This window comes from Clinocottus analis, unplaced genomic scaffold (assembly GCF_023055335.1).
Source record: "Clinocottus analis isolate CAN_PGR_092001 unplaced genomic scaffold, fCliAna1.0.p SCAF_1, whole genome shotgun sequence".
Classification (NCBI taxonomy): domain Eukaryota; kingdom Metazoa; phylum Chordata; class Actinopteri; order Perciformes; family Cottidae; genus Clinocottus; species Clinocottus analis.
Genome location: NW_027175820.1, coordinates 3,355,001 through 3,407,420, shown reverse-complemented (window position 1 = coordinate 3,407,420; position 52,420 = coordinate 3,355,001). Strand labels below are relative to the sequence as shown.

The 52,420-nt window shown below is 44.5% G+C and overlaps 1 protein-coding gene across 1 annotated transcript; it reads left to right on the top strand.

Moving 5' to 3' along the window:
• The first annotated feature begins 6,184 nt into the window (after nucleotides 1-6,184).
• LOC137785593 (multiple C2 and transmembrane domain-containing protein 2-like) lies at nucleotides 6,185-33,448 on the top strand. Its single transcript, XM_068576970.1, has 22 exons — nucleotides 6,185-6,753; nucleotides 9,536-9,589; nucleotides 10,592-10,709; nucleotides 12,363-12,505; nucleotides 12,687-12,763; nucleotides 13,732-13,846; nucleotides 13,985-14,011; nucleotides 16,035-16,205; nucleotides 17,182-17,312; nucleotides 18,606-18,792; nucleotides 20,590-20,683; nucleotides 20,798-20,900; nucleotides 21,480-21,582; nucleotides 21,779-21,880; nucleotides 22,669-22,743; nucleotides 23,898-24,017; nucleotides 27,400-27,513; nucleotides 28,732-28,770; nucleotides 30,767-30,876; nucleotides 31,088-31,197; nucleotides 31,506-31,603; nucleotides 32,517-33,448. The coding sequence occupies exons 1-22, from the start codon at nucleotides 6,223-6,225 to the stop codon at nucleotides 32,562-32,564; spliced, it is 2,670 nt and encodes an 889-aa protein (XP_068433071.1). The 5' UTR covers nucleotides 6,185-6,222; the 3' UTR covers nucleotides 32,565-33,448.
• The last annotated feature ends 18,972 nt before the right edge of the window (nucleotides 33,449-52,420 follow it).

The window sequence follows — 52,420 nt, the reverse complement described above, 5'->3', positions numbered from 1 at the left end:
TGCAGTCAGCTTCAGTCTCGCACATATCAAAGTGTAGAAACTGCAGACTGTGAAATAGTTCCAGGAAGTAGCTTCTTGCCTCGACAGGGCTGTGATGCAGTTGCTCAACTCGGCTCCACCAATTGAGAAATTTTTTTTAAAAATCCTAGAAGCTGTGAGGTCTTCATACCTGCTACCAGTTCTGTGTATATGCTTATCCATTATTGACTGTTACTCTCAGGTCATTTTCAAATCCATCCATCGTTGCTCGTCCCTCTGTATATCTCTGTAAAGTCAGAGGATCCAGTCTGCAACAGTGCTTTTATGTTTAACGACGGATTAACCCGGTATTATTATTTTTATTATTACGACACCTTTTTATTAAAAAAAAAATCTGTCTTTATGCGAATGGCGGTGAGCTCCTTTGAGGATGGAAGTAGAAATGCAGACGGGCATGCCCATCCGTACATGTGTCGGCCTGCACGTGTGATCTTCCAACTCCGCTAATTAGTGGCAATACAAGTTCCAGCATCCCAGCAATGTGTGGCATCATCAGATGCATGGCAAAATATCTAATTGTATCAAATAGAATTATACTTTGTAGAATATGATTGGTTGTGTGTCTGTTCTCTTCAGTCCTCCATGCTGCCATGTAGTGTAATACTGTCTTTTTCTATGATCAACAAATCCTATGTATGTGCTTTTTTTTTTTTAAACAAACAACTAAAAGTACTTACTAGTCACGGTCATTTAGTGTTTTCCTTCCTAAGTCGTTTCATCCATCATCGTGTTCAGGTTCAAAGCCGTGTTTGTGTAACGCCGCGACCCCGCTGGACCTGTGCGGCGGCGCCCTGATCCACGGGACCGCTCTACTTATTTCTGGCCGTCTCGCTGCAATGTCTCTTTACGTAGGAGAGTCCTGATGAACGCCCGAAACGCGACGCAAGGTCGGTCGGTGAGACGAGGTCGTCTGTGGAAAGGACGGATGCCTCGGCGGTGTCGCCTTGACCCCGCGCCGGCCTCTCTCTCTCTCTCTGCGTCACAGCCTTCACTCGTCCACAGGGTGGGCTGGCAGAGGATGGGGGAGTGTGTGCTCGGCTCAGGAAGTGGCCATAATTACATAATTTGCCAATCAAACACACATTTTTAAATCCGGATTTGACGAAAGGGAAGTTCTCCCCATTAACAGATTGGAGCGGAGGGCTCGCGTGACCAGACAGCTGTGGAGAGCATCCCCAGTGTAACTGTGCAGGCCAGGTTAAGTCCCGCTGACCCCCCCCCCCCCTCCACACCGCTGACTCCAATGATTATCAGGCCCCGCTGAGCTGGCTGGCAACCTGGTTGTGTCACCCTGTTGCTCACTTCTACCCGGTTGTGTGTCTTCCTGTTGCATGCTTCCACCCGGTTGTGTGTCTTCCTGTTGCATGCTTCCACCCGGTTGTGTGTCTCCCTGTTGCATGCTTCCACCCGGTTGTGTGTCTCCCTGTTTCCTGCTTTCACACCTACGGTACCCAATCCACGGTGGGCTCATTTCCTCGTCATCTAGTATAGTACACATTGTTACCGGGGTCATTTTGTGCTCCCGTGATGCTCTCTGTTAATCCATCTCGCTGATGTAAAAGTCCCTAACTGGGCTGTGAAGGACGTTGGGACTTTGCAGAGATTTACCGAGGTGCACTTTGACTGCAGTGTGCAGAGCACGAAGCACCACAGTGCGCTTGAGAACAACGTAATGTCCTGGAGATGTCGGCGAGAACCGACGATGTATAAAACATTTGGCTCCCAACATCTCCCTCCAATACATGAAAGACGTTTCTCCACTTTGCTTAGTTTCTTTTTTTTTTTTAATGGTCTCTCTGGGGGTCACGTGTACAAACGTTACTTCTATTGACCTTTTGACCTCCGTTTCGTTGAGCCCAGTATATCACAGGTTGACTGCAAGATGCCCTGAGTGTGAGCAGTGAAGCACCCTCCCAGTACACCGCAGCCACGAGGAGAGATGCAGGCCATTAAGCCTGTTGGCAGTCATGCAGGTTAACTGGTTTGTCCAGACCCGATACTAACAATGAAGGATTAAAGGCATTCCATTGTCTGGTAACTAAAGACTGGTACTCCCTTTCAGAGGCTCCTTTTTCTGAAGGTTCAAATTTGAGGTTGAATTGGGCCGATCGCACACGGTCGCGCAGCTATTCAACAAAGCGGTAGAAGAACAAAAGCTTTTTACATTTTAGTTTGTGTCTGAGCTGCTGTCGTCCAGGTGGAACGAACGGTTGAACAGAACGCGACTCGTGCTTTTATTGAACACAGAAAGCTGTTGGCCGTACCCGCGTTTCAGGTCTTCAACCGGCATTCATTGATTGTTTTGGCCACTCGGAACGACAGCTTTGGTCAAATGTCAATACGGTGATGTCACCGATACTCTGCGGACCCGTAGCGACGTTGGCCTCCATTCTTCCTGTTTTTCCTCCCCCGGTCAAACAGGTATACACTCTCTGTTTAGTTTACGACTCCTGAGGAACACACTTTAAACGTCTCAAAGCTCCACCGAGTTCACAAGCGAGTCACCGACGCCGGTAGTTTGCCTCAGGGAAGGTAGCGTAAAGTGTTTGTTTATTTATTTATTTATTCCTTCCTGAAAACCGCTTCCTGTTGCGTGCCGATGCTGAAACACACACAGTAGCTCCATCACAATGAGCAGACACTTTCACCGAACTTCTCATTTCATCCGTTATCAACCAAAAAGTTTGGTTTAGAGATGCTTTGAAGCTGCTAATTTCATTTTGACAATTTCCAAAAAAAACCACTGGCAGACTGAAGGCCCTCCTCGACAAGCCAATCCTACTTTTGATTGGCTCAAAGGGATATGGAGCTCCTCCTTCACCTGCGTTGTTTGATCAGGCGTAGCAGGATGCGGGTGGAATTAATAAATCAGACCTCAGCCATAATCTTTTGGAAATGTACACAACGTTTTGGCCAAGTGAAAATCCAAACCCACACGTCCCACTCACAGGCCGCCGCGCTACCGGCGAGCTCCAGTGAGATTTCCTGCGACGGACGGGGTGTCGCCTCAAATTACATTTTTAATTGGGTACATTTGAGTACGAGTTCAAGATGAGTCAAAAACAGCTTGAGAAAAGATGGATTTTTAATTAAAGGTATTCAATTTCACTTGCAGCTTTTGAGGTGACTGCGAAAACCACCACGTCTTGTAAGACTTTGAACACACCACGATGTCCGTGGACGGTACGTCACGACCAAACTTGTGTACTTTAGCTGCGTCAGTGGCCGTCACTCTTTTTCCTCTGCCAGCTCTCTCTCTCTCTCTCTCTCTCTCTCTCTCTCTCTCTCTCTCTCTCTCTCTCTCTCTCTCTCTCTCTCTCTCACCCTGTCAGCTATCCATCTAATCCTTGTATTTGGGTCAGGCTGAAAAATTCTGAATTTTGGATATCTGAGTCACTATATAACTCATTCGCCCCAAAACTAGATATGTAGAGATAAGTGGTTGTGGACTAAATCCTGGAGAAAACACTCCTGCCCACCTCAAACTGTGCTTACCAAAATCCTCTTTTTTTTTGTGGAAAAACTGTCAGTGACAACCTGGATTACCTACGGTCTCTGTCCGTGTTGCGCTATCAGTGTCTGAGGTCACGTGTCACGATTTAAAATGCTCGGCCTCTAATCTTTTTTTTTTTTTTTTTTCAATTTCACTTCTCCACATCTGTCGTCATCTTTGTGGCCGGGTTCATGTCTCATTCCTTGATCTGCAACCTCACCGCCTTTCCTTCCTCCACCTTCCTCCCCTTCCTCGGACCAAGCTGATAACATGGCCGCAGTTAATGACGGCGCAAAGTAGGAGGCCGTGTAAGAGGCTTATTGAGGCTGCTGCTGCTGCTGCCGCTGCTCTTGGGCAGTGCAGGTACCGCCGCTTGCGTGCCAGAGATCATCCGCAGCGATGGCGGCTTCGCGGCGTTAATGACGCGCCACAATGCGCCCGCTCGTTTGGTCGTTTTTCAATAGGTTGTTTTACATGATGGGAGCGGTGTTGCACTGTGAATGAGTGACAGGAGAGTCAGCCGAACACACACACACACACACGACATGAACGTATGAATATAACACATTTACATGACTTTTATAACACTTTTGGGATTTTTTTTTTTTTCCAGGAGGCCTGGAAATAAGCATTTGAAAATGTCACGACTTCTCCAGGTTTTGCACAACCGTAAGAAAACTGTGCTGTTCTCTCCTTCCTTTGTCATGTTTTATTACACAATCCTCCCACGCACACACACACACACACACACACGGGCCATAAAAGACACCTTTTGCACCGTATTACCTCGGTCACACCTCGCTTCTACCGCTGATTCCTCCGAAACATAATAAATATTTCCTTCCCGTCGGCCATTATGGAACAATACAGTTTTATTGTTTATTTGTAATCTGCTTTTTCACAGATTATACCAGAGTAACCTCGCCTTGAGGTCACATGTCGGAACTGCAACGTCAATCATTTGTAATTAGGCGTTTCTAATTAGAGAAAAAAATCTATATAATTAGCAATGTTGTTAAAATAATACACACATTCTCCCAGTTGTGTGTCCAACTTCCTGTTTCTGCACAAAAGCTTGTGTGTGTGTGTGTGTGTGTGTGTGTGTGTGTGTGTGTGCTTGTTTGTTTTAGGGCGTGTCGCGGCCACGTTTGTTGACAATTAAATTACTTTTGATTGCTAGCAGGCGTGCGTGTGTGCGCTTTGTATGTGAAAGAGCATTTTTCGCCACTGAGGGACTGATACAGGATTATCTTATCTTATCTGATGGAGGTGTTACGTACAGCCGGATGGAAAAGATCTGAAGGATGCAACTGATCGTCAGGCGTTTCCTGCCTAGATGCTCCACAGATTATGTGTGTGTCGCTCGCTAAGTCATGCATCTGTTGCTTATGGGTCCACAGGAAAAACGACAACAAAAAACAGCTGCAGCCAACGGAGAGAATTTATGTTTCCAATCACCTAATGAAAGAATTAAATCATCACAATTATGTGCCTTCTTTTATGTTTGATACAAAGGGGGAGGGTAGTCCACGCACATCCTTTATTAATTTATTAATAAGTGTGGTCTGTTTTGTAGTGGAGAAAACGCACATTTACCTGAACACGTGACTGGAACAGAAGCATTGTTAATATTACAAGCAGCTCTTGTCCTTTTCCCCCCAGGAAAAGGAGTCTGTAATGTGAGAATATCTGCTGTTTTACAGATCATTTCCTCGCAGTAATTAGTATTTAGTTCCAGCTCTGCGTGCTGTAATCAGTGTGCTGCGTGTGCTGCGTTTCTGATATGCACTCACAGTTGTGTTCTTAATGGGTGCATGAACTGGGAGATCAAAGGGGTACAAACCTCCTGCTGAAATCTGCTCTCATTTGACCCCGACAAAGGATTTATTAGTGTATCACCATCGTGGGCAACATGAGTTAATCATCAACCTCCAGAAGGCTTTTTCTCTTTTTTTTTACATCGATGTTTTGCTCCATTTCTACGACCAACCGGTCTCTGAGTCTGACGTCAGACTGTCGGTATCTGAGCATCTGTCCCGGAACTGAGAGCAAGGTGTTGACTGCCGAGCGCTTCGACGTAAAGGTCGAGCGCGTATTAGTGAAGGTCGCTATAGGGAGGCGCGTTGAGTGATGACCACGTGTCTCAGGATTTAGGAACGACTCGCAAACAATTAGAGGACTCAAAGGCAATCATCACACATTGTTTTCTAGAAGCCGCCCATTTCCTTCCTTGGCTGGAGTTGGACGAGAAGAGGATCCGGTCTCATACATATAGCTTAGCTTAGCTTAGCTGAGCATAAAGACTGGAAAAGGAAGGGAAACGCCTCGCCGAGCCCTGCCCAACGGGATCATCATATTCATATATACATGTCATATCTTGTTTAAAGTGACCTGAGCTATCTGGTCGCTATTTAAAAGACGCATATAAGAGAGGGGGATCTCGTCTAACTCTCTGGAAGAATTTAAAGGTGGAATATTTACAGCGTTTTAGTTTTTTCATTGCAATCAATAGGATTCAGTATGAACATGAAACGGACGCCGATGAATTGCAGCCGCACTTTGGGTTGCATCTGTAGATCTCGAAGTGACTCACTTGTCCTCCTCCCCCTCCCCCTCGTGTGTTTCATACCACAGCCGCCGGTGATGTCCAGATCCTAGACGGCGACTGAAACCCCACCACCCCTGCCGTCATGGACTCCAAGAAGCCGGGGATGCTGCGGCATCTCCGCCAGAAGATGCTGCCCCACCTCCGGCGCGGCAAGACGAGCGCGGGAAAGCATCTCGCCCGGCTCGAACCCACCTTGGACCACCGGATGAGCGCCTCCGTCCCCGACATGCGCGACATGCCCGACATGCGCGACATGCGGCAGCAGTACGCGCCCGTCTGCCCCAGCGCGCAGCCCCAGCAGTACGCCGCGCCCAGCCACAGCAGCCCCTCCACGCCGCTCCTCCGGCCCACCCGAGGGCCGGCGGGAGGTGGGAGTGGCCTGGTGATGAGAGCGGCTGGCGGGGGAGCCGGGAGGAGCGTGCCTGCAGACTGCACGGACTGGGCTTCCTCCCAGGACTCATTCGGCGGGCTGTCCGCGGTGGAGAAGGGCTCGCCAGAGACACGCTGCAGACCCGCCGGCGGCATGGAGCCCGAGGAGCTGGCCCTGCCGGAGATGATGACCGTGTACAGCCCAGAGCCCGCCGCTGTGGAAATGTCCCAGGACGGCTCGCAGGTACAGACTCTGCGTTGTAAAATATTGAAATGGTGTTAAAAAAAAATTTTTAAAAAGCAGATCAGTCCCACAAATATGTGACGTAATAAAGGTTTAAACTTCCAAGCTTTAGTTTTATTTTGAAGTTCTGAAGTTTGTAGAATAAAGTAACAGTGAAGAAGCCGATATAAAGTATTTGTAGTGCGACATGGAGTGTGTGCGTGAAGGAACTGGTTGGTTTGTGTACAGTGTTGGGTGTATTTACACGAGAGGCGCACACAGTTTGACTTGGAGGAGGCGAATTAAACCGAGAGATTATCCAACTCGAGGTCCCTCCAAAATCAATAGTGTCCGTTTGTGTCGCACGGCCTCGCAGCGCCGAGGCCCGACCGGGACGCCGGCGTTCAGCTGCAGCTCAGTCTGAGAGAATGTGTTTGAGTTACTGTTGAGGGCGATATATATATATATGTATAAAAATATATATGAGTTCATTTGTGATTTGGCCAATGCTCTCACATGGCCTGGAAAAGTTTCAGATTCTGCTGATTCATTTTTTTTGTAAATAGATAATAATGATGTTAATGTCGCACATGTTAATACTTTCTTTATTTAAGTTTAAAGTTAAAGACATTTCCTGTAACATTATACATACGTCTAAGTTATCTATCTATCTATCCATCCATCTATCCATCTATCCATCCATCCATCTATCTATTTCTCATTTTTTCTCTCTCTATCTCTCTCCCTCTTTTCTCTCTCCATCTCTCTCTCTTTTCTCTCTCTCCTTTTCTCTCTCTCTTTTGCCATCTCTCTCCCTCTCTTTCTCTCTCTCTCTCTCTCTCTCTCTCTATCTCTCTATCTCTCTCTCTCCTTTTCTCTCTCTCTTTTGCCATCTCTCTCTCTCTCTCTCTCTCTCTCTCTCTCTCTCTCTCTCTCTCTCTCTCTCTCTCTCTCTCTCTCTTTACATTTGTCTACATCTCTCTATCTTTCTATCTATCATATTGTTGGATCGTCTCTCTCTCTCTCTCTCTCTCTCTCTCTCTCTCTCTCTCTCTCTCTCTCTCTCTCTCTCTCTCTCTTTACATTTGTCTACATCTCTATCTTTCTATCTATCATATTGTTGGATCGTCTCTCTCCATCTCTCTCTCTCTCTCTCTCTCTCTCTCTCTCTCTCTCTCTCTCTCTCTCTCCCTCTCCCTCTCTCTCATGAACAGCAGGTGACCGGTGTGCGATTAGTAACTGAATTCATGAATTAATTAGTTTCGCTTTGTTTTCAGTAAATGTAGAAAACTCAACTTGTTTCTTTGCGGTCTCGTGTTGCTTATCGAGACGATCGAGTGTGTGATGACATGGCGTTTCCTACAGTGAGCTCTTGAGTTAAACACACATGACATGCTGCCATGGAATATATTTAGACGTTCCCCAGGGAATTGTAATCCCCTTGTTTTATCTTCACTGCAAAAACATTCACATATACAAACATTGCAGACATATACTCAATAGAACTGTACAGAGAAACAAGATTATCCTACTTGGACGGATAAATATGAATATAATCATTCAAATAATACAATTGTGATACATAATCTTCATGTCAATGTTAAAATATAGGAAGTAAGAAGCTTATTGTAATCTTAAAATATTCTTCCCTATATTATAAATCCTTGTATGTTTTTGAAAGTTGTATTATACTTTTTTATATTCCAAGTTAAAGAGTTGTGATAAAATAATCCTTTATTTGTCCCACAGTGGGTAAATTGCAGGATTACAGCTGCAGTGCACACAAGAGACACATAGGGAATCAAAATCAAGGAATATAAAGAAACAGGAAAGAAAAGAAAGTAAAGAAGAATACAGTAACAATATTAAATATGCAGACGTAATAAAAAGTATATAAAAAGGTATTAGGTAATAGATTGTGCTTTGTATACATCATACCTGCTGAACATCAGCATGTTAGCATGCTGATGTTAACATGCTGATGTTCAGCATGTTAGCATGCTAATGTTAACATGCTGAACACCAGCATGTTAGCATGCTAATGTTAACATGCTGATGTTCAGGATGATAGCATGCTAATGTTAACATGCTGAACATCAGCATGCTGAATACCAGCATGTTAGCATGTTAATGTTAACGTGCTGATGTTCAGCATGTTAGCATGCTAATGTTAACATGCTGAACATCAGCATGCTGAATACCAGCATGTTAGCATGTTAATGTTAACGTGCTGATGTTCAGCATGTTAGCATGCTAATGTTAACATGCTGAACATCAGCATGTTAGCATGCTAGTCATCAGCATGTTAGCATGCTGAACACACGCATGTTAGCATGCTAATGTTAACATGCTGATGTTCAGCATGTTAGCATGCTAATGTTAACATGCTGAACATCAGCATGTTAGCATGCTAATATTAACATGCTGAACATCAGCATGTTAGCATGCTAATATTAACATGCTGAACATCAGCATGTTAGCATGCTAATGTTAACATGCTGATGTTCAGCATGTTAGCATGCTGAAAAGCTAACTCCCTTTCTTTAGTGTCATGAGTGTTCTTCAGTGTAATGCTCTCCGGGCTCCAGGATGCAGGAATGTTTAATAACCCTCCAGAGGATTTGTGCCAGTGGTATGAATGCCAAAGAGTTCAGTTCCTGAAGCTTTAACCGGTCATCAGACTGAAACTTTTCTCTTTCATCAACTGGGAAGTTCCTTCTTTCATGTGTTCTTCCCCTCTGAGTACAATACACATATCACATGATTGATTTATGAAATGAGTGTTTATCTTTTCTCTCCGCAGTTTGATAATCACAATTTCAACGGTCACGGGTTAAAAGACGGGGACAACCAAAATGTAAGTGCCGCTCTTCCATTAGATTCTGTGTTTAGTTTTTTGTCGTTGTGTATCTGACACACACACACAATGTTAAATCAGGATTATTGTGTGGCGTTCAGGGCCCGGCAGGGCAAGATAGGCGATGTGCAGTTCAGCACTCCTGCTCCTTTTTGTGGCGGGGGCCGCGGCACTGAGCCGGGTGACTCCAGGCGACCGGGGGGTTTATTCTCTGAACGATGCTTGGTTTTGGCGGAGCGGCTTAACAGTGATTAAATAATCCATGGGCCGGACATGAAGCACAGACGGCATTACAACTGCAGTGGGCCTTCTTTTTTTATATTGCATCAAAAGCAATAATAAAAACAACAGAACCGGTAGACGTAATGCAACGGGTGGATTCTAAGTGTCATGTGTCACAATGGGTTTTTTTTACAGGATAGGTTTCGGTAGTGAGAGCCAACGTGGGATAATACCAACAGATAATGTTACATTAGCGTTATTATAAACAACTGCAACTTTCTGTGTGGGTCTAGACCCTTTAACAACAACTTATTGTGAGTCCACTGTTTAGTTGCAGAAAAGCATGAGACGATAACAAGTTTAAATATAGCGGGGAAAAAATATAGCGGGAAAAAAAGATGGCGCGTAGTATTTTAAAATTTAAAAAGTTGAGAGAATGTGACAATTAAATATGAAAACAATGTGACTTGGAGCGTTTTTCCAACCGTTGGGCTGAGATCCATCTCAATATTTTTTTTATCGTGTCCGACGTGTATTTAGCGACGATCACGCGTCATCTAGCGCTGGAAGCTAGCGACAGATTTGTGATCGTCTGCATATGTTTTGTGACGATGTACTTCCTTCCCCGTAGAAAAACCTCATTTTGTTTTGTCAACGCACGGAGAGGAGGGGGTGTTTTTAACAAGAATCTGCACTGAAACTTGGTTGCACTTGTTCAGAAAGTCTCGATCCAATCAGATGTAGCAGTGAAACTAATGACACTAATGCCTCCGTGTCCAGAGTGAGATGGGCAGCGAGTCCACGAATGTGCCGGAGATCGTCCGGGATCCTCTCCGGTCCTTCCTGCTCACCATCAACCTGAAGGAAGGACGCAACCTGGTCATCAGGGACCGCTCTGGTAAGAGCCTCTTAACACTATCGCTGTCAGGCTTCACCGTCAACAACTCCCACTCTACCAGCTTCATCACCTGTGTGATGAGGAGGAGGAGGATGATGTTACACAACATGGATTTATTTTCCAAGGAAAGGTCCCGGATCGCTTTACAGAGGAAGAATTGAATGCATCCAGCAGCTCCTTCTTTGTGTGATCATGTCCGTATTCAAACAACACTGAATCAACATGACTGAACAAGGAAGCTGGATGGAATTGATACGGCAGCACGCCCAATATGAGAAGTGGAGTCGCAGAATTATAATCACTTTACCTTCCTGTCATAAATCTGAAAATAGCCGTTTGTAACTTCCTCATCGGTCAATCAACTGTTTCTCACTCCTCTGTCCCCTTTTGAAACTTTTTCTTCTTGCAGTTTGTCACCTATGTCATCATGTATCGCGCCCATTTCAGCCCTAGTGAGTAAGTGCCAACACTGCATGGACGTGTTGCACTCGTCATCATTTCAAAATCGCGCTGCGTCCCGACGCAACTCCCCCGCCCTCTCCCCCCAAAAAAACTTTTTTTTTGCTCGCGTTGACCACAGTTTGTGTGGTTTAGCCTCATGTGTGGCCGGGAGTGTTCTCGTTTGATTCCACGCCCAGCGTTATTGGCTCCGGGGGACACCCAAAGACGGCCCCGAGTGTCACGTTGACTGAAGCTCCGATAACAGCCGAGGCAGGATTCCACGCTGCGTATTGGAACCTGTCTGGGCCGCGCCCTGCATCTGTCACAGCAGGCCTCTTCACTCGAGGCGTGTGTCAGGATTACGTTTCCTCTCTCGCGTGGCTTTGTTGTCTCACAACCGGGAGAAAGATAATGCAGAAAATGAGGATCAAGGTGCAGGAGGATTTGGTTTCCCTGTGCTGCATTATTGTTAAAACCACAGTCATTTTTTTTTTTTTTTTTTTTTTAAAGGCCGTGCATTAGCGACGCTTTTATTTCTGCTGTTTGATCAGATTACGTAAGCGTAGCATACACTGACAGCTGTTTGCTGATGGGCATGATTCACCCAGCCGTCCAGCTTTGTTGTCCTTGTTTACAGCTTATGGCTATTTCTGTTTACATTTTCGAGGATCGAAACAGTCCTTCCGTCCATGACCTGTGTTTGGTGGACTGCTGCCCTCAGCTGGTCGACTCTCAGAATAGAAGGTCACAAGATTGTACTGAAAATGATTTTGACGGAGCAAAAAAAACAAACACTTTCATGAAAACAAAATGTGCCGCTTTCCCAATCCCCGGTACAGTCGCCGTCCCATGTCGTCTTATCTACGTGCGATGCGGTCGCCACGAGACGCTCATGAAAGACTCAGGTGGAGTCCTCGGCTGCCCGAAAATGTGATTGGCTATTGATTCAGGAAGCTGTGGGCCCCGTCGGTCGGGGACGAAAGAAACCACATCCTGCAACACAGACACATCAGAGAGATGACACTATGAGCGGGCCGGCCTTCTCTTTTACTCAGAAGTGAAGAAATGAGGGTAACTGGCCGTTTGGGAAATAAGAGGCAGGCTCATTTTGTCTGGACAATTCAACGAATAAGATCCTTTAGCCGTATTATTGTTATTGTTGTCTTGTTAACCAATTAACAAGTCCTTTTGCATGCTGTCGATCGTCGTCAGGTACCAGCGACCCGTACGTGAAATTCAAACTGGACGGGAAGACGTTCTACAAAAGCAAAGTGGTTTACAAAGACCTGAACCCCACATGGCACGAGACCTTCTCCCTGCCCGTGAAGGATCTGAACCAGAACCTGTACATCAAGGTAACTCAAAGTTCATCATTTCACCACAGGAGAGTGGTGCTGGTCCAGGTGGTGATGTCTCTGTGGGTGCAGCTCCAGAGCCATGCATGCATGCATGCATGCGTGCATGCATGCGTGCATCAGAGAAGTCCCGATGGCGCTCTCTGCATTAACGCTGTCTCTGCGCTTTGGCGTGCCGCAGGTGTACGACCGGGATCTGACCACCGATGACTTCATGGGCTCCGCCAGCGTCGCCCTCAGTGAACTGGAGTTGAACAAGTGAGAGCTCGTTTGATGGACTGTGCGGTTTATAAACTCATACTGAGTTCTTGAGAATTACACAAATAATAAGATGACAATGTATGAGTATTTATTTCATTTAATTTTTTTGAAATATTTTGATAACTCTTCTTTAATCTTACATTTTTCATAGGAACTGTAACCATAATTTATATTTAGTGGCACAGATTGCCAGTGCTCTCTAGTGGACAAACTAAGTACTGGAATCCAAAATTACCTCCAATATGTCTCTGACATTTGTATTCTGCATCTTGTAAATATAATATATAAGTAATATTTATTTTGACAAAGGGTCGAGAAAACAACAAGCTAAACATAAATCAAACCAAAGCGAACATAATGGGGGCCAAAAAGAAAAAGGAAAGCATAATAAGATAAAATAAGATAAGATAAAATAATCCTTTATTAGTCCCTCAGTGGGGAAATTACAGGATTACAGCAGCACTGCTCACAAGTAAATAAGATTTACGGTAAAAAAAAAAAAAAGAAAAAAGTAATGCAATAACACAGAACCGTAATAAAACAAAATAAAAAATTAGCAGTAAAAAGAATATTAAATATACAGATGGAATAAATTATTTGACTCTATAATTACATTTAAAGTTTGTAACAAACCTTTTTGCTTTGTAAATGTTCTGCTTGTGTGTATTGGTGCGTGCACTTTTCTGGAGAACCGCTCATCCAAACAACGTCACACTGGACCACGCCCGAGTCCTGAGCAACAATCACACAAAGTGTTACGCTGACCGACTATTAAAAGAGAGTTCCTCATTTTTGTTAGATATGTATTTTAATCAAACATTCAGATTGTTTTGTCTCCGAGATGTTAAATAATATTGCATTTCACAAGCAAAAAGCAAAAATTAGACCTCCCCTTCCTCCCTTTTTTTTCTGCTTTCCTATCCCATCGCTGTAATTCCAGATTACATCTTCTCCTTTTCCTTCAGGCTCAACGAGATGTCTTTGCCCTTAAACGACCCGAACAGCCTGGAGGAGGACATGGGGGTCGTGCTGGTGGACATGAGTCTGTCGCTCCGAGACGGAAGCAGCAAAAGAGGCAGTGTAATGCATAACGGAGCGGACGCTTGTCCTGCATCGCATTTGTTGCCCATGCGTGGTTTGACCCAGCGTTTCTGTCCGTGTCCTACTAACCACAGTGTCATTCTGTTTTGTCGCTAACATGCATGCTCCCGTCGGCAGCGCTGGCCCCAAAAAAGAAGTTTGACGGTACGCTGGAGGGAACACACGGGACAAATACATGAAGTTGCATCGGCTGCGATACGCCAGACGGGTATCTGCGTTGTACAGATGTCAGAGAGAGCAACGTCTTGTTAAACCACAGCTGGAGTTGATCATTTGGTCTCTTTGCACCAGAGGGCAGCAAATCACCACGTTGTCGTCTCTGTCGAGTGTAGCAAATGAAATCTGACCGTTATCTCGAGTAACGGTCAGATTAAACATGCAGCGGTCACTGAGGCACGGTGTACCTGAAGCATACACGATACACAACTCAATTTCAAGCTCTTCCACGCGACACCTGCTGCCGCAAATACTTTCATCGGAAATGAATTTGCCTTTTTTAAAGGAAGACTAAGCACCAGTTGTGTCATTTGTGGGAGGACGGTACAATCTTGGGGCGACTGTGGCTCAGTGGTGAGCAGGGTCGTCCTTCAATCAGAGGATCGGCGGTTCGATCCCCGACCCCGCTAGCCCATGTTGATGTGTCCTTGAGCAAGACACTTAACCCTAAATTGCTCCAGTAGCTGTGCTCACGGTGTGTGAATGGTTGATAATACTGATGTGGCACCTTGCATGGTGGCTCCTCCCATCAGTGTGTGAATGATGTCATGTGTGTGAAGCGCTTTGAGCGGTCGGAAGACTAGAAAAGCGATGTACAAGTACGGGTCCATTTGTTTTTCACAAATGTACATCGTTCAAAAGTTTGGGGTCACTCAGACAAATTTTAAGTTTCTTGGCAAGTTCTGGCATGAAATATCCTTCATTTCAAGAACAGACTGGAGAGTTTCACATGAAAGTTCTCTTTTTCTGGCCATTTTGAGAGTTTAATGAACCCACAAATGTGATGCTCCAGATACTCAACTAGCTCAAAGGAAGACCAGTTTTATAGCTTCTCTCACCAGCAGGACTGTTTTCAGCTGTGTGACATCACTGCACAAGGTTTTTTTTTTTTTTTGCACAATTAGTCTTCTAAGGCGATTATCAAACACAATGTACCATCACAACACTGGAGTGATGCTGCTGGAAATGGGCCTCTATACACCTGTGTAGATATTTCATTAAAAACCAGACATTTCCACCTCAAATAGCCATTTACCACATTAACAATGTATAGAGTGTATTTCTGATTTATTTAATGTTGTCTTCATTTAAAATCAGTGCTTTTCTTTAAACAATAAGGACATTTCTAAGTGACCCCAAACTTTTGAACAGTAGTGTATGTATTGAGTTTTCATTTATAAGAAGAACAATAGTGTCTCTTTAATAAATTCAATTATATACTAATACATATATGTGACCCTTTGTCCAGTAGGAACCAATAGGCGAGGGAAGACGGGAACCATTGAGACTGTAGCTTTAGCTGTAGCTTTGTTAACAATACAAAATGAAATGACAACGGCTCGTTCCCGAGCACTTCTGCAAGTCCGATTGATTTGAGTTTGCGGCCTCGGTGGCTCTTGCGTTTTGGAAGTGGCGGGGTGTCATTCCCTAACGGTTGCACCTCCCACATGGGAAGGCCACCGTGCGCTTGTCCCCAGACGCTCGCCGCGGCCTCTTAATTGAAACGTGATTCATCCGCCGACGCATGTGGCATCACTGTCGGCTGGATCTGCCTTTTTTTTTTAATTGAATCTGGATTAAATATATGTCCCTACAGGGTGGCGTCTTCATGTAAGCTCCCAGCTAATGATCTGAGAATACGGCTCCCTGTTATATCTGGAAGAAAGACGCTGCTCTGCACTGCAGCGACTCGCAGGCTTTACCTTATCTCTCAGCGAGCTGAAGCGGCAATTCGGCTTTCCTTTCACTGGAGGAGGACGACGATGCTGCTTCATTCAGCCGGCCCTACGAAAGAGTTTCCCGTGTTTCCCGCCTCTGCATGATTCATGCGGGCGTCAGTTATGAAACAGAGTTCGGTCAAATAGACGTCCTGGCGTTGCTTGTGAATGTACCATTTGCGTTCCGAAGCTCTTTAACTTCCCTTTTTTTTTGTTGTTGTTTCAAATCCCAGTCGGGAGGCTCTTCTCAGAACTTCCGTCAGTCGGAGACGCTGAGGAAGAGCCAGCTGTGGACTTCGGTGGTGTCGGTGACGCTGGTCGAGGGTCAGGAGCTGCCGCTGGACACTCAGGGAGGTCAGCTGTGCGTTCGCTTCAAACTGGGAGAGCAGAGACACAAAAGCAAGGTACTGGATGTAGGACTGATGCTCTTCATCTCCTCCCCCTCCTCCTCTTGAATTGCCCCTGTTCTTAAACTCCTCTCCGCCCCCCTAATCTCTTTTCTTCCCCTCACACTATCTCCTCTGCTCCTTTTCTCCTCCTCTCCAATCCGAAACACTTTCCTTTATCACTTTAACCTTTTACTTCCCGAGCCCTTCCCCTGTCATTTCCCCCTCCTCTTGCTGCAGCCGTATAATCATGCTATTCTGCTCGCTACATGCAAAGTGATTGCGACATTTAAAATGAAATATGGGACGTGTTTTTCGACGAGTGTATTTCTTAGTAATATTGTATATTTAACTTGAGCCAGGAGTCATTATAAGGTATTTCATGCAGTAAAAAGCATGCCTTTCCATATGCCACACTGTCCAGAGTGATAATTAATACAGCAGTAGAATAAACTGCCTTTAATGCTCCTGTAATCTCTGACGTGGTCACAGATCGTGTTTAATGGAGAGAGCGACGGAATAAGATTAAAATTGATTTCGGTGAGCGTGACATGAAAAGCTTTGATCACTGCCCGTCCCGGCAGCTGGATGACGTCGTCCTTTTTTTCTCGCGCTGCCGGCTACTGCCACCGATGATCGCCGCGCTATTCTGCTACATCACCCACTACACATCAAAGCTACATGCTAATGAGCCGCGCAGCTCCTTTTTTATTTTCTTTTGTGAAGGTCCAAGATGACAGAAACTGCTTTTTATGCACGATGGGAATTTCTGATGCCCAAAACTCACATGAGTCTGTTGGAAAATTGCAAAGTCTGGTCACACCATGACTGCTTAATTCTCTCAATAATAGGCTGTAAATATGTTGTGTAGTATGATGCATACCATAACGGGGAGAATAGGGTCTCAACACGTTGTGACCGTGTCATCTGCATTTAAATTGGCTTCTCTAATGCATGTGAATGATAAAACATCTTTTTCTTCTTTAATATTCAGAATCACCTGAAAGTGGCCAACCCTCAGTGGAGAGAGAGGTTCACCTTCAACCAGTTCGCCGACAGGTCAGACAACCTGGAGGTGGAGCTCTGGTCCAAGGAAGGACGGAAGAACGAGGAGTGTTTGGGAACGTGAGTCTGCCTCTGAACATAATGTCTCAATCCCAGTGTGTCTTAAACCCCAGTGTGTCTTAAACCCCAGTGTGTCTTAAACCCCAGTGTGTCTTAAACCCCAGTGTGTCTCAAACCCAGTGTGTCTCAAACCCAGTGTGTCTCAAACCCAGTGTGTCTTAAACCCCAGTGCGTCTTAAACCCAGTGTGTCTTCAACCCAGTGTGTCTCAAACCCAGTGTGTCTCAAACCCAGTGTGTCTTAAACCCAGTGTGTCTTAAACCCCAGTGTGTCTTAAACCCAGTGTGTCTTCAACCCAGTGTGTCTTAAACCCAGTGTGTCTCAAACCCAGTGTGTCTCAAACCCAGTGTGTCTCAAACCCAGTGTGTCTCAAACCCAGTGTGTCTCAAACCCAGTGTGTCTTAAACGCCAGTGTGTCTCAAACCCAGTGTGTCTCAAACCCAGTGTGTCTCAAACCCAGTGTGTCTCAAACCCAGTGTGTCTTAAACCCAGTGTGTCTTAAACCCAGTGTGTCTTAAACCCAGTGTGTCTTAAACCCAGTGTGTCTCAATTCCAGTGTGTCTCAATTCCAGTGTGTCTTAAACCCCAGTGTGTCTTAAACCCAGTGTGTCTTAAACCCAGTGTGTCTTAAACCCAGTGTGTCTTAAACCCAGTGTGTCTTAAACCCCAGTGTGTCTTAAACCCAGTGTGTCTTAAACCCAGTGTGTCTTTAAACCCAGTTTGTCTTTAAACCCAGTTTGTCTTTAACCCCAGTGTGTCTCAAACCCAGAGTGTCTTAGTGATTGTCGAGTGTGTCGCCCACCGTGCATCAAGGCAAGATGAGCTTATTTGTATGGCACGCTTGAACAACAAGGACATTAAAAGCGTCAAAATATAATGCAGAAGAAAACAAGGTTTGAAAACAATAACACTCATTCAAAAACATTAAAAAACTGTAAAAAAAAAAAAAAAAAATAGAATCAAAGTTGCCGTGCAGTTTAAGAAATAAAATGCAGTTGTGAGAGGCAGAAATTGATTAATACGCTTACATCTGGTTCAATAAACAGCAACAGCAAACACAAAAAGTCTTCAATCTGCATTTGAAGGAGCGGTGAGCAGCGCCAGAAGGATCGCGTGTGTGCTCGTGGGCGTCGCTACGCCTGTACGTGTGCGTACTGTTGCGCGTGTGTGTCGCCATGCACGTCTGTGCAGGAGACATTTGAACATTTGCGTGACGGCAATTATATCTGCGCGTGTGTGTGTGTGTGTGTCTGTGCGCGCCGCAGTATGTGAAGGCCTCTGTTTGTGTGCGCAGGGTTGGCGTTGACCTGTCCAAGATGCCATTCAATAAGAGGCAGCTGTTCACACACACCCTGGACCAGGGGAGAGGGCGCCTGGTCCTCCTGATCACCCTGAACACGTGCAGCGGCGTCTCCATCGCCGACCTCTGCGCCGCGCCGCTCGACGACCCCAAAGCGCAACAAGGCCAGCTGGACAACTACGTGAGTTCCCGGCGCCGCCGGTTCGGCGGTCTATCTGCGCGGCGTGCGGCGCATCTCTTCACCGCCTCCTTCAGTATATCTGACACTTTCATTTTGGATCGTTACCAGCCGCGACAAGGCGTTTTCACCTCGGTGTGTGTGTGTGTGTGTGTGTGTGTGAGAGAGAGAGAGAGTCATGATGGTGGAATGTGTTTATGTTTCTGTCCGTCTCTGAATGGTGTGTTGTTGAGATCAAGGTGAAGGCAGAGCTTGAAGACACACACACACACACACACACACACACACACACACACACACACACACACACACACACACACACACACACACACTTTACGCCCCTGGATTGATTTGACGGCGCTGCTTATGGGATATAGTAGTTATCAGGAAAATCTCTTTCCTCTTTTTTCGAATCTGTGGCAGTCTGATGATAGTTAATTGAGTGGAAGCCCGCCACATTTAGAGAGAAGAGAGCGGCGTGAATGGTAATCTGTGATAATGAAGGGAACATTTAGTCCAAACCTATGTGTAGTTATTAGCTGATAAAACGTGCTTTCATTTTTTTTTTCGGTTGAACTGTAAACGAATGTCTTTTTAAGACATTTAGGTCTAAACTGCTCCCAGCGTTACTGCCGTACTCTCTCCGTGTTGAGAGGCCAAGAGATGGCAGCATCTGCCAGGCAATGTGCCGGGAGTGGGTAACAACATATTTGGGCCTTTTTTTTTTTTTTTGTTAGGGTTGAGCTGAAGGTTTTGACATCCAGTTTTCATGTGCTGAGGAGGTTTGTTATCGTGAAGAAGTAGTCGCATTGGAAAAAAAGAAAACCGGGTCCAACGTGAACCCCACCGCTGCATGATGCGCAGACGGGAGGAGGGGCTATAAATATTTATGACACCAGAAGATACCAGACCATTACGATCTGCTTTAATAGATACTGTTATCAAAAGCTGCACTTTTAAGTCCAATATCTGTTGTTGTTTTTTGAAAAGCTCGCATTTTACCATTAATCAGTAAAACATAGATATCATTAAGATTTCATATCTTGTCATATTATGCCTGTCTTGGCAGCTGCTGTACTGAGTTCAGGCCAAAAAAACAAGTACGGGAAGAAGAAGTTGCAGTGACTTGAAACGCGCCGGAGACGGATAATCAATCATGGCGACGCGATGAGGAGCGAGGCCGGTTTTGAGAACACGTGTCTCCTGTTTTCTGATCAAGATTATTGTGAGAAAGAAGATCTTTGACCCGTTTAAGTTCTGTTTAATGTTCCAAAAACATACTGTGTAAAATGTTGACTGTCTCATAAACCTCAGATGCATTCGCTTCCCAGAAAAAAAATGGACTTAACAGAACTTTGAAGTGATTGCTTTCGGATTAGCAGTCTGTTTGGCCCTGAGGTGGGAAAGATCTGCAAATGTCCAAATATGGATCCCATGGGAAATGTATACACATAAAAACCCTGTTAATATGTTCTTTATGTTGTGAATCAAACATTTAATACACATTTGAATCCAGTGGAACGCTGGGCTGAGGAACACATGCGTCGTTTTTGAAGCGAATATCTTATTTCTAGGATTCCCAAACACTGTGAGGAATTGTTTGAACCTTATTTTTCTCACTGCTGAAAAAGAAATGAAAAACACTAAAGTCTCGCTCATGTATCCCATGATTTAAAACAAACAGAAACAAAGAAAATCGAGGGTTGTGCGGCTTTTTCGGCGGCAGTCGGTGCTCTCTGATGTTTTTCTATTTTATGGTAATGTGTCCAAACCCCCGCGCTTCCTGTCCGTCCCCCACAGAGTCTGAAAAGGTCCCTGAAAGATCTCCGTGATGTTGGTTTCCTTCAAATCAAAGTCATCAAGGCTACAGATTTGCTGGCTGCCGACTTAAACGGTGCGTGGCTCATTCTGATTTCTGTCTTTGTTCTTTTGTTACATGTTCAACAGAGGGAGCCGAGTGTGAAAGTGTGTTTTTTTTTTTTTTTTCTTTTGCTGTTGTGTTCTGCAGGCAAGAGTGATCCCTTCTGCGTGTTGGAGCTGGGGAACGACAGACTGCAGAGCCACACGGTCTACAAGAGCCTCAACCCGGAGTGGAATAAAGTCTTCACATTGTCAGTTTGAGTCTCTCTCGTTCGCTCATTAACACACGGCTAACGGGTAACGGGCTCGACCTGGTCAAAGCTAAGGGGGAGCGCCTCCTCCTGACGCCAGACATGTGAGGAGGGCCCGTTTCAGAACCCTGAGGTTTCCCTCTCGGTTTGCTTTCCGTGACAATTCATAGAGACAATGACGGATGTGAAAAACCTTTTTGTCTTGTATCCCCTCGTGGCTTTACCTGCACTATTTTAGCCACGCGATCCACCAAACAACCCAGATGATTACTTGCGTTTGTCTGGATCTGGGAACGGGGCGGGACTCCTGCTGGATTGCGTTCCCTGGTCAATGGCCCCCGGCCCGGGTTAGGGTGTCTCCACAACCTGGAAGTCCCCATTTAGTAGATTTCGACACTCTTATTTCAACAAGAGCTATTATACATACAGTACTATCGCTGAATCCTTTCTCCTTTTCTCCTTTGGAGGTTAACCCCCCCCCTCAAGACCAAAAGACAGTCACAAGTAATATATGTTCAAAAGCTTTTGTGAACCATCGTTTGTGAGCAGAATCTTTGCCTCCCTGTTTGTCTCCTTCAGTCCTGTCAAAGACATTCACGACGTTCTGGTGGTGACCATCTTCGACGAGGATGGAGACAAGGCGCCAGACTTCCTGGGAAAAGTCGCCATCCCCCTGCTCACGGTACACGCTCCCGACCTCGCCGAGACTCCGTCACGCCGACAATAGCCTCATCTATTTACACTCTGTGTCTGAATTTAAAGTGAAGAGGGCGATAGCACTCCGGCGCGCCGCGGACTCGCTAAGACGTAATGCGGCGCGACTTGACGGTCAGGTCCGCGGACGGGTTCAGCACCTGACGCCCTGTTCTGTCCCGCAGATCCGCAGGGGACAGCCGATCGCCTTCGCGCTGAAGAAGGAGGACTTAGGTGGGCTGTCGAAGGGGACCATCACTCTGGAGCTGGAGGTTATTTTTAACCCTGTAAGTAAAAGTTCAGCCTGCAATGAGGACACGAGAGCGTGACGGCTGTGAAGCAAAGCCCCATTCTGTCTGCTTCTCACCGCTCCATGAAGGCTGCTGCTGCTGCTGCTGCTGCTGCTGCTTCTTCTTCTTCTTCTTCTTCTTCTTCTTCTTCTTCTTCTTCTTCTTTTTCTTGTTTGTCTTCCTCCTGTTTGTCTTCTTCCTTTTCCTCCACCTACTCTTCTTCCTCCTCTTCTTCTTCTTCTTCTTCTTCTTCTTCTTCTTGTTTGTCTTCCTCCTGTTTGTCTTCTTCCTTTTCCTCCACCTACTCTTCTTCTTCTTCTTCTTCCTTTTCTTTTTGTTCTTCTTCTTGCTGTTTGTCTTCATCCTTTTCCTCCTCTTCTTCTTCTTCTTCCTGTTTGTCTTCTTCCTTTTCCTCCCCCTCTTCTTGTTCTTTTTCTTGTTTGTCTTCCTCCTGTTTGTTGTCTTCTTTTTCCTCCCCCTACTCTTCTTCCTCCTCTTCTTCTTCTTCTTGTTCTTCTTCTTCTTCTTCTTGCTGTTTGTCTTCATCCTTTTCCTCCCCTTCTTCTTCTTCTTCTTCTTCTTCTTCTTCTTCTTCTTCTTCTTCTTCTTCTTCTTCTTCTTCTTGCTGTTTGTCTTCATACTTTTCCTCCCCTCCTTCTTCTTCTTCTTCTTCTTCTTCTTCTTCTTCTTCTTCTTCTTCTTCTTCTTCCTGTTTGTCTTCTTTCTTTTCCTCCCCTTCATCTTCTTCAACTTCATCTCCTTCTTCTTCTTCTTCTTCTTCACAGGTCAGAGCGAGTGTGAGAACCTTCCAACCAAAGGAGAGAAGATTCATGGAGGATAATCCCAAATTTTCCAAAAAGGTTTGATGCAGCGCCGATACCTTCTTATGTATAAAACAAGATCCTCATTTTCCATAAGTCTAAAACATACATTTGGTAACACACACACATGTACATATAGATTTAAAGTGATTTTCTGAAGGGTAGAATATCCATCAACTCCATTAGTGCTGAATCCATTCTTCAATAAATCAATTGGTTGAATATATTATATAAATGTTCTGCACGTGTTTCTCTTCTGATGGTACGTTTAATGTTTGGAGTTCAGACTGTTGGAAGGGAAAAACAACAACAAGGGGTCTGAAGATGTCGACATTTTGTCGACCAAACAATGAATCGTGTATTCAAGAAACGTACGAGCAGATTAATTGCGGATGAAAAAGATTGTTCGCAGCTGTAACCTCCGCAGTGTTAAACGTTACGAGGGCCGAGGGTCAGAGGTCACTGCACTTTTGACGATAACCATGTGATGCTTGGATAATTGAAACTTTAGAGAGGAGTTAAGCGAGAGAAAGAGGTAAAAGACAAATTATTGTCCATGTCTATCATCAGTAGCTCTTCATGAACTGAACATAAACATTTAAAATACAAAAAAAATCCACCGCGAATGAACATTTTGATCGTTTTTCTTTTCTCCGAAACCCGAACGCCTGCACTTTGCCTGAATTAGTAGAATTGAGCTTTAATTGACCCCAACTGTGACTGAGTTTGTGTCCACTGTTCTGCTACGTTAGTTTGATATACAGTGTGCAAGACAGGGTGCGAGACAGGGTGCCTGACTGTCTGTACTTCCCACAAAGACTCATTGTTGTCAGACAATACATCGCTCGCTAACGCCGAAATTGGCTTACACACTGAGCACTGGGATCGTAATGTGCGGGGTTTCCTTTCTGTTTTCATGTTGAAAGTCTTGGTTGACAAAATCAGGTCAGATTACTGACATTTTTTTGCCCCCTTGCCCCCTCCTCCTGACCACAATGGCTCATGCGTGCCCAAAAAAAAAACCTACCAGCTACTCGAACTATGACACTCGCTGACTGGACGTTTCCTGTCCTTTTTTTTTTTTTTATAAAGGGGGAAAAAAAAAAACCCTTTTCACAATGAAAGCATCCATTTGAAATGTAACGGCTGTGATATTTCTGTGTGTCTTTTTTTTCTTCTTCTTGTTTCTTCAGGAGCTGGCCAGGAACGTGCTGCGCGTTCAGACTCTGTACCGGGCCATCAGGTCGACTTTGCAGTACATCAAAAGCTGCTTCCAGTGGGAGAGCATTCAGAGGAGCCTGCTAGCCTTCCTGGTGAAGTGCTCCTTCCCTCCCTCCTCCTTCCCTCCCTCCTCTTCCTTATCAACACGCTATCTGCATTTCCCTCTGTTTTCCCTCCGAGCTGCGGAAGACGACCGCAGCCTGGCTATCCCCCGCTTGAACTCTCCCAGCGAGATTATTAATCAATGCGGCGTTCGGGCTCAGCGAAAAAAAACAAAAAACGCAGGCTCGCCCCCCTCTCCCCCCCCCCCCCCTCCCGCCCGCGTCCTTTCCCCGTCTCTGCGTTCATATGGACGCTTTCGCTGTTGGTGTGTCTCCTGGATCCAAGAGTTTAAGCCTCAGCTGGAGAGAGTAGAGTCCCAGTGGAGTCGAGAGAGAGTCTATTTTTGTTCTACTTCCCTGACAACTCATTAACCCTCCGTCCAATCTGCGCGCGGTTTTGATTTAGACGCCATTATGCAGACCGAAGTCCAATTAAAAGGCTGTTCAGAGATAAGGCGTGTTCTCCATCCTCCCATTGTCGAAGACAAGTGTTCGGCAAACGCCGACACGGACGCACGGGGTGAAGCCTCGCCGGCCACCTTGTCTTTAAACTGTAGCGTGGAGTGTGTGTGTGTGTGTGTGCGCGCTGATCTTTTTGACATCGCTCTCTCCCAGATCACGGCTCGATTATTTTTTTTTTTTATGAAACGGCACGCAGCAAGTTGTGCTTTAACTATGCAGGCAGTCAAGGTCACGGAAAGTTCTTTTTGTTTTTGCGACTGGCGTCCTGTAGATGGCACTAAAGTTTTGCAAAGACTTGTGAAAGAGATACTGTACGCCAGCCAATAGTACAGTTTGTTCTGAGATAATCAAAAAAAGGGAGCTGCAGCGCTGAGCTGCCATCTAAACAGAAGCTTTAGCTTTGAGTCGCTCGTTTAGTTTTGTGGTTTCGGGAACGTCTTGGACCTCGAGGAACTGTGTCGTCCAGGACGGGGTCAGCAGGTAGTGTGCTGTAATCCTAAAGTGCCGACAAGGGAAATATTTACACAATAGTGAATGCACAGGTACTCCAAAAAAATACTATATACACACATACAGTATATTGTTCATTATTAGGGATAGTATTGTTGTTTTGCTTGACAGATCTCAAACACACACACACACACTCACAAATCATCGAGGCATGAAGAAGCGTACAATGTGCACACGTCCTCCCACTGCATCTCCGTGTTTGAGAGACAGTACCATCTGTACTCGTGTTTTCACACCAACGCGCCCCTGCCATTTCAAGCCTCAGTGAGGAGAAATAAATGCCTGCTTCATATCTCTCCACATGAGAGTCTTGAAGCAACGCTCCCCTCCCTCCGTGACAGGACACCTGCAACATCTGCCGACTGTCCGACGCGTCGGTGCGGAGCCTTTTTAGTCGGTGCGGTGCGCTTCAGACGTACGGGGCCATCCCAGTGAGACGCCTCAGCGTGTTGGGGCCTCTACCCGTTCACTTATAAAAGGTATATATATATATATATATAAGGGCTGTGCAATAACACGTTAATAGCACGTTAACAACGCGTTAATCCGGCAATCCTTTAACAGCGTTAAGTATTTGGTCATCCGTTAACGACATGGGTTTTGTTTTTTTTGCATTAGGAGGGTTCATGACATTACTTTTAAAGAAAAGCGTGCGATACACTAGATTTTACTTTATTATTGAATCTACCGCATAATGCGATTAAACGCAGAAAAATCATGCACTTAATCAGTAAAAATGTTTAACTATGCCCAGCCCTAATCTATTATTTAGATAGATGGAGATCACACATCAACAAAAAGGTGGGCGGACTTGCAGCTTGCTCCCTTTTTTATGGCATAAAACCTTTATTTATAAACATAACATCAGTAATATGTAAGCATTTGATGTCATTGCAATTACTGCGGACCAAATCATATACTGTGGGAAGAGTAACCCCGACAAAAGCTTGATTGCGCAATGCCGAGGCTGCTTTGACCAGCAGCGCGTGGAGGCAAAAACATGTTCGGCTAGATATTCTGGTTCACTGACTTTATGACTCTGGTCCACTTTTAGCATTTTTCCCACAGTTATCTATAATAATCAGAAGCTGCCGTTGCAGCAGGGGCGGATGTTGTGGATGATGTCAGCGATTTCGGCGCTCTTGGATTAGCGCCGTGCCATGAAGTACCCGCTTCCCCGAGCGTTAGCGTGGAAATCCCGTTGATTTCTGAATATGCGCTACCCTCCTGTTCAGTAGCTCTCGGGTTCATTTTTCTTTTTCTTTTTCCTCCCCCTCCTTTCTCTCCCCCTGTCTCTGATCTGGATTGTATTTCCAAAGCTTTTTTTTTTTTTGCTGTCCAAGACTGTGTAATTCCTCTCAAGCCGAATCGGGCTGCCGTTATCGCGATCTTTATGGGCCGGGTGTACATTTCCACCAAAGCGTGACTTGGCTTTCCCTCTGTCCCCGACTCCCCCAGTCTTTACAAAGTCCTCTCTAATAAAACATAACCCTTCCAGTGAGGAATTGGTTTCATCTCCTCTCCCAGGCCCCAGTTTTGGCCTGTGATAACACAGACAAGAGCCTGCTTGGCTTTATTTTTATTTTTTTGCACATTAAAGCCGATGTTGGTAGTGGAACTGGCGGCGGTGGGGCGGGGTCGGGATCTGCCATCTTTGATGTCAGCTGGTGCCTCAGAGGAGAGCGATGTCTTTACCAGATGTTCACGTCTATTTTTATTAGCGTATTAAAAACCTGTAAACCCTTCCCCGCGCCTTGTGGCGCTCTGCCATTTTGGCCGGCGCTGCCTCTCCGGCAGGATTATAATATCGGACCATTTAGCCGAGCCATTTAGCCGTCGAAAGCCTTTTTTTCTTCTTCATCTTCATCTTCCCCTCCTCCTCCTCCTCCTCCTCCGTGCCCCTCTTATCCATTTTACCTGAGCCGCCGCACACAGGTGGATTGTCCATCACGGCTGCCATTACGGATGTTAATGACACATTTGGACGCCGGCGCCCCGCGGGCTGCAGTCAATGGCGTGGTCGGCTTTAATGTACGCGGGATGAGAGGGAGACGGATCAATTAGACGTCCGCGGTTAATGTCAACGCGTATACAGGGGGTGCGGGCCGAGGCGGTCCAGCTGAGCGCAGGGGCGGCCCCCCGCACGGCGGATGCAAAATACCAGAAAAAAGTACGGCGTGAAGCGAGGCTTTGATAGTGGCGGGGTGGCCTTCATCAGCTTGACCACTGCTAATTAAATCAATAGCAGATTGGATCAACCTTTAGCTAGCGGGGGACTCTGGAACTATGGGAAATGTCTTTTGGTTGTGACTTAATGAAGAGCAGCCCGTTTCATACTCCCACCCCCATCGTGTCCGACCTCACTGATATCTGACCCCGCGAACCTCCGCTCTGCCCGCAGGTGTTCGTGATGACGGTGTGGCACTGGCAGTTCTACATGCTGCCCCTCTTCCTGGTGCTGCTCATCTCGTGGAACTACCTCCAGATCCGGTCCGGTCGGGTCAGCCAGGACTTGGTGAGTCCGGAGCCGCTGGGTCCGCCGTCTTCTCCATCATCCCGTTTTAAAAACAGCATTATTTGGTCGAAAAAGAGCCTCCACCACATTTTGTTCTGCTAATTAAATGCTGGTTTGTTTCCATAGAAACCAGCTGCACCTAGCTCCATAATAATAATACGATGACACATAAGCATAGAAAACTCACTGAATAGACTAATGCAACATATCATTAGAGATAGACTAAGCTAATTTGCTTGGCTCGTCTCTTACGATCGCTGCTATTTTCTTTTTTTTGTGTTCAAAGTCTGCTCCTTGTTATTGTCCTGCATCCTTCCTCCTCCTCTTCGTCACTGTAATTGGTCTGTTGCCCTCTTCTCGTTGTGACTGGTCAAATTAGACAAAGTTTTAACCACTCTGGTTTGAAAAGGTCACAATTCACAGCGCTTTTCTTTTTTTTTTCTTTCTTTTTCCCCCCACCACCACCAGTCTCCGTTTCACAGAAAATGGGACGTTGCATCAGGCCTGTGTGGAGCAGCAGCTGTATTTACTGTACTCGCTCAGACACAGACTATAGGTTATAGCAAATTACATACACAGCGCACCGTTCAGACAACAATGTGCTTTATTGTGTCGCGAAGTATGTGAAATATGCTCTGATTTACAACCACGTAGGGCTGCGACCGTAATGATTATTTTTCATCGTCGATTATTTTTTTCTCCATTCATTCACACTTTCTCCAAGTTATTCCATCTGCAATCATTTTTAAAACAATGCTGCATGAGTTTAAGTGTTAAATCGATTATCAAAACTGTTGGTGGTACACTGAAATGATTATTTTTTTTTACGGGCGTGTCCGGTAATGGGAGCACAACATGTTCGCTGAGGTGTGAGTAACCGCAGCCAAAAATCAGAAGCCGGGACGGAGGACGAGAGCTTAACGATGCTACGACGGGCGGGAACCGCGGAGTCGGGTGCTAATTCTCCGTGGGTTTGTGGGTTTGTCACGTCGAGCAACACCTTTTTTAAACCGGCAATATGAATAACGTAGATTTACCGGCGCTTTGGCCCATTCTGGTACGGCGGCGGCGGCGGCGTGTGGTCGTCCTGTCCTGCAGAGTGTCTTCTGGAGGCCGACCTCGGGGTCACCGCTGATCCCTGCAGACGACGAGAACCAGTCAAAACCAGACCGTAGTGTCGAAAATCTCCACTCTAAATATGCTTTGTCCCCCCCACAGGATATGGATTTGGGCGATGAAGATGAGGATGATGAAAAGGTATGTATGATTTTTTTTTTTTTTTTCAACAGTTATTTTTTCACTCCGCATCTTTTATTTCTATATGAATAGAGAAGAAGTTGGCTTTATTTGGACATGTTGACAAAGGTGTCTGCCTATGATCTATGATTTCATCTCGCTAAGCTCTTTATTCAGCACTAAATCCTCCCGCTGCATTGTGGTCCCTGCCAGCCACGAGTTCTGTGTGTGTTTTATTTTTTTTTTTAACTCACCAAAAGACATTTTGGGGCTTAATGAAGACCTCACCAGCCCATTTCCACATGTCACGACGCATTCATATGCTAATGGCGGGGTGGGGGGAAAAGGTTCTGCTGCATTTGGGAAAGTCCCTGAGCTTAACGCGCCATATAATACCATCAATATGGAACTAATGACAGCACTTAGACATGCTTTTTCAAAGCTCATTTTGAAAGTTGCTTGTTCAAAGTGTGCGTCGACGCTTCCAGGCAATGAAACGATTCCCTCAGACCGACGGCCGTTTTTTTTTTTTGGGACGTGGCGTGGTCCTCGTGCTGCTTTCAGTGGGAACGTGAACCGCCGGAAACGTGAGGATGTTTTTGAGGCGAAGGTGAAACCTAAATGTTTGCCGAGGCCCGATGGCCGCCGTGCATGCGGAGCATCCCGGGGGTTTGATGCCCCCTTTTTTTTTCCAACTGCAGCTCTGTTCCCAGCAGGCTCGTCTTCTACGTCTGGACGCCGTTCAGCCGGCGGTTTCTGAGCAGAAGCGAGTGTTGTATCGCAGAGATCACACGGCGACAAAGACCCCTGGCTTTTTGGCCGATGAACAGTCCCCCTGATAACCGAGGATCCCGGCTCCCTCTCTCTCTCTCTCTCTCTCTCTCTCTCTCTCTCTCTCTCTCTCTCTCTCTCTCTCTCTCTCTCTCTCTCGTCCCCCCCCCTAACCCTCGCTCGGCCTCCCTGTGTTTGATGTGGACACGCGGCCGCGTCTCCGTCTCGTCGTCCGCCAGAGAGTCTGGTCTCCTCGTTTCACTTTGAAGCCCCTTCCTCCCCCTCCTCCTCCTCCTCCTCCTCCTCCTCCTCCTTTTCCTCCTCCCTTGGGACCTGGACTAGCCTGAGAACGGTACCCCCATCTCTTTCATAATGTTAAGTCCAGTCCCGTTCTCAAATGAGCGTTCACTTGAAAAAAAAAAAAAAAACATTTTTCAAATTTGCTTCTGAAGTATCTGCCTTTTTTTTACGTTGATGTTTTGCAGACGCTGCCATCCTTCAGCGGCATTTTAAGAGTCTTTCAAGACACTTGGAAACAGGCATTAATATTATTCTACCTCTAAATCTGGTAGGGATGAAATCCGTGGCCTTGAGAACGTCTCCGATATCTCTGGCCAGAGAAAAAAAAAAAGCTCTGTTGTTGTACAAATTACTACAAACCAATTAAAATGGAGATATTCACGAGAATCACATTTGATCTGCTTCAGAATATCTTTATTTATTCAGAGTGATAAATAATACTTTAACCTTTTTTTATTTCACGAGGGTTTATTTTTGTTTCTGAAAGCTGCTATGACCAAATCATCTTTGTAATCCAATTACATTGATGTAAACTCACAAACAGTGCCTTTTTTTGGTAATTATTTGTACGTTGTACCTCCTTTTTTAAAAAAATATCTGTTATTTGGTACTGCTAATACTTTCAAGAGTAATTTAATGAGCTGCGTGTCTGACAGTCTGTCACCGGGTATTATAGCAACCATCTTCTTTTGTTTTAACCAGCACAAACCTTTTATTAGACTCATGAAAGCCCGACCTTTTTATTTTCTTTAATGTGTACTTTTGTTGAAATTCTAATCCAATTAGCTGCTGAAAGTGATCGACTCTCCACTCCATACAACTACTCGCCCAAATAGCAAATAGGCAAAAGGTGCCTTTTTTTAAAAAGAAAAAAAAGTTAACTCACCTTTTCCCGAACTCTCCGTCACAGACTGTGTGAAGTGTTTTTGTTTTTGTTGTGCTGAAGGATTCGGAGAGGAGAGGGCTGATGGAGAAAATCCACATGGTCCAGGACACCATCGTCACCCTTCAGAACCTGCTGGACGAGATCGCCTGCTTCGGGGAGAGGATTAAAAAGTATGACTTTAAAGATCCGTCGGGGATTACAGCACAACATATTTCTTTACATGTCAGCTCGAGGCATCTCAAGTGTTCAATGGATAGTAAATGCAGGAATTTCCTTGAATGAATCTGCATTAGAGGGGCCTCGACTCCATTTTCTTATTACACTGTGCTGTATTTCATGTACAATCGGTAACACTGACGCTTACGATCTGTGTTTTTCCAGCACCTTCAACTGGTCGGTGCCGTTCCTGTCCGGCCTGGCTTTCCTCATCTTTGTCATTGCAACGCTCCTCACATACTACATCCCCGTGCGCTACGTCGTTCTGATATGGGGTGAGTCTGGCTGTCTATCATGCCGTCTGTTTTGTCTTTGATTTGAGTGCATCTCTCTATCTGTCCATGATCAAGTCTAATTCGCTGTTATAGTTCATCGTTCTTCCTCCCCTTTGTACTTGATTGTAAAAAAAAAAAGAAAGTCTTTGGGCATAAAAAAAAAAAGAAAAGGCACAAGCCGCAGCAATCATGCAGCATTTCTTGGACAGCACGAGTCTCCTCCGCCGGTATTTGTTTGTGTGGAAACAAAGAGCGCAGCCTACGAGAGACTAGCGCTAATGATACGTTGGTGTGAATCTCTGTTTTAGGCATCAATAAATTCACCAAGAAACTACGGAACCCGTACAGCATCGACAACAATGAGGTGCTTGATTTCCTGTCGAGGGTGCCTTCAGATGTGCAAAAGGTAAGCCCCGCCGGATCACCCGGCCAGGAAGTACCCCCCTCCTCCCCCTCTCAAAAAATCCCAGAGCACCGCGAGCTTTTGCATTTGCGCTAAAACAACTCCCAGGCATTCATCGCTCGTGTCTGTATAATTAGCTCCGGCTGTATAATTACGTAGCCCCCGTATAATTTCTGTTGTGTTTTTCGGGTCGTGATACATCCCCGGTGGAGGTCTCTGCTGCCTCGCGAGGGGCAGGCTGTTCCCAGGGCCCGGGACGGCAGACGCTGCTGGTGTCTCCTGTATGAACCCCCCCCCCCCCCAACCCCCTCCTCTTCCTCGCCCCCATCAATCTGCTCACTGTCGCTCCTCCAACTCCTCGCATCCACCTAGAAATACCAAGAAAAATACGTTTGAGCTGATTCTAGAATATTCTACGTCACCGTAATGGTAAAAGAAAGAATACACTTTGCAGGATTTTGCATTTTTTGTATTATCAACAACCTCTTCTCTTTTCACGTGTGGCCTCTCTTCTTCCTTTATTTCCTCTGTGTCTTTTTAACCGTCGTCATCTCTCCTCCTAAACCCCCACCCGCCCCTCTCTCTCTCTCTCTCTCTCTCTCTCTCTGTCCTTTTCTCTCTAAGCTGTTTGACCCCGTTTGCCTCCTCCCTCCCCTCCTGGATGCCCTTGGGCCTCTGGGTTTAGTGACTCTCTTTAGTTCCTCAGCTGACCACTGTTATTCTGTCTGTGCAGTGACCATGCTCATCCTGCACGGCAGCGGCAGTACTTCACCTCCTCGTTGAAAATGTTATGTGTTTTGCAATAGTTGTTAAATAAAAGCACTGCAAGTCGAAGCAAAAAAAAATGAATGCCTCAATGGTAAAATCTCACTTTTATCCTCCTCTGAGTGACTCTTTTTTTCTTTCTTCCAAACAGGCTTACTACAGCGAGATGAAAGGCAGCCGGAGGAAGAAACTTTTGTAGGTTTCCTACTCAGAGACTGTTTCCAGAGGATCAGCCCGTGGTAGGTTTGAATCCTGAGCCGCCGTGGTGGTACGCCGCCCGACATCAACCAGCACCTGAAAGACTTTCTGACCAAAGAAGTCCACACGGAGGGACCGCACAGAGACGACGGAAGAGCAACTTGTAATATTATTTTGAAAGATGGACGATATTTTAGTTGTTTGTACACTTTACTCTGAAGCCAAACGCATCAGAAGCTGTTTTTTTTATACGTCCTGTCCCCAGGTCGTGTCCTCCTGACACCAGCTGAGATATCCGTTGGTATTATACTGAATGTATATGGAACATGCGTGTGTATTTTACTTTATTTACATTAATAGAAGTCGATGATTTTATGGACTATCCAGCATTTGGAAAAAAAAATAACAAGATGAAAATACGTTTCATTATGGATTACTTTAAAAAGTGCAAGTCATTACAAAGTGTTTGTATCTTGAAGTACAAGTATTTGCAGTTTTAAACATTAGGATGAATTGAGGAAACAATGATTGTGCCTTTTATCCATACAGCAACTAAGTTGGTAGCAAATATTATGCGTTATATTCTTTTATTTCTTACATTATCCTTTTACAGAAGATAAAGGGCTACGTGCATACGATGTTGACTGACTGATTTTACTTTAACGTGACAGGATGGACTTATTTTTACACGCAAAGATGAGTGCCTCCATTTAATTTTAACCTTTTCCGTTCATCCTGCGTTGCGGGTGGGCTGTGCTACTCTTTGCTTGCAAGTGGGATGGGGGACCAGATGTGTACACTGACCTTTTATTTATTAACGATAATCACTGATGAAGACTTTGTATCTCATTTCTAACGCCAATAAATGCACACAATCACGATTCACTACATGTGTCTCGGCTCTGTTGCGTCGTCTCTTTTGAATTCCCCTGCACACGTTATTCCTCCCCCCCACTCCACCCCCCCACTCCACCCCCCTCGTGCTGCAGGATTGTGGGTTGTGGGCGTCTAGCGAAACCCCCCACTCGCCCCAACTCGTCTCTTCATTAGGCTTTCATGAAAGCGAGGCTGTGCGAGACCTCGCCGGGCACCCCGGTTCTCCCCCGCTGTGCCCGATGGCCCTTGGGCGTCGCCACGAGGCAGGAGGACCCCTCCTCTCCCTCTTCCTCCTCCCCCGGCGACCTTCCTCTCAGCTGCTGTGATGAGATGCCCGGAGCCGGGCATCCCTATCAAGTACAGCAGCTAGACAAAATCTCCGGTACCGGGGCTGCACACATACACACACACACACACACACACACATCGAGGAAGCAGGAGGAAAGTTTTTTTTTTTAAACCAGCCACGAGCAACAACAGCCGCACCAATTTAGGGATTGTAGAATTGGAATAGTTAAGATGTTGGCCTTCAGAGTAAAACCCTGGGGATTTATGGCTTTTAAGTCAGAGCGCATGGGCTCTCCGTCAGCAGCCTCTTAAATGAGCGAAATTAGAGGAAAACTGCTTTCGTGCAATACAATACGAGAGCCCATCATCTTTGTGTCGAATGCTATGCAAATGAATGCATTGCGTTGACCGGATGCTGACGATGTCAGCATCTGGAATGGTCTATTAATTGAGAAATACTTCAAATAACACCATCTCCAGAGAGATACACTAAACATTCCTTCACTGTTCAAGGCAACTTACAAATACATTTAAACCATATGTAATAATTTGATGATTTGTCTTGAGGACGGAGGGTTTGGAGAACGTGGCGGACAATGACCCGTATACCTCTTCATCTAGTTTATAATATTGACTTAGGTATTCAATATTAATAACCCGCTGTCAAGGACACGAGAAGGACATCTCAATCTGACACCTATAGGCTCAGCATGAATATGTATAGGCAGCCAGACGCCTAAGAATTACCAAGTAAAATCACGGTTCACACGTGGGGACTAACGTGATGTGGCACATGCATCCTGATGAGCCGCAAATACAGCGGCTGATCGGTCTCGAAAGACTTGTTATAACTCAATGTCGGACCTGAGCGTGCCCAGCTGTGTCTGGGTTAGGGAGAGGGGGAGGGTGATGGCATGAAGGGGTCTAATGGGCAACATAGTGTTTAACTGGTTACCAGCATAAAACATTGCTATTGAGCAAATTGCAGAGGAGCAGGAAGCGCCTTTCGGCACATTGACGGCAATCCTGATGGGTTGCTTGGTTGCTTTGGCTCGATTTCTATGACACTTCACCCTTCTGGCTAGTGGTGCGTCTGTATTGGCATTCAATTCTAAGTATGATAATTGGGAAATAAGAGCGGATATAGGGCATAGCAATGTGGTTACCCAGCACACTGAAGTCTTACAGAATGATTGGATCATATCTTTTTATTATTTCTGTCACGTCTTTCAGTTTGCTGCTGTTCATGTCTCGTTAGCAACTGTTAATCTGCTATTTTTTATAATAAAGTCGGGCTTTTCAGTCTGAAAATAAGAATATTTTTCAAGTCTTGTAATATACACACACTAAAATGTGTCGACCACAGTCCTACAGCACCAGGAGTCGTCCCATTGTCTTCAACCTCATCGTCAAAAGTTTGAAACTGTTCCACGTTTCATCCTCGTTAAACAATCGTCGCTCTCAGTAATGAGCTTGGCTTTGACCGTATGAGCAGCTCATGCACCGCCACCACTCCCCACAGCGTGGATACTCCTTCGGGGAGTCGGGGGAACAAGGTAAATCACAGGCGCGGCGTGTCCTCGCCGGGCCGCTGCCCACAGGCTGTGAGGCCGACTGTGTTTTTCCAGAGCGGGCCGATATAGCCAAGTCCTTGATCCAGAAGAGCCCGAGGCTACGGACAGCCGAGCGCTCTGATTGACAGAGCAGATGCAAAATGAATTTGTGAGAGAGATCGTTACACTGATAATAAATTGAGGCAAAGCCAAACACCAACAAAAGCTCAGACACCTCTTGACTAACTACTATATTTGATCCACAATCGGTCCACTGTAATTATGAATTGCACAGTGTTCGGCTTGATAAAGTATAAAGAGTTCCAGAAAAATACAAAGTGCATATTGACTTGTATGGTAAAGGCCGACAGGACTATAAACTTCAAACTGACTCCAAGAAACTGCAACAATTACAGGGATATTTTACATTTGCTGGCATATTTAAACCATTTAAAGTGTTCATTTTTGTCTTCAACGTTTGCTAATATCAATCTTGCCAAAAGGCAAGATTGATGTGTGGGATGCTCCTATTCCTCTGTTTAATGAAGTAATATCAAAGTGGTTTAAAGACATGTACAACATAAGAATGTCTAACGAGTGAACAATCGCTTAGATTGAGCCATTCAGATCAACATAACAACCGAGTCCACTATGTTGCACCGCCATGTTTCTACAGGAGCCCAGAGCGGACAAAACAAACACAGGCTTGAGATTGGGCCTTTTTTAATTTTTAAGTTACCTGAAGGCCACCATCGTCCTCTGACATGCTTGGAAAGAAAGGGGTTAGCGTAGCCCCACCGCAGCCCTGTCATGTTGCAAAGGTTTGTGTTAACGTTTTACAACTGTATTTTATTCAACTACTGATTATAGAAAAGGGGATATTGTCGCAATATTTATTTCATTCAACTGAATTTCAGTAACTAATTAGTTTGACTGAAGCTGGACGTTTCAACAATTTACCCGTTACTTTGAGCTAACTATTTCAGCCATTTATTTTAGCTAACGTTTTTAACCATTATCATGACTATTAGCCGTTTATTTAACAGTCAACCTATCCGCTGCTTGTCGATAGCTCGTCTGCATGCTTGCTAATCATTTTTCAAACGTTCATCATTGCAACACATTTTCTTTTGAGTCGTTTGTGAGGTAATCTGTAACCCCTAAAGGCACAAATGAGCCGTGTCAGTGTTCACGGTTATAAAGAAACCCAGTGGGAAAAGTGTGGCTAACTGATGTCACTTTCATAGTTTTTGTGAAACAGGTGACAGAGAAGAATGAGCTGATGTTTGGCTTTGATGCACAAACTTGATCAATTAGTTCATTGTTGTTTTTTGGGTCTTTACATGGAATTTGTTGACGATAAAATAAAAAGAATTCATATCACTAAACTCATAGCTTCAATGAAACTGGTTGAGAAAAGACTGTAGAGGTTTTATTTAGTGCTTCAGACCTTATTGTGTAAGTGCATGCAATACATGTGTGAGCTGATTTGCATAAGTAACATACTTTTTATCAGTAACAAATACATAAATGACCAACACAATCAAAAATGTAACACGTTTCTGTTTATATTTTTTTTTTTTCACAGATTCATTGACTCAATTGTATATTTTACTATGTGCTTAGAACATGAGGCTAAAACAGAAACTTATTTTTGAGAAATTTACATTTCAATCGAATCCATTGTTTTGAACATTGTTATGACAAACCTTTTGAGCGTCCGTAGAGCTTGTCGATCTTCATGACGTCCAGCAGGACACGACCCGCCTCTGGCCGGTCTGGACGTTGAGGTCGCGTGTGATGGAGTCCATCCCGTCCTGGATGGAGAAAGCTGTTCTTCCATCGTGCCTGATGGAGGAGTAGTCGTGGGTAGCATTCAGATTGAAGCTGTAGACCATCAGCCGGGTTGATCTTTGTTCGTGGTGGAAGCCCAGAACGTGGTCGATCTCCTGCTGGATGATGTTCGAGGTCAGAATCCTGGTGGTGATTTCGAAGGTGCTTCTTCTTCTTCTCCTCCTCCTCCTTCCTTCCTGGAAGTCGTCTTCATGGTTGGTCTGGGGGAGCTGTTTGTGAAGAGACTCCTTAAAGCTTGATGTTTGATTTGTTCAGTCCAGTGTCTTCATATTCTCCTCTACAGGTGTGTCTGCAGGAGGATTATGGGTTGAGGTCTACACAGCCTGAACAAACCTCTAAAGGGAGGACTCCAAAGACAATCCTACTTAAACAAAGCATCTAATCCCCCCATTTGTCCTCTTTGTGGGCCACATTGCTCTTCAGCTACACTAATGGTCTTCGTTTATAAGTGGCTTTTTAAGCAACCTTTACCAAAGTTAGCAAGGTAAATATGTTCAAATTAAATGTGTGTGACCCAAAAAAAAAAGAACGTTTCTTACTCTCTGATGACCTGCGTAATTGAAATCCCCTGTGCGCATTTTATGACAAGCTGTTGAAGTTGTAGCCAAAGCTGCGTGTCCCTCTGCGAGGATGATAGACGGCTTATTGAAAGTCTTGCATATGTAGAAGATGGTAATAGGTTCCTGTGGGACGAGTCGCTGTGGCCGTGCCTAAGACGGCGCTCTAGTCGGAAAAAGAAAAAGAAGAATACTAAATTGCATGAAAAAAAAACTAACAACATGTATTGATAAATGCATGCTAATTTATTTAGCATTTTCACTTTTTATCAGTTTTATATCAGTTGGAAGCGACGGCAGTAATCGTTCTAGTTTTCTCCTTTTCTTAGTTTTTCTCCGTTTAAAAAATAAATGCAGAAGGCCGGATAAATGGCATTCTTTTCAGTCCTGCCCTTGAAAAACAGCGTAATTCTGTGATACATTTTAAAACTCAATGATATATTTGTTAAATGGTGTTTAACTAGGTGCTCAGGATGTGATATGTCCTCCCGTCCCCAGTGAAAATATGGACTCTAATTTGTTCAATTTGATTATTGTATACAAACCGACTCCACCTCCCTTGAATCCTGGCTTCATATAAAGTGTAAAGATGAATTGTGAGAAGAATGTGTGTTTTCTCTCAAACCCCCTCCATCCCCTCCCCCTCGATCTCATCAGCCGCCGTGATTAAGGTTTGGCATTGGGGATTGTGCTGTCTTTTTGGAGAGATATTTCAGCTGCATTTCTGACACTCTGAAAGGAGAGGAAGATAAAGGAGGCGTCGGGGAAAAAACTCCTTCCCGTTGTGTGAGTCCTAGAGAGGGCCTTGAACCCTGCCATTCACGCCTTTCTCTCCATCAGCTGAGTCTAATTGCCAGAGAGGACAGGAGACCCCGGGCCCGATCGTTCCTTATCCTCTTTAGCGCTTTCAGGCGAGTGAAAGGCGAGCTTCTGCTTTTGATCTTTTCTCTGATTTGCTTTTTCTTCTCTGTCATCCCTACCATCCTCTCCTCAGGAGTGACACCAGCTCCTTTCACTGCCTGCCCCCGTCTCCATCTGCCCAAAATAATGACCAAGGCCCAGGCATTATTAAACAGAGGTGGAGAAGGGAGGTCAGCGCAGGGAGAGGGAGAGGGAGAGGGAGGTCTGGATGGGGACTCCAAACTTGTCTAAAGAGGGGTGCCCCTATTCCAAATCTACTCCGTAGCCTCTCTGTGTTCCCCGGGATTCATCCCTTACAGTTTTCACGGCCTCAGCCTGGAGAAAGCCCTTTCTTTAACAGACTACGGACGTGAAGGCCCGTCCTTTCCCAGAGGCGCTGCTACAATGAGACCCCAGGCCTGCTTGAGACAATGGGGGCCTGTGTGATCTCTCAGCCAGACTCGGGATGAGACGATGCCTTGCCCGCCAGTCCCATGGGAGGGTAGAGCCAGTGGTCATTGTTGACAGCTAATGGACGGCATCTTTCCACTGGCAGGCCCCCCTGCAGACTGTGTCATTTTAGGTTGCTTAATAACAACACTCGCTCGCTGGACCGACTGAGGAATTCTATCGAGACCAAGCGGTTTGTTTGCAGATGAAAATCATTCCCCTCACAAATCTGAAAAGCTAACACTGGGGGGCGATTGCATGAATGCAGCCAGCGAGCAAAGACGGCATTCAGTGTGGGGGGGGGGATTCAATATAACTTATGAAAAGAGAAACTGGTCATATATGTCTGAAAAGACCAGAATTCGAATCACTTCTTTCGGCGGGAACAATGCAATTACAGGCGTTTGTTTTTCTTAAACTAGAGCAGAGGCATACTGATCACCATGGCCTGACAAGACGTACAAGGCCCGAACAGTGTTGGAGATCCTAGAAGAGCCGCCGCCGCCGCTCTGACCACCGCGCTCGGTTCCCCATATAAGGCTAAACTTGTGTACGTTTCATATTGTAAATATTGATATGCATGACCTCTTTCTGGGCACTATATGGAACATTTGAATGCTGTTACAGCCGTTGTAGTGAACACAAACAGGGAGGTGGACTGCGTTGTTGTCGTCCTTGGTCCTTTTCAGAACGTTCATCACAAACACGGAGGGGCCGAGTGCTGAAAGGGACATTTATAACGAGTCTGAAGGGCAAATGTGTGGCATCATTTCTATAACATGGGACCAAAATATCAATAAAGCAGAATACAGCCAGTCAAAGCATCAACATATACTGTATATATATTATAGGATTTGTTGACTTATTGTATGGAGCATTCATTGCACTTTTATACAATAATAACCAATAATGTTTGCAGGGATCAGGCTAAATGACTAAATGTTTTCATTCTCATGCATGAAATTATGCTCATGGATTTTCCTCCACGTCTCTGACCAGAAAAACTGTCCGGTACTCACTTTGTCCTGATGTGTGTGTTTTTCAAAATGCATTTAAAACTGTTCCTATATTCATGATCCATTGTGATGAACCTTTTTTTTGTTTTGTTTTTAGTATAAAAAAGTCTGTAAAAGATTGAAATTTAAACTACTTTCGTGAAATAATCTGCTCAGATTATATTGATCGATGCATATTTTTATAATTATTCTAATAGCTTAGTTATTATAATTCATATTACATTTTTAGGAATGATGTATGTCTATTTTTTTTTTTACAAGACAACGTCAGCTCTCATGTTCATGTTCTGCGCTACATATAGCATGCTAACATGCGCACAATGTTTAGTGAGCATAATGCTTCCCATGTTCACATCTGACTGGCGTGGTAGCATGCTAACAATGCTATGCTACGACTTTACAACATGTTTTATATTATGACCTTTTGAAACATGCTATACTATAACTTTTTACAACATACTATATTATGACATTTTACGACATGCTATACTATAACTTTTTATAACATGCTTATGCTTTGACTTTTTATCACATACTATACTATGAATCTTTTACAACATACTATACAATAACTTTTTACGACATGCTATATTATGACTTTTTATAACATGCTTATGCTTTGACTTTTTACAACATTATCTATGTTATCTGAATCTTTTACAACATACTATACAATAACTTTTTACAACATGCTTTATTATGACTTTTTACGACTTGCTATACTGACATTTTTTGAATGTATTAATTTTCTATAATATAGAATATTCTATCCAAGGAACTCCAATTACTTTTGTATTATCTTTTTTGAAATACTGTACTATACTTTTTTTTATGGCTTTTTCAAATGTTGACACTTTTTTTAAACACTGTACGGATGAGTAGGACTTTTTCGAAATACCAAACTATAACTTTTTAAAATATTACACCATGACTTTTCACGAAAGACCCAGATGTGAAGCCAGAAGCAGAGGTTGAGCCCCGCTGGTGCGATGTTTCAACATAGAAATAAAGCACAGGAAGGACGCAGACAATTTGGTGGCGAAAAGCTCTGTCCGGTGGGCGGGATTTTAGTTTTCATGTAAATTCATGTATGGCATAATAATTGGAGTTGGTAGTGGTTTGGTCTCATAGGAGGGGGTGTTGTGTTGTGGTTTCTCTCTCTGCTCCCTCCCTCCCTCCCTCCCTCTCCCCCCCGTCTCCACCCTGGTGCCACCCGTCTCCCTGCCGAGCAGCTGCAGCGTGTGAGCGTACGTTGCTGGGCTCAATCGCCGATTAGTGCCACGGTGGTTAAGAGGCCGGGAGACTGAGACAGACACCCCGGTGGTCCACGTGGCATCGCTCGAGCTGTGTGTGTGTTATTAGATGTGCTGATCTCCTCTGCTCAAGCCGTGTGCTGTTGCTGCTCGCCGGACCCATTAGTTAACGTATTACTGCTTTTAATTCATTTTTCCATTTAAGGTTGTTTTTTTTCTTCAAACTATACAGCCATACAATGAGTAAGGTCTCCATGACTTTGCGAAACAATCTATATTGTGACATTTTTAAGGCTTTTTTCAACACACTGAACTATGATTTGTTATGGCTTTTTTTTTAAAAGGCCATGTTTTATTCAACATACTACACTATTACTTCGGGGATATTTTTTTTTTTTGACATACCATAATGTTACTGTTGTATTACTATCTTTTGACATACTATTTATAGTAGAACTTTTTCATCACTGTTTTTGTAAATTGTTTTACTATGGTTTGGTTTGACATCCTGTCATATCATGACTTTTCTCAACTATTTCATAACTTTCTTTGACCGATTTTAAATGTTATTCTCATTCTATATTATGATTTAGTAACTCAATATAAAGCTTTTATATATATATATATATATATATATATATATATATATATATATATATATATATATTTCCGACATAAAAACATTGACATCAACAAACTATTCTATTACTTTTTTAGGACTTTTTCAACTTATTTTTTAAAACACCATACAATGAGGTTTTCAGGATTTCAACTTTGTTACGGTTTTATTCCACATACTATACTATGAATTTTATGTCACTGATTTAAAAAAAATCATCTAACAATAATACACTTTTATAGATATTCTAGTTAAATTTGTAATTAGCATTGACACCGGGGAGTGTATAACAAACCAATGTAAACTACATCCTGTATGTTCATACGCTGACAGTAGGAGCCACAATGAAGAAGTAAACATGTGAGTAAACGTGTGAAAAAGGATTCATACGCAGGACAAACTCTTTGTAGTTCACATGCACTCAGCAGAGAACACACTGAAGTGAAATGACGTGTCATAGAGCGGTATATGAATATAAAGTGCATCGTGTAGTCTCAATGTGTCACTGATGCCTTTGCCACAGCTTCATTTGAAAATAAAATACGCAGCGTATTTGTTTTCCTACTGTACAGGACGCGGCCGCCTGCTTGTGAGACGCCGCGCTGTGGTTCTGGTCGGATCATGTGACGGGTCAGGAGGTCACGGGGTCACCGGCCTGAGCGGAGACGGCTTCGACAACGACATCTAGTGTTACACAAGTGGAGGAGAAAGTTATTCGACACACACGGGGTTAGAGTCAATTTTTTTATTTGTGAAAAAACAGATTTCTTTTAATGCGATAAGCTACATCAATATTTTCTACTTTAAATCGTGACTTTGTTATTGTACACATAACTGTTGCTGCTCTCAAAACTATATTTACAGTAAATTCTAATCCTGTCCTGAATGTATTGTTTTTTAAAACTGTTTTTTTTTTAACATCCTAAAGATAACTCTCTCTACCGGAAGGCCACCGTAGTTTGTAAGACTTAACTTCACTCAATTAAAGCCAAACTTTCATATATTTTTTTCCCTCTTCTGCGCTCAATTATAAACCAATATACCAGTGACACATATATGAACTTATTATGTATGTTCCTAAGGGTTTTCTGTATATTCTACCTTTTTAAATTATTCAAATAGGCCTTGTGGTTGAGGAGATAATCAGAATTTAGTACGGTATATTATTAACCATTCGGATTTTCAGAAAACAAGCCATGAGGTTAAATGACTGAACAATCTGATAGGCCACGACGAGTATATTTATATTCATATCTCCTATAATTAGATCATTTTGATTACAAGCGCATTGTTACAGTATAACAGCCGGTGTTAATGAGGCATGAAATAGGCCGACATTTACTGTAAATTCAAACTCTGTCAAAACAAATACAACAGGTTACAAATTAATTGATTAATTACCGCGACAGACAATATTCAAACAAGAATAAACAATGTAAACGTCTGAGCGGTAACAGTTTTACAACAATTGTGATTCTCATACTTGGTAACGCCACGTGTAGCCATCTTGTTTCTTTTTCCTCCGTGGTCATCCACAGGGGCCATTGATTTCATCTCCTGCAGAAAAGGTCAAATAAAAGCAATTTAAAACGCCACACTCCTGCTCACAATAATCATGATTAATATAAATCTGTGTGATATAATATCTACTTCCACTCCTCTGATTACATGTGTCTTTAATCCTTAACGATTCGGAGTAAATGTAATTCACCGGCCATGTGACGTCCGCTCTGTTTACTTCCCCCCCGCGTGCTTCCACTGGTAACCCTCGTGTTTGACGTCACATTTCTATGAATTGTGGGTAATTCCCTCGGACAAAGCCCGCATCTCATGCTGACTTACGGAACGTGTTCATGAAGGGCTAAAAAAAAAAAAAAAAAAAGAAGAAAGTCTGCCGGAGAGTTCCTCAAACACTTGACAATTTGACAGGAGGGAACAGCCCCAAACCCTCACGGACCGAACGGGAGCGCCTCGACGTCTGGAGGCCGAGAGGGGTGGAGGCTGCGATCGGGCCGGTGTTTGTGTTGGCTTGAGGGGCTGTTCGCCCTCTGACCTCCATGTGACGTCTTCGTTGTCTTCTTCTTGTTCTTCTTTTCCTTGTTCTTCCTTCTAAGGTGCATCCTACCGCTTACAGTATTGGAGACTTTGTGTAGTGTGATCATTTATGATTGTATTAATAGCTCAAGGAAAAACAACCAAACTAAAGAAAAGTAAGTATTTACTGTGTATGTACTCTTCTGTCCTGCCACTATTTCTTTCTTGAGCTCCGCCTTGGCTCTTTGTGTTCCAAAGTACATATCTTTTTTTTTATTTTTCATTTTATCGTACACAAAAAAAAATACAATACATTGAAATCACATCAAGAGGACGACAAAACACTGAGATACAAGCCAGCAAGAGATCATATATTCAGGGTACGTACTGTAAGTATGGTGTGTGTGTGTGTGTGTGTGTGTGTGTGTGTGTGTGTGTGTGTGTGTGTGCATGTTTATTATTTAATCTCGAAAAAGGCACAAAATATAGATGAAGGAAGATTCATTCGTGCAATTGCATGTACGTGGATTTTAATTGGGTTTTTATCTTTGATATCTTTAATCACAGTTTCTGTTTCGACTATTGGATTTCATAGTTTGTGTCCTGCATGAGTCTTCGTGAAGCAGATTCATAAAGCACAGCTGTTCTACCAAAAAGTGATTGTCCGACAACTATTTAAGATATTTTAGTTGACATCCAAAAGAGCCATTATGCTTGGTAAAGTAATTCATAATAAAACATTCTGTGGCGTTCTTAAGGGTAGCAAAAGGATATTTAAATGTATATTGTATTGCATCTGACAGTAAAAAATATGTATGAATTGGATGACTTAGCAGATTGACACAGAAGACGTTGGGACGTCCTGGAAATACCTGCCTGGAATATCTCCAAGTTGAGAAAGAGAGGCTTTCTTTTCTTCTCTTAACTACTGTCAAGTGCCGGAGGCGTGAAAGTGTTTATTTCCTGTGCCGGCTGCCGACGAGGAGACAACTCAGTGGTATTTTTTTCTTTCTGTATTTTTCCGTTTTCCCCTTCTTTTTTTTATTGAATTGTCTCCTATGTGAAGGAGTGAGAGGCTCAGGCTGGAGTTTGATGGATCCTGGAGTGCAGGAGGAGGAGAGGAGAGGGAGGGAGGGAAGGAGAGAAGGAGGGAGGGAGGGAAGGAGGGAGAGAGGGAGGGAAAGGGCAGAGTGTTAGGTCAGCCTGATAGAGATGTCAGCACTGCTTCAGTAATCTTGTGACGCCCAAGAGAGCGGCAGAATTAAAAAAAAAAGAAATAGGGAGGGGATTGGGACGGCTGAAAGACTCGCGGCTTGGTGACAGCAGAAGCAGAGACCACCCCAACAACAGCATCAGGGGATGCTGGGAGGAGGAGCGGGGGAGGGGAGGGGAGGGAGGGTGTGAGGAGTGAAGCCGGAGGGGGGAGCTGATCTTCAGTTACACATTATGGCTGATAGTTAACCCTCCTCCCCACAACAATGTGTTAGAAAGAGAGAGAGAGTGGCGAGCCAGTTGCCAACGCAGTGGAGGACTTAAGCCTTGTCTCCCTCATTTAACATCTCCATCAGGCCGGAGTTATTTGTTGTGGAGCCGACTGTAATGTGCCTAATGAAAAACACTAGTGCACGCAGCGGTAGGGATGCACAGCCTCTTCCCCCCCTTTTGACTTGAATCCTTCTGCATCTAGAATTTGAAATATATACCTCATCAGGTAAATAGTTTTTGGACCGCTTGCTTTCACGCTCCCCGAAGACGCATGCATACTCACTCATGCCATGTTCTCTCGTGAACGTGCGATCTGCCAACAGAAACGACGCCATGTTGTGTAGCGGGGGCTATACAAGTGGAGCTCTGGGAGTCCGGCGTTTCTGTTTAATGGGCGACCCCATTAATGAAATGTGATTCAGGCGAGAGATGGATATCTGCAGCGAAAATATCCCTCGCTGCTCGCTGGCCGCGGCCCAGACGTGCAGGCTTTCTGCTCGCTCCTGCAGCAAAGCGTGATTTTCGGCGTTTGGCCTTTTGTCTGGGACAATTATGTTCACCGTGAAGCGCTCCGCTGTTGTTCACGGTAATCTGAGGTGATGCATGGTGCGAAGAGACGCTTGTGTGAGCTATATGGGCGGCAATTTATGCCACAAAGAAGAAACGTACAGAGGGCAAGTGTGAAGGAAGAAAGCAGCACACTTGAGCCAAATATTGACCAACGTTTCGACATGACAGCTCCTCAGATGTGAAATAGCGGATAGTGCAGGTGTGCTCTGTCACTGGAAGCATAGCGCGTTGAGTTTGAAGGAAAACCCAGGCGCTCCTAGGGGGCTTTAGAAAAAAGTGTGAATACAAATTGAATATAGAGAAAATAAGTATATTTACTACGTTGAAAAGGTGAAGGACAGAACGAGTAAAGGCGCCTATGCATGGTACTGGACTCATGAATAGATAAAACCCCTTTTAGAGAAATGGATTTCATTATTACGTCCAAAAAAAAAGTCTCTTTCAATGAGAATCTATCAAGGTCCCTCCCTCTTCTGGAGAAAGAAAAGTCCCTTTCTTTATGCAGAAATTGCATGGCCAACCTTCAATGGAGTGTCAATGAACTCTACAACCGGCTATAAAATAATTCGACACCTCATGAAGACAATCTGCAGCTCGTGTAGCGCACGCCGAGTGCAGAGACACTCATACGCGTCTGAGATTTCAAGGGCGCTTTGGAGTCGGCCGCGTTTAACAAGGCGGGCGGCATCGTCGACGAGGCCCGCGTCCCGCGTGCGGCACGGAAGAAGTGGAACCGCGGCGTAACTTTTTGCCTCAAAGCGATGCGGCGCCAACCTGCCAAGGCGCCGCACCGGGTCGAGTCGAACACACGACGCGGGCCTTATTCCCGTCGACGGCGCCGTAACTTGAACGGGGCCGCGCTGCCGTTTGCCTCGTGGTCGGAGAGATTGTCAAGGTCTAACTTCCCAGAGTTGTGAAATCCGGCCTCGTGGTCACACGAACGACTGTGAAGCGCTTCGGTGTCAGATGAGCCTTCAAGGTCGTGGATGTTGTTGCACCGACTGGACCTCCTTGGATTCAGGTCATGGATTTAGTTTCAGAGGGCAGACGTTCTTCAACCGAAATAGATGATCAGATGAAAAAAGTCAAAAATGATATATCCGACTTTTATAGCGATATAGCGATCATGAAATTATGATGACGAGGTTAATACGCGATAGTACATTTAGTTTCCTTGATAGAGATCTGCTTCTTTATGACACAACATGTTAAATGATACACACTACCGTTCAAAAGTTTGGGGTCACTTAGAAATGTTCTTATTTTTCAAAGAAAAGCACTGATTTTAAATGAAGACAACATTAAATGAATTAGAAATACACTCTATACATTGTTAGTGTAGTAAAAGACTATTCGAGGTGGAAACGTCTGGTTTTTAATGAAATATCTACACAGGTGTATAGAGGCCCATTTCCAGCAGCATCACTCCAGTGTTGTGATGGTACATTGTGTTTGATAATCGCCTTAGAAGACTAATGGATGAGTAGAAAACCCTTGTGCAGTGATGTCACGCAGCTGAAAACAGTCCTGCTGGTGAGAGAAGCTATAAAACTGGTCTTCCTTTGAGCTAGTTGAGTATCTGGAGCGTCACATTTGTGGGTTCATTAAACTGTCAACATGGCCAGAAAAAGAGAACTTTCATGTGAAACTCTCCAGTCTGTTCTTGTTCTTCGAAACGAAGGATATTCCAAGAGAGAAATTACAAAGAAACTGAAATTTTGTATATACGTGACCCCAAACTTTTGAACAGTAAATGTATAAAAGGTTTAAAAAAAAATGTGTATACACCTTTTCTATTTGGCATTTTTTCACTGCTGCATTGACAAACAAGAACTACAAAAGGAGTCCATTTAGAACGCTGACGCTGTCAACTTTCAAAAGGGTTTATGCAAATAATATAGCTTATTTCTGTAAGCGCCTTATTTATTGTTTACTCAGTCGTTCTCAGTTTAGATGACGGCGTTTGGATCGTTTAGTGAGTAAATCAATCTGCACCTGTAAAGGTGTCGGGTGTGGGTGAGGAAGGGGGGGGGGTCTACATCCTGGTACGTTCCGGCGTTCCCTCCACCCTCCTGGTCTGCGCTCCACAGAGGCCTGCAGGAAGCCCGTCAGTGGCGTGGCTGAGATTATAACTTATTGATAGGAAGGGACGCCGCTCGCCCCGCGCAGATTAGCATGAAGCCAGCTGGCTGCTTCACCACCGCTGCACCACTGCTGCTGCACCACTGCTGCTGCACCACTGCTGCTTCACCACTGCTGCTGCACCACCGCTGCTGCACCACCCGGAGCGTTGCTGAGGCGGTTACCTGCACCGGGCCTGTGCACAGAGGTCGCAGTGCTGTCAGTTTCTATCTTTATTCTTCCATTTTACTCCATGTCCGTCTGTTATCTGTAAGGCCTCGTATGCCACCAGAAGGAAGCATGAGCAGGAGGAAAGAAAAGGGGGATTGCACGTGTCCTCCTTATGTTGTGGTTTTTGATATCTTTGAGCCACTTTTTGACCGCGGTTCTTCAGTGTGCAGCCGACTAACATTTAGAAATCTCAACTTACATTGTCAAGTTGTCATCATACTTCATACACTTCAGATACACTTTGCATTCATGCACTTTCTTTACTACTAGTATTGTTTAATTTCCCAAATTAACACACTCTGCTGTTTTGTTAAGCATCTTTCATTCCTGTTATTTTTTGATTTTTTGTCTTCCTACTGTGACAAACACATTTCCCCTTGAGGATGAATAAAGTATCTATCTATCTATCTATCTATCTATCTATCTATCTATCTATCTATCTATCTATCTATCTATCTCTCTCTCTCTCTCTCTCTCTCTCTCTCTCTCTCTCTCTCTCTCTCTCTCTCTCTCTCTCTCTCTATTATATTGTTGGATGTCGCAGATTAAAACCTTTCTCTCAAAGCCGACTTTTGATTGTTTTTGTGAGGTTTTTTTTGTCAGATAATGAAATAATAATGAAATAAATCTGCATCTTTAACCAATTGCATGACCGTGTATTTGTATATTTCAATAAATTCAAAATATTTTTAGGGCTTCCACACACACACGCACACACACACACACACACACACACACACACACACACACACACTTCTGCTTCCCCTTTCCCCTCCTTCACAATGGTAAAGGAAACACATCTAAGCAATGGAGAGTTCCTCCATGTTGACGTTCGTGTTCTCTGAGATGAAGCAGAAAAAAAAAAACAACAACATTTCAAACGGGGGCCAGAGAAAGAAGTCTGTCGCATGGAGGGAGCTTGCGAGAGGGGAGGGAAGGGACACGGTTTGTGAGATTCCCAGCATGTCCACAGATGACAGTCCTTCGCCCAGGGCCGGCCGACGCGGCGACATTGTGCGCCTGTCATGGCTGCCCTTCAGCGGCAGATGAAGCTGTCAGCGGGGCGATGACTTTGCTCTGACAGCCGCTCCGCCCCTCTCCCTTCAGAGCGCCGCAAATAAATATGTCGGGTTTCAAAGCTGCCACGGCAGACGTTGGACAGTGGGTCAGGGGGCCAAACGCGGAGCAAAAGCATTCCCTTCCCCTCGTAACCTGCTCTCAATGAGCCTGGTCACCTCGCCAGGGCAGCCATTCAGCGTGAGCCATCCAGATCTCACACACTGCATGCTGGGTGTGTAGGGGGGGGGGGGAGTTGCGTGGGGCTCTCTCTCTCTGTCTGTATGACAGCCATCACTCTCTCTCTCTCTCTCTCTCTCTCTCTCTCTCTCTCTCTCTCTCTGGAGCAGAGAGGAAGAGCGAGTCCACCCGGCAGTTCAAACCGTTTATGACTGAATGTGACTCACGTCTGATGAGGATGGAATTGCTTCTCCCCAATGACTACGAGTCTGAAAATACATATTTATTCATAAACTCTCCCTTGATGATGAAGTGAGGATTTCATCATCAGAGCGCCGTGCAAGTATCAAAAGAGAGGCGCGTGGTTTTGTACGGAGCTGACGGACCGTCTGCGGGATTGGAGGCCTCGCTTCATCTTCCTCTTGCGTAATCCACGAAGCCTGTTTTACACTCGCTTCATCTTCCTTTTTTTGCAAACTCACTAAATGTTTGACTAAATGCAAAACCTCTCATCTGTGAACTGAGATGCGGCACGATGCCGCAAGGTCCACGGTTCAATCCCTGGTCTCCCCGTGGTTAGCATAACGAAGCGTCCTCGAGCAAGGCACTGAGCCAGTTGCTCCCTGGACAGCAGCTCCTGAATTGCTATTAAATACATAGACAAAATTCCATGTATGGGTGTATGTCAATATATGTACTAACGTTTTATTTTTATTAAACTTTATTTATTTAATTTGACAGTCAGTTGTTGACTACTGTTCATCCTGGTGGGTATCATTATATTTATTATGGATTATTGCTTGTTGATCACCGACATTGTCACCATTCATTGTCTCTCTTCATCTTTTCTTACCTCCCCTTTTTCAGTAACTCCTTTTCTTTCTTATCCTTCTCCTTCTCTTTTGTCAGACTCTTTTTTTTCCCGCCTCCTTTGTTGCTTTCTTTGCCTCCTTCTTCATCTGAGCTTTCGTCTCCTTGTCAGTTTAGTTTTGGGGCGAGCTCCTGGAGGTTCAGGTGGGATACCTGAAGGTCAACATGTTGACCTTTGACTTTGTTTGACTTTGTCGTCCTTTGCGGCAAACTGACCTCTGAGCAGAGTGTTTTCCAAAGTTGCATTCTGGGTGTAGAGCCATGCAAGCTGAAGGCAGAATGAAGCAAAAATAACGGTTGATTTAACATTATGACGGCAATATTTTTAGTTTAACTTTAAATTCTTTTGCTATCTTATAGATAGACTGTGCGAGTTAAACAAATCCAGGAGCCCGCCAGTGTAAGCACAGCACATTTCACTATATTATATAACAGATTACAGCCTTCCATTACATAACACATCTAAATGGAGAGACTCTCTTTGCACGCAACCAAAATGCAAAACTGAAGCTAGTTTTTAGTTGAGATTCTTTAGTCCATTTGTTTGACATCATGGACTTAAATGTGGGACTTTTTTTTTTGACAATATCATGAATACATTGTGTTCAAATGAAACTTTGTAAGTGTCCTGTTACTGAGAGAAAGACAGCAGAAGGTCCCAAACTCAAAATCCAGGCGAAAAGCCTGCGCTCTGCCGGGTTTTCCACTTTTTGAAATGGAAAAGTAAATCATATATGTAAGTTACATCCCATGAAATCCACGCCGTTAATGCTGTTATTGAAGCTATCTCTCTAAATAAGGCCTACAAAGCCAATGTAATGTGTGTAAACCAATGTAATGCAATTACAATTCATCTCAATGCCTCAGTTCTGCATATTTAGAGACGCAGCGTTTGAGCTTTTGAACTGATTTACCCCGCTCGCTGACGTGACCAATACATTTCCCCTGCAGGCTGCACTGAACAGGGATTCAGGAATCCAAATGTCTCCTCAGATGCACTTAGATAAATGGCCGCGCCGAGAGGAGAATGCCATCTATATTAAACACTGTGCTCGCTCCCCCACTCGCCCAAATAACAGTCTGATATCAACTGGTCTCTCTCTCTGCACGACCGGTGACATGACTTATGATTTTAAAGGAGGAAACAGTTTCTCTTTCGCAGTTTTGGGCCGTTTGTTTCTCATTACACTGAGCAAACAAGTTCCAATAATAAAAAAAAAAAAATGCGTTTACATTTTTAATCTGCCTTCTAAATGAAAAGAAAATGTGGCGAGAGTGCTTAACCTTTTGGAAACCGTGTGAGAAAATCTTCCCGCGACAATTTGAAGTCCCAGCATGCCCCATTCAGACAATCTTTTGCCATAAAATATGTAATTTCTTTTAACTGAAACTCCTTCCAGGCCAAGGCTTTGCTTGTTCTTGCAGATTCTGATTCTTTAGGTCCTAATCTTTCCAAAAAGGTGTCTTATTGACCGCTTGAGGAGGCATTTTTGGGGAATCTGGCTCATATCATGCTAGATGCTCATAGTTACGATCAAAATATCTTTTAAAAGTGTTTTTTTTTTTTTTTGCAGTTGTACATTTTTTTCCCAAGACTTTCCTGAAGAAATACATACAATAAGCACAAGTATTGGAATCAATTTGGGGTTTTTACGACGACTCAAACACAAGGAAAAGGAGGTCTGGAGCCAAGATTGGTTCCAAAGTTTTCAACGGGTTAATTCAACATTTAATTGCTGCCCCCGCTGAAGCCTGAATAACAAAGACATCGTGTCACATCGTACAGACCTCGCTCTTCCAATCGGCGTCTGAGATCGTCAATGAGAGGTTTGAAATCATGATAAAAACGGGGACTTTAACCAAAAGCAAAACGAGGGCTCCACGGATTATAACCGTTGTGCGAGATGCATCCTCTCTGGGAATGAATCGCTGCTAATGGCTTCC

What these genes read in the sequence shown, in the direction of transcription:
- LOC137785593 (XM_068576970.1), top strand. Translation starts at nt 6,223, where the DNA reads ATGGACTCCAAGAAGCCGGGGATGCTGCGGCATCTCCGCCAGAAGATG. An exon ending in TGTCCCAGGACGGCTCGCAG is followed by an intron (nt 6,754 to 9,535) that starts GTACAGACTCTG and finishes TTCTCTCCGCAG; the next exon opens with TTTGATAATCACAATTTCAA. An exon ending in AACGAGGAGTGTTTGGGAAC is followed by an intron (nt 17,313 to 18,605) that starts GTGAGTCTGCCT and finishes TTGTGTGCGCAG; the next exon opens with GGTTGGCGTTGACCTGTCCA.